Source organism: Mirounga leonina, unplaced genomic scaffold, assembly GCF_011800145.1.
Source record: "Mirounga leonina isolate KUSES-001 unplaced genomic scaffold, KU_Mleo_1.0 Mir_126, whole genome shotgun sequence".
NCBI lineage: Eukaryota > Metazoa > Chordata > Mammalia > Carnivora > Phocidae > Mirounga > Mirounga leonina.
Genome location: NW_023270314.1, coordinates 14191544 through 14263632, shown reverse-complemented (window position 1 = coordinate 14263632; position 72089 = coordinate 14191544). Strand labels below are relative to the sequence as shown.

The 72089-nt window shown below is 41.0% G+C and overlaps 2 protein-coding genes across 4 annotated transcripts in view; one reads left to right on the top strand and one right to left on the bottom strand.

Moving 5' to 3' along the window:
* Window positions 1-23377: 23377 nt before the first annotated feature.
* Window positions 23378-61370, top strand: HELB (DNA helicase B). Of its 3 annotated transcripts, XM_035002202.1 has the most exons (14): window positions 23378-23615; window positions 25050-25460; window positions 27271-27440; window positions 29452-30330; window positions 33292-33469; window positions 34608-34749; window positions 36736-36890; window positions 40263-40344; window positions 41313-41372; window positions 42556-42784; window positions 43564-43707; window positions 56538-57032; window positions 60244-60369; window positions 60912-61370. In XM_035002202.1, exons 1-13 carry the CDS (start codon window positions 23429-23431, stop codon window positions 60346-60348), a joined length of 3237 nt encoding a protein of 1078 aa, XP_034858093.1. In that variant the 5' UTR covers window positions 23378-23428; the 3' UTR covers window positions 60349-60369; window positions 60912-61370. The 3 variants fall into 3 exon arrangements, with proteins under 3 accessions (XP_034858093.1, XP_034858092.1, XP_034858091.1); XM_035002201.1 differs by lacking the exon at window positions 60912-61370 and having other exon boundaries at window positions 60244-60632; XM_035002200.1 differs by lacking the exons at window positions 60244-60369; window positions 60912-61370 and having other exon boundaries at window positions 56538-57930.
* A 5168-nt stretch (window positions 61371-66538) lies between these two features.
* The window catches only part of GRIP1 (glutamate receptor interacting protein 1), a 193035-nt gene continuing 187484 nt past the window's right edge, over window positions 66539-72089 (bottom strand). Inside the window, exons 24-25 of the mRNA XM_035002883.1 lie at window positions 68743-68889; window positions 66539-66846 (exon numbers count right to left, since the gene is read on the bottom strand). Of these exons, the coding sequence (XP_034858774.1) occupies window positions 66619-66846; window positions 68743-68889 (375 nt within the window). The 3' untranslated portion in view covers window positions 66539-66618. The remainder of the gene's footprint in view (window positions 66847-68742; window positions 68890-72089) is intronic.

The window sequence follows — 72089 nt, the reverse complement described above, 5'->3', positions numbered from 1 at the left end:
GTTAGGATTATAATGATGTCACTTTTCTTTTCTGCTTATCTATATTTTAATTTTTTTCTGCAATGAACATGTATACTTTAACTTTTAAAATAATTGTCATTATTTGAATAGTTTTAAAATTATTTTTGTAATCTTATTTGATGGGATTTAAATAATAAAAAATCATATGCAACAATATGTCAGTATTTTCATGATGTAGCTTTCTGTGTAAGAAACTGCTTTTATTTATTTCACGTGTTATTAACTTCCTGAAGTGATATTTCATTACAGAAGCTCTTTAAATTTATTAATCACTTGTATTTCTATCCATATAAATGCAGACAATGCTTTTTGTTGTCCTCTGGGAGAGACTAATATAAGAGTGAGGATAATGACTCAAGCGAATATACAAGGGACTAAGCTTAATGTGCTAGAGCACTACAGTGATGTGATAACAATTATGATTTTGTTTCCAGTGTGGGAGAGTAGGCTTATAATAAAGCTACAGCATGTACCTCTCCATAATCCATCCTCTGCAAATATTGCATTGATTGGAATGGACACCACAAGAGAGCAAAAGTAGATCTGCATGAAATGTTTTTGCTCTGGTCAGTCAGTAATAACCAATTTGTATATAAAGTACAGTAGTGGTTGGATGAAGGAATGTGAATATTTAATTGTAATTCAATTCAATTTTAATTGAATTTCTAAATTCTGGGAATTTAAAACCAGCATAATGAAAAGTAAGGAAATGTAAAGTCCTCTGGTATGTATTCTCTTCATATTCCCATCTTTGTACACTTCTCTTCCCTCCGAAATTTATTTGCTCACTCCTGACCTCCCTCCCAGACGTTTCTCCTCTGTTCAGTGGAACGTTCATTTGCTTGCAAAGAAACTTTTCTTCATCCTCAACCCGCTCAAAGGCATTTTCACCCTCTCTATTATCTTAACAAAACCTGGCTCTCATCAAGTGCCCTGCTTTGCTTCCTTTGTAATTCTGTCCAGCGAAGGGCGCTCGTTTTGCCATGAACCCGATACCCCTAGGACCGGGTGGGGGAGGTCCGAACCTTCCAGCTCCACGGTGCTATTCCTGTGCCACACACCTCCCAGCCCAGGGCTGGCTTCACGGGCATGTGTCTGGTGCCGTCACCCAGTACCCACGCACAGAAGTACCCCTGCTTGGGCCTCAGTGCTCTGTAGCTACTTTCTTGAAAAACTCTGAACAATTGTTATGGGGCTGAATGGTGTCTCCCAAAATTCACATGATGAAGACATCACACTTAGTACCTCAGAAGGTGACTGTGTTTGAACATAGGGTCTTTAAAGAGGTAATGAAGGTTAATGAGGTCCCTGGAGAGAGCCTTAATCCAATACGACCGACCGGCGTCCTTCTACAAAGAAGAGGCTAGGACACAGCACAGAGGAAAGATCTGGTAAAGACAGAGAAGTAAGCTGGCTGTCTACAAGCTGAGGAGAGAGGCCGCAGATGAAACCAAGCCCCCACATCTTCGTTTTGTACTCAGCCCTACAAATTATAGCGCCAGCCCTGCCCAGCCCCATACATAGAAGGCACCACTTTTAGAGCTCAGACAATCTGGCTATTTCACCCTCTCTTTTCAGAACCCTTGTTACTGTGCTTACAATTTACTCCCTTCGTTCCTATCTTCATCCCTGCTCTTGGCAGTCAGTGTGTCAGTCCCAGCTACTTCTAGCTCTGTCTCCCCGACCTTTGAATCCAGTCTAGGAGAACAACTCACCCTGATGGCCGCCCTCGCCTTTCATTACCCATCTGCTCCACCTCTCAGCCTCAGCATTGCCGATTCAGTGCGCACGCTGTGGGGGCGAATCAACGCGTAAAAGGAGAAGAGTAATGTTAACTTTATAGGCTTTGCTGTAAGGTTCAATAAAATAATATATGGGATGTGCCCAGTAGGGTGCCTGGCACATAGGCCTTCTCACTAGAAGGCTAAGTGCATTTCCCCTTTGGACCTGACCTCCAATTCTTCTGTTCCTACTCTTTCCTCCCACCAAACTGGCCTCCAACAGTAAGATCTCCACTTTCAATTTTCCCCTTTCATGTCAGTCTATCATGACACCCTTTTCCATCTCCAGGCTTCACTCCCAACAACCCCCCTCATTTGTTTCTTTTCTTCTTTTTTTAAAGATTTTATTTATTTATTTGAGAGAAAGAAAGCACAAGTGGGGTAAGGGGCAGAGGGAGAAGCAGGCTCTCCGCTGAGCAGGGAGCCCGATGCGGGACTTGATCCCAGGACCCTGAGATCGTGACCAGAGCTGAAGGCACTAATATAAGAGTGAGGTCTCTGCACCTCTCATTTATAACCAGGGCCTCCCCCCTCCATTTTTTTCTAATGCTGGTAGTATTCTCGTTTTCTGCCATGTCTGATCTGCAAAATATCTACCCTGTACAAATTTATGTAGCTCCTCTCTAGTTGCCTGTGGTCTGCTATCCGTGCTCTGGGCCGCGAGCACTCCTGTGCTGGCCTCTGTCTACACCCCACAGCGGCCGCTCCAGCCAGCCCCCTCCGGCTGGTCTCTTCGGGCCTCCTGTCCTTTGCTATCCTCCGACTCTGAGCCACTCTCCCTGATTTCTACTTCAGAGAAAAAAAGCAGGTGTTGGACTTGACTCTTCCTTCTGTCTTCTGCTTGCAGATAGACCCACATATGGTGGGGTCCCCCCTCCATCCCTCTCTTCCTGCATCTGTCTTCTTGCCCGTTTTCCTCTATGCTCTGGGTCCCCTTTTTCTCCCAAACCCGGTCAGTCATTCTTTCTACTTTACCTTCAACCTCTTGTCTTCTATGTCTGGGTCTCCTCCATACAGAAACGGAATTCTGTCTTCTTCCATATTCAGGGTGGAAATGCTTCTATTCTCCTCAGCCAGGCCCTCTGATAAAGCCGACCGCACTGGCTCGCTTCCTTCCTCCACTTCTGGCATGTTCCTCAGCTCCCCTAATAGATGGCTGTCCTCCATTCCACTAACATTTCTCGCTCTGAGACCATCAGTGGGCTCCTAACTCCAACTGTGATCAACGTTTAGGCTTGGGCACACTTGTTTTCTCCGCAGTGTCTGACAGTGTTGAATTCTACTTCCTTCTGGAATTCTCATTCCGCTAGGTGCTCTCTCTTTCTGCTTTCTCTACCTTCTCCTTTTGCTCCGTCTCTGCCGTTCCCTCAGATATTGCTTCCACATTCCCCTCTTTTCCCTCTCAAGCCTCCCTGGATGAATTCATTTGCTCTCATGGCTGTGTCCACCCTCTCATTTCTGATGACTCCCGCAGTGCTGGGGGCCAGGCCCACCGGACCAGAGAGGCACAGTGGCCGTAGCATCCATCAGTCACACCGCTGACCAGCTGAACGGACTTGGGGCAAATCGTTGACCTACACAAGTTTCAGCTCCCTCCATTGTACAGTGAGACTAATAATGTATAGCTTAGAGGCTTATTGTGGGGATTGAAATAATGCAGATAAAGCACAGCTCCTGGCACATATAAATGACTCAATACATCCTAGTGCTCCTGGTGTTGCTCATGGCAATGATATTTAAAGGTGGCTGCGACTCAAGCCCTGATGGGTCTTTGTAAGGTCTCACCCACACGTGCTACCTGCCATCAGCTAGTGGTAGTAACTGCAGAATCTGTGTCTGGCCGCTGAGCTTCCGTCCACACTCACAGCATTTCTAAGTGTTGCATGGTCTCTGCACCTCTCATTTATAACCCACTTCCCGCTTCTATCTTTACTTCCTGACTTGAATAATCTTCTATTCTAGCTGACCTGGTCTTCCCGAGGTCTGCAAACCTAAAGAAGCCCATTTTTAAACAGTCTCCCATGCCTCTGTAAGACCCAGTTAATACTAACGTTCTCCATGTGTCTTCGTGCAGGATTTGTCACAACTCTGTTAATATCCAGCAAAGACAGTGTGAGGGACACTATGCAATAGGATAAAGACCAGGTCCTTGCCTACTTTTCTACCTTCTCCACTCTCCCATAAGGGCGCATGCACCAAATGAAACCACTGACAATTTCCAGAAGGTACCATGCTGCTCCAGCTCCTCTGTTCCAAATAGCTTGTCCCTGTTGCTACCCTCCTCTGTGCAACCACCCCTAACCATCTCTCCCCCAGCCCCTTGCCGAATTCGCTACTTCCATAACTCCTGCAGCTCTGATCAGCTTTTTCTACAAAGGATTGCCTCTCAACCATACTGAACTTCACTTTTGTCATGTCTTTGTCTCCAGAGTCTAGCACAAGGCCTGGCACATAGACCTTTAGCACCTCTACCTGGACCAATAGATAAATACGAAGCACTAGAGAAATGCTTCATCAGAATTCCACTAGGGGTCACTTTCTTTACATTTTCGGAAGAGACCGTGCAGGCACTTAGTAATCAATTCTTTATGACAAATTTAGCTTTGTGTTTAATTTTTAAAGTCATTTATTGTTTATTTAATGGAAACTGAAATTCTGCCGTGTCGTACAAGCCTCGGAGCACTATACGATCTGCAGCTTTATCTGGTTTTGTGGATAATGTCAAAATTCATGTTTGGGCAAAGAACAAAATTGAACGTGGCATTTAATTTTGCATATTCAGAATTCAGATCACTGAATTTATATGAAAGTTTCTTCCATATTTTTAGGTTAATATCTTTCGATGGGGATATTAATATTTCATTATTTCATTTCAAATACGTTTGCAGTCTATCCCAAAGACCTAATCTTCTAAAGCTTTATTTCTTTATTCACCTCAGTTGCAAAATTAATGGTGTATTCCTACCAATCATCTTGATCTGCCTGGCTTGCAGTGGGCACTATAATTTTTATCATTATCATTATTGTCTCTAGGAGAAGTGGCTACACAGAATGAGAAACTTGTCTTCTAGGGAGGGTCAGGGAAGGCTGCCTTGAGAAGACTGCACTTGTACAAGGATCTGAAGCAAGAGAGAGCCCAACATATGGATGAACTGCATGAAATTCAGTGTGGCTGAAGCTTAGGATGAAAGAGGGCAGTGGTGGGAGGGAAGATAAACTCAGGGGTTACCTGAATGATCTCAGTAGGTAGCTGGTACAAGCCAGCTCAGAAAGAATTTTGTAATCATGTTTCACGCTACAAGCAATGAGAAGCCATTGATGGGGTTCATTCTAGGATGACTCTGGTTGTGTTGTGGAGAATGGACCAGAGAAGCATAAGAAGGGAGTCAGCAAGACCTTTTAGGAGGCTGTTCAGGAAGACATAATGGTGGCCTGGACTGGTGTGGTCCAGAGAAGTGGACAAAGGAAGCATATTTTTAGGAGGTAAAATTCATACAACTTCATGAGAAATTGCAGGGGTAGGAAGGGCGGAGAAACCAAAGAGTTGAGAATGCCTCTAGGGTTCTAGCCTGGGCAATCAGGTGGAGGAGAGTAATATTCAAGGAGCTAGTAGAGGAAGGCAGGTGTGATACACCAGTCATGACATCTCTCCATGATCCTGGCAGCTGATACTTTTCACCCATTTCTCTGCTCATTCAGTGTATCATTGCTCTTTCAGTTGGAATACATGGAAGAACCATAGACTGTTGGAGCAGTACAGGATCTCACAGATTAGCAACGACGTCATTTTTTTAAAAATATTTTATTTATCTACTTACTTGAGAGAGAGAGAGTGAGCAGGCGGGGGGGGGGGTGTGGGGAGAAGCAGAGGGAGAGGGACAAGCAGACTCCATGCTGAGCATGGAGCCCAATGCAGGGCTTGATCCCACAACCCTGAGATCATGACCTGAGCCGACACCAAGAGTTGGATGCTCAACCAACTGTGTCACCCAGAAGCCCCAGCAATAGCCTCATTTTATACAAGCTTTAAGAGTCACAAAATTCTTCGGCCTTTTGTGGTCCTCCTATACATATAAAACATCTCAGGTACCTAGGCTGTGTAACTCTAGGAAATATAGTGAACACCCAACTATTTCTAGGTATTTCTAGGAGGATGTTTACATGGCCTCTTGTCATCTAGAGCCCCCAATGCTCCGTCCTTTCCTTAATTTCCTCTGACTGCCACTTCCTTGGCTCCCCTTTATGTTCCGGCTCTCTCTCAATCCCTTCATTCTAATTTGGCTATATCGCCCCAGACATTTATTTCTAGGACCTATGAATCCAGCACTGTTGTCTGTAACTTGCTTTATAAAAGTAGGGTTACTAAGCAAATTAAGGAACTTTAGACTCAGATGTCAGACTGTCCCTTATTCCTACTGGTCCTGTGGGCCAGCCTCCTTGGCCTGGCCAGCTGCCATACTGGTAGGCATGCTCTCATTTACAATAGGTGTCTTCACCTGGCTCCTCTCCTCCCTATCTTTTGGGAGCCCAATCCTTGTCTCCAGCCCCTTTCCCAAATCAGTAATCATCCAAAGAAGTCCTCTAGGGACAACACCCTTTTCCACTTTATCTATAGCTGTTTTATCAGTTTCATTTACTTATGTTTACTTTTTCTCATCCTTGCTAGACTCTGAGTCCTGGCTTTGCATGGCCCAGGGTTTCCCCAAAGCTGTTATCTCTAGATGAACTCTGCCGCACTTTTCAAATAGCAATTATTTCCTTCTTTCTGTCTGTACTCTTATTTTAATGAGAAAACAGAAGCCCCCCAACTCGAAGTGCATAGCTTGTCAGTAATAGATTTTAGAGCAGAACATCTTTTTCTGAGACATCTGACCTTGAATCCGGTATGCTTTCTGTACAAATCTCTCTTGTCTTTTAGCCTGGGCTTCCTTGAGGGTGTGTAATTGCTAACTAGTTCAGCACAGTGCCTGGAACAAAATATGACCATGCTCCGTGAATGTTTGCTGAATGGACATGCTTCATCCCCATTCCCTCAGAATTCTTTAAACCCCACCTATCCAGTCTTTCTGGTGCCAGTGACCAACTGTGACCATTAGAGGGCAGCAGAGGTACAAAAGCACCCCGGAGGGGGATGCTGGAAGTCCCTCAGAAACCTCCAAAACAGAAACGTCACAGAATACAAAGTGCAGGGCTGTCAGGGTTAGGCAAAACAAAAACAAAAACAAAAACAAAAACAAGAAATAGGAAACTCTGGGAATACTTACATTAGAAAATTTTCGTTGCTTATCTGGAAGTCGAATGATCTGGGTGTCCTGTATTTTACCTGGCAACTCTACCAAGTGCCATTGCACATGAACCTCACATTAAAGAAGGGGCTTTGGTCCTTCTCAGGAACCTGTTGGAAGGAATTTAATGGGGAAGGCGTATGGTGAGCTTACAGAAAACAACCGTGGGTGCTCATCACACAGGGGATTAACTAACGTGTTAGCTCAGCCGATGTTCGAGTCTGCCCTGCAGGAGAAAACTGTCACGGAACCTGCAGTGATCAGGGTCACAGATCCCTCCTCTCTCCCTTCCTGCAGGAGACATGATTGCCTGTGCAACCAATGCAACAGATGGTAAGGCTGAAAGAAGACGGGCGACATCTCTGCATGTGGGCACGGATTGGGCAACCATTGTGTAACTCCACAGTGACAGCTGTACCTTGCCTTCACCCTCCTCCTTGATCTTAGCATCTTTCAACTCGCATGACAACCAAGTCTCTTATTCCAGAATCTGCCATTTTCCACATATTTTTCTTATGACATTTCCTTTCCCCAAGGTTCATTTACTTTTTAGAGACCTCCTGAAATTATGCTTCTTAAATGTACCTTTCTCTAATTAAGCAGAGACATCCATTCTTAATCCAACTGATAAACATAAACATTGAGTACGTTGAGACACATTTGTTCAATACACATTGATGGAGGGCCTAATAGGTAGGAGAAAGACTTCATTCACCCTTAAGGAACTTGTGATGTAAATAAAACATTGGAAACCAGAAAGGAACCCATCTCCCCTGTAAGAAGTGATCGATCCAGGTTGGAGAGAACGACTGGTTCCTTTATAAATCACTGCTCTCATATTCCTATGAATTTACTTTTGGAAGTGACTTCAGAGTAAGAAAATTCATGAGTAAGTTATAATTGATCTATGGAATTAGGGAAGTTATCAGGAGAGGCTTCTTTTTTTTTTTTTTTAAGATTTTTATTTGTTCAGAGAGAGAGAGCAAGACAGAGAGAGAACAAGGGCAGGGGGCAGAGGGAGAGGGAGAGGGAGAAGCAGACTCCCTGCTGAACAGGGGCTCGATCCCAGGACCCCAAGATCATGACCTCAGCTGAAGGCAGACACTTAACTGACTGAGCCACCTAGGTGCCCCAGTAGAGTCTTCTTTAAATTCTTCTCAAGGAGCAGTTGCTTGCTTCCTCTTTTCATGTAGGAAGAACTGACCAAATCTAGCCTCAGTTATCATTCTGTATATATCATTTTATTTTTTAAAGATTTTATTTATTTATTTGACAGAGAGAGAGACAGCGAGACAGGCAACACAAGCAGGGGAATGGGAGAGGGAGAAGCAGGCTTCCCGCCAAGCAGGGAGCCCGATGCAGGGCTCCATCCCAGGACCCAAGGATCATGACCTGAGCCGAAGGCAGACACTTAACGACTGAGCCACCCAGGCACCCCATCATTCTGTATACAGAAGCAACTGAAATACACACACACACAGCTGCATGGCTTCAGGATGAACAGATAGTACTGATAACTGGCTGGAGGAGGAGGCTTCCCAGAATCCTAGAATGTTAGTACTTCAAAGGCTAGGTATCCATCACCTGGCCCAACTTTCTTACTTACAGATGTGGTAGCTGAGGCCCAGATATTTTTTTAAAGCTTGGTGTAAGGTCCAACACCAAGCTTGGACATGAGCCCAAGACTCCCATCTGTGTCTAAGATTAGGTTGTGAAGGACTAGATATGATGCACGGTGATGTCTAGCTGCTAATTCTTTTTCTCCTGGAAAACTTTCTTAGGTCCTTGGCTTGTATGATGACTTTCACCCTGGCGGGTAAGGAATGTTCTTTAGAGTTCACACTCCCACCACCCCCTGCACAGTTTCATCAACTATCATTGTTTTAGGCACTATAAAAACTACCTCTTCAACTCCCAAATCTTTCTCTTTTGTTCCAACCATTTCCTAGGATGCATATGTTCAACTGTTACCTAGATATCTTTTTCCGGATGTTCCATAGACATCTCAAAGTGTCCAAAATGGAGCCCTTATCTTTTCCATTAGCCTCCCACACACTGGGTTCTCTTCTTGTGTTCCACGTCTTAGATAGTGACGTCATTATCCATCCAAGTCTCCTTGTCCCTACCCCCCCCCACATGCAAACCGGTCACCAAGCCCTCTCAAGTCTGTCCCCTTAACACCTCTTTACTCATTGCTTCCTCTGCATTCACACAACCCTTCCTTAGTTGAGGTCAGGAGTTAGAGAATCACATGCATACAGGAAGTAAACAAGTGAGAGGGGATACATGCCATTAACAGGGGACAGTGAGGACTGTGACCAGTTAGAGATAATGGGCTTCATGTAAAAGGGAACCAAAGAATGTGGTTTAAGTGCATTCTATGAGGTAATGCAAGCCCAGTATTGCCAGATATTCTAAATTGAGAAGCCTAATTTTCATATGAAATATTCTGATTTTTTTTTAAAGATTTTATTTATTTATTTGAAAGAGAGAGAATGAGAGAGAGAGAGAGAGCACATGAGAGGGGGGAGGGTCAGAGGGAGAAGCAGACTCCCCACCAAGCAGGGAGCGAAATATTCTGATTTTTAAATGGGGCAAGATATTTAACTTCTAAAAGACGCAAATATTGGATAGAAAACAAGCATACCTTCCCTGTCTCCCCACTGCCACCACCATCACTGTGCTTTACCCATCCTATAGCTCTTCGTCTAGCACAGTGCCTGAAACACTAGGTGATCAGCCAATGCTTAAGTGAATGAAAATGGACTGTGAGGTTGTAGGAAGCAAGCTATTATTGAGTTGTTTAGTTTAAACTTAAAAAGTAATTGTAATTACTGGATCATTATGTACACATTTTAGTGAATGAAACAATACAAAAGTATTTCAAGAAAAAGTCAATTATTTTCCTGCTCTATTCCCGTACCCTACAGGTAACTGATACTAACAGTTTAGTGCTTATCCAGTTTAGTATTTTTCCCATGGCCTTCAGACAATTATGTGAATTTTTGTTTTGTTTTTTAAAAATGTAAAGATACTTTACATATTACTCTGCAATGTGCAGCTTTCAGTTAATTATCCAGCATCGCCATCCTTTGGCTTAATAACTATCCATCTAACTTCATTCTTTTTAATAGCTGCAGAATGCTCTTCAATATAATTTACCAAAATTAATTCAACCACTTCTCTATTGATTAACAATCAGATTGTGGCTAGCTTCTTTTTGGTCTAAGAAAAATGTACAATAAATAACCCTATGAACTTACACAGGGTGCTTCCATACTTTCTATTTCTATGAGAGAGATTTGCCAAAATGGCATCATTATATTAAAGGATGTGTTAATATATTTTATTTTTTTTAAAGATTTATTTATTTATATGACAGAGAGAGACACAGCGAGATAGGGAACACAAGCAGAGGGAGTGGGAGAGGGAGAAGCCGGCTTCCTGCCAAGCAAGGAGCCCGATGCAGGGCTTGATCCCAGGACCCTGGGATCATGACCTGAGCCGAAGGCAGATGCTTAACGACTGAGCCACCCAGGCACCCCTGTGTTAATATATTTTAAAAGACACTATGCAATTACTTTCAAAAGGTTGTAGCAATTCATATTCCCATCAAGGCCTTTGGCAGAGTAAACAGGGAAAGTCCCACTGGGAAAACAATATATGAGCAAGACTCAAAGATGGTGAGGGAGCTAGCCACACAGATCCCTGGGCAAGACAATTCCAGACAGAGGGAACAGGTCGTGCAAGGGCCCTGAGACTGATGTGTTCAAGGAACAAGAAAGAGGCCAATGTAGCCAAAGCAGAATGAACAAAGGGAGAACAGGAGGAGATAGAGTCAGTGAGATTGATGGCAGGGCAGAGCACACAGAAAATTACAGGCTTTTGCCTTTACCATGAGTGTGATATGGAGTCCTCGCTGGGTTTTTAGCAAAGGAGTAATATACTAAGACCTGTTTTAAAGGATCACGATGGTTCTTACATTAAGAAATGCTCTTTAGGGACAGCACTGGAAGCGGGAGACCAATTAGGAGGCTATTGCAACAAGCTAGCACAGAAAGGAAGGCAGAGATGAGACTAGTGGGAAAGCAGTGGGGATGGTGAGATGTGTTAGATTCTGGGCATATTTGAAGGGAGGGCCAGTGGAATTTGCTGATGGATTGGTGACGGGGTATAGGAAACAGAGAGGAGTCAGGGATGAATCCAGAGAGTGTGGCTAGAGCAACCAAGAGGATGAAGTTGCCATCCATTGTGATGGGGAAGACTCTAGGTGGAGCAGATTTGAGGGGGAAAAGGTCAGGAATTCATACTTGGCCATATTAAGTGTTAAATGTGTATTGGTGATCTAAAGAGAGGTGTTGAGCAGGTAGTTGGAAATACAAGTTTGTAGTTCAAAAGAGAGGAACAGACAGTAATACAAATTTAAGAATCGCAGCATATTAGACATTGTGTAAAGGCAGGAGACCACGAATGAAGAGAGTGTAGAGAGAAGACCGAAGACAGAGTATTCAGGGAGAACCGGGGAGACCAGAAAAGGAGACTACTCAGAAGGAGCAGCCACCAGAGGGGGAGACAATCAAGAGATGGCGGTGTCCCAGAAACCAGGGCCCAGAATGTACCAAGGCAGAAGGAGAGATCGAGTGTGTCAAATACAGCTGACAGGTCACGTGAGAGGGACAGCTGAGAACTAGCTGGCTGATAAGGGCCCCTCGACAATGCTCACAGCCTAGTCCCCAGAACCTGTGACTATGGTAACTTCCATGGCAAAAGGGACTTGGTAGATGTGATCATGTTAACGATCTGGAAATGGGGAGATTATTCTCGATTGTCCGGGTGGGATCAATGTAATCACAAGCGTCCTTAAAAGCGGGAGGCAAGAGGTTTGGGGTCAGAGGCAGAGAAGGAGATGGGACAGTGGAAGCAGAGGTTGGAGGGATGTGGCAAGGACCGCATTGTCCCCTAGAGCCTCCAGAAGGAAGGCAGTCCCACTGACCTGTTTTGAATTTCTGACCCCCAGAACTGTGTGATGATAAATTTGTGTTGTGTTAAGCCACGAAGTTTGGGGTACTTTGTTACAGCAGCAATAGAAAACAAATACACCAACCACTGGATTTACCCATGTGAATGTCACGTGGTGACCTTGGACCAGAGGAGTTTCAGGGGAATTATGAGGAAAGTCTGACTGAAGTGGGCCAACAAAGTCCAGGAGGACATGTAGGACCTTTGGGCAAAATCAGTTAAAAAAAAAAAAAAAAAAAAAGCCTGCTTCAGGCTGGCCAGTTGGAAATAGTTATGCCTCAAGGCAGATCAATTTCAAATGTTGTTCCTCAAAAATGACAAAGTCCTGTGTCAAGCATTTTGCTTGGCAAACAAAGAATGAACTAGATTTCAGCCTCTACCCATGTCTCCTCTACCAAATGCCTTTGTGCAGAGCACAAGTTAGCACTGGAGGAGAGGAATCAAGGATTCCTTTCAAGTGGTTTTGCTGCAGAAGAGCTACGAAGTGGGTTGGTGGCTGGTAGGGGAAGTGAGGACAAAGACAGGATTTTTAAGGTGGTATAGTTGTGTGATGATGGAAATAATTCATCAGAGAGAGAAATGAATGATACAGGAGAGAGGGGAGGATGGCTGGACTGATGTTCTTGAGTCAATGAGGGGGGCTAGGATCTAGACTATAATCTAAATGAGGACCACAGCTGAGGGCTTCATATTTGATAAATATCAATAGGAAGGAATACGGCACAAAAGAAGACAGTGAATATGAATAATATGTTCACACTAGGAGGACAATGAACACAAAAGGAGAGAAAGTGGAGGATGTGAGGCCAACCAGGACAGAGTTGTAATGAGTTAGGTGAGGAGGGACAGAGGAAGGTGTCGATGGAGCTTTGAGACTCATAACTCAGAGCTCCTAAGGAGGGCCCCAAGCGTCTGGGGGGCTCACTCTTTGAAGTGACTTCCTTTAGTCTTCTTAGACCCTTTCTGGTACCTGGGACCGGCTGCCATTGGATTGGCATCCATCTGATTGGGGCGCATCAAGACAGAACAGGGGCCCCGTGTGGGCTCAATCAGTACCAGTTTCTCTTTTGGGGGGATGATCTCCCACCTCCTGTCCAGTAAATGGACTTGACCAGATCTCCCCAGTTGCTCCATGATTCATGCTTATGCGGTCATCCTGGGGTTCTGCGGCTAGGTCCTCGTTCTGGGAGGGTGACCTGGCAAGCCAAACACACTTACTGGGAAATGCAGGGTGTTTTGTTTTGTTTTTGTTTTTAGGATTGTGTGAACACGAGGTTGGACTGACAGAATGACCCCGGCATGCTGATTTAGGGTAGCTTCAATTGTTTATATAGACAGGGGCCCTGCAAAAAGTATTTGCACTTGGCTCCACACACTTTGGGAAAGGCACTGATTGTGACACAGTCATAATGAAGGGGCAATCAAAGAGACATTTTAGGGCGCCTGGGTGGCTCAGTTGGTTAAGCGACTGCCTTCGGCTCAGGTCATGATCCTGGAGTCCCTGGATCGAGTCCCGCATCGGGCTCCCTGCTTGGCAGGGAGTCTGCTTCGTCCTCTGACCCTATCCCCTCTCATGCTCTCTCTCTCTATCTCATTCTCTCTGGCTCAAATAAATAAAATAAATAAATCTTTAAAAAAAAAAAAAGATCTTTAAAAAAAAAAAGAGAGAGACATTTTAAAGGAAAAGGAAGAGGGGCACCTGGGTGGCTCAGTCAATTAAGCATCTGCCTTTGGCTCGGGTCATGATCTTGGGGTCCTGGGATCGAGTCCCGCATTGGGCTCCCTGCTCAGTGAGGAGTCTGCTTCTCCCTCTCCCTCTGCCCCTACCGCTGCTTGGTTTCTCTCTCTCAAATAAATAAAATCTTTAAAAAGAATAAAGGAAGAGGAAGAATAGACACAACTTAGGGATTAATTAGATGTTCTAATATCTGAGTGTCATCTTTTTAGGTGAATCCCCCCCACTACAGACATAGCTCAAACCCTGTGCTTACCTCCATCATTTGGCAATGATACAATTTAACAAAGAGGTAATAGGTGAAGCTTTTTTAAGAGCAATGTGGGAGCTGTAAGGAAGTGGTTTTTCTCAAAATATGAAGTAGTGGTCAAATATTATGGGGAAGGTGTCAGCCAACAATAATCCTCCCCAAACAAAGCTAGCCGGGAGAGAAGTAAAGAACACTCATTTCTCCCATGTGGACTATTGATCTTAAACCACTGAGTATGGAGTTCTTACAGGTTGATCCAGCAGCTATGTGAAAAATAAGAAGCCTCCGCACAATTTGAGTTATTTATCACTTATTGATGACACCACCTGGGTTCAAATCCTGGCTGGGCCACTTCCAACCTTAAGCCAGTTATAGAACCTCCTCACAGCGGGTTCCTCACAAGGCAATTGGACATTTTATTGGTACCTACTTCACAGTTGGGAAGAGTCAATGAGTTCATTCACTAAAAGCACTTCATGGTTGACACATCATAAGCACTCAAAATTAGCTATTATTCTTGTTCATAAATAAAAGGAGAAGATAAAAATACATAAATGTTCTATTTTTCTCAGTGTGAAAACATTTTCTGTGCCCACTCCAAATTCTGTTTTCTTCTATTAAAAATGGAATTTCACAGATTTTTTAAAAATGTTTTTTTATTTATTTACTTGAGAGAGAGAGAGAGAGAGACAGAGATAGCTAGAGAGAGAAACGAGCTGGGAGGAGAGGGAGAAGCAGGCTCCCCGCTGAGCAGGGAGTCCGATGCAGGGCTCGATCCCAGGACCCTGGGATCATGACCTGAGCCGAAGGCAGACGCTTAACCAACTGAGCCACCCAGGTGCCCCTGGAATCTCACAGATTTTATATCCCTGAATGAAATAAGCCATTGGGTAAAATGAGCTGTTGTTAGAACGTTATGGCTTTTTTTTTTTTTTTCAGGAGAATTTTCAAATTCTTTTTTCTACTACCCTGCATATGATTGCTTTATCCTCAGTGTACTTCTCTTCCTGCATGCTACTCATTCCTTAGCTTTTTGCTCCTTATCATTCCAATCTAGTTCTTTGTATCTTAATTTTTTCTAATGCTTCATAAGCTGGGTGATTTTTTTTCCCTGTCTTTGGCCAGAAGTATGCGTCATATGCAGGATCTTCTCACAAATGCAGGGGATTTTCCAGCCATTTAAAATGAGCCCAGGAAAACACACCTGCTAATCTGAAGGCAGTCTGACTTCTGCAACCAGGCTGACCCTGTGGAATGCTCAATTAGATTTCCATTCCATGAAGTCAGTCTTCTTCATCTTTTGCTGATTAGGGATTGCATAAGCGCTACATTTTTCACTTGCTCCTCGGCGTGCCTTTCTTCCGTTCAATAATTCATCCCAGAGCCAATATAACACACTATCTCATCAATGTCAGTTTAATAATATCTCTGCCTCTATTTCCATCAATCACCGTTATCTGAAATAACAAACCTCTAGTCCAGTCATCCTCTCTCCCCTTGATCTCTTTTATTTTAGCCCCTCGTATTCATCACCACTTGATATTTATATTTATTTGCTCTTTGTCTATCTCCTTCCACTAGAATATGCAAGGACTTGTTCTGTTCACTGTTATTCTCTTGTGCCCAGAACAGTAATTGTCCTCAAATATGTACTGACTGAATAAATGAGGTGTAACCATTTGCTTTTCTCACTAATACTTTCCAAACTTTTGCTGCTTTTTTTCACTTATTATACAGAATGAGATCAGTAATTTCCATAACATGCCTAACAAATAAAGACCAAGATGGCCAATGAGGGATCAATCTGCAGCATCATACCTCTGTGGTAGCAGAGTTGATCTGCTTTTGCTTTAGTGCTTACCTTGCCTATTTGTTAGGAAAGGAGGCTCTAGAAAATATATTTAAGAAAGCAATAATTTTTTTAATCAACATATTCTCCTATAACTTAAAAACTTATATACTGAAACAGAAACATAAGGGCATGGATTTAGCCCCACAAATATTTTAGCTTGAGTAAAAACTTACATAATAATGCAGACTAAATTGAACTGTAATTGAGGTAACTGAGGCCGTTACTTTGTAACATTGAGAGAGAAGGGCTTAACATCAGTGGCAATTAATTACATCAATATTTCCACTGAGGTACCCATGTGGCAAAGAAGAGGGCACGAAGGCTTCATGGGATCTTACGGTATTACCAATCTGTCTCCTCAGAGGGAAAATTACTTGTATCTTTTACCTTAAAATGTATGTCAATTTTTCATTCTATATATCATTTTTTAAAAGATTTATTTACTTGAGAGAGAGCGAGAGAGCTTGCGAGCCAGGGAAGGGGCAGAGGGAGAGGGAGAAACTCAAGCAGACCCCTTGCTGAGTGCAGAACCAGATGCAGGGCTCGATCCCAGGACCCTGAGATCAGTGACCTGAGCTGAAATCAAGTGTTGGCCACTTAACTGACTGAGCCACCCAGGCACCCCTCTATACATCATTTAAAATATATATGTATAGGGTGCCTGGGTGGCTGAATTGGTTAAGCGACTGCCTTAGGCTCAGGTCATGATACTGGAGTCCCAGGATCGAGTCCCGCATCGGACTCCCTGCTCAGCGGGGAGTCTGCTTCTCCCTCTGACCCTGCCCCCTCTCATGCTCTCTCTCTCTCTCATTCTCTCTCTCAAATAAATACATAAAATCTTAAAAAAAAATAAATACATATATATAAAGACATATCTTACATATTAAATAATATAGCATGAGTTAACTAGACACTCCCCAAAGCCTTTTATCTTCAGTCTTTTTGTCCCTTTTTGGTATATCACTACTTAACTTTTTTTTTTTTTTCACTACTTAACTTCTAAGAGTCTGGATTCCTGGTTGGAGAATTATGGAACTAGATATCAGCTCTTTGTGGGTAGGGCTTTATACTTCCTTAAATTCATTTTCCTACTGTACAATGTTGTCTCAGTGTTTCAGCATTTAAAACTCCACTGAATCATGCCTCCAGTGCAGTTTTCTAGCCCCTTGGCCCGTTAACTCCCAATCTACATACTTTAACTAATTTGCAGGAACTTTTTTGGCAAGGGCTATAACTGTTTCCTTATGTCTCTCACTGTGCCCACCAGCACAACCATCTAGTATACAATCAGTCTTAAATCAGGAAGGATAGGCTAGGTTCTGCTGACAAGACAAACAACTCCATAATCTCAGCGGATTAACACAACCAAGATTTATTCTTACTTACTCAAAGTTTACTGTAGGCCTACAGAACTCTCCAGGGCAGTTGTCCATTATATGATGGCTCACTGTTGCACCTCACACTCCCACAATCATCAAGGTAAGGAATAATTAAGGATAGAGAGCTGAGCACCCACAGTCAAATACTTCCACCTTGAAGGGACATGTTGCTCTTATTTCATTGGCCAAAGCAGGTCAGATGGCCATGACTAACTTCAGGAATGTACAGTCCTATTGTGTGCCTAGAATGAGAGGGGAACCAGATATCAGGTGACGAGAGTACTACGTGCCATACACATGCCTCTCTGTTGACTGAATGAAATTGAACACATTTTTACTATAATTTCTGCTCTGTATATAATTACCAATCTTTTCGGTTATCCTATTATTTAACTCATTTCTTGTTATGATTCTACCATTCCCCTTCAGACATTAATTTAACAAACAAAAGAGACAAAATGCTAATTCAAAACACTCATCAGGATAAATTCATCTGAAGTGCTTTCGTATAACTGCGAAACCATCCTTATCATGACTTCACATTAATTGCATGCTTTCCTTCATGACATTAATTAAACAGGTCACTAACCCTTCCTTATTCCCTCCCTGCTCTCCTGATAAAATGTTTAGGTTTTACTAACGATAACTTCACAGTTACCTGCCTTGATACCATCCAGGCATTCCAAAACAAATACATTTCCAAAATAACCAGAAGACACATTATATTTAACATGGGGAAAAAAACAACAACAAAAAAACTTCCACATGAGAAGCAGTATGAATGAGATACTGAAAATTCTTTACTTCGTGATTTAGATTGATTTATTTAACAAGGTTTTCCTAGGATAGATTTCAAGGGTACATTGAAATGAGAGCTTGATTAGTTTGAGATGAATAGCCTTGGTTTCAGGAGAAAATGGTTAAGCCTTTTAAAAACTTCTGTGGCTTCTCATTACCCTTACTGTGACCTCTCAAAGTACTGTGTGTTCTGGCTCCAGCCCAGCTCTAGAGCTTCATCTTGTACCTATTTCTTATGCTCTTGACTTCAGCTACTGGCCTCATGTCAATCCTGGAATCCCTCTTGTTCTTCCCCACTGTTTCCCCCATGACACTGACTTTCTGGAAAATCCAGGTCAGTTGTCTCAGAGAATGTCACACATGCCAGATCAAGTTACACATACTATGGCCTATTTTTGTACAGCACTAGGGCTAAGAATAGTTTCTATATTTTTAAAGGGTTGTAAAAAAAGAGAAAGAGGAGAAAGAAGGAAAGGGAGGAGGAGGAGGTGGTAGGAGAATTATGTGATAAAGGCCATATGGCCTGCAAAACCTAAAATATTTACTATCTGACCCTTTACAAAACAGTTTTCTGACTTTCTAGATCTTTCTGTTTCCTCATGGTATTATTTAGTTTGTACCTCAGTCTCTTGGATTGCAGGCAAGTTGGAAATTAGATCTGGAAATGTGCTGTCCAATATGGTAGTCAGGCAGGCACGTATAGCTACTGGGCACTTGAAATGTGGCTAGTCTAAGATGTGCTATAAGGGTAAAATATACACCAGATTTCAAAGATTTAGCATGAAAACAAGAGTGTAAAATATTTCATTAGTGATTTTTATGTTGATTACCATGTGGAAGTAAAAATGTTTTGGATATATTAGATTAAATAAAATGCATCATTAAAATTAATGGTACCTGTTTCTTTTTTTAATGTGGCTACTAGAAATTTTTAAATTACATATGTAGTTCACATTTTATCTTTATTGGATAATGCTGGTGTAGAGCCTTAATTAAAATCAGGTTAGGGGCACCTGGGTGGCTCAGTCATTAAGCGTCTGGCTTCGGCTCAGGTCATGATCCCTTGGTCCTGGGATCGAGCCTCGCATCGGGCTCCCTGCTCGGCCAGGAGTCTGCTTCTCCTTCTCCCACTCCCCCTGCTTGTGTTCCCTCTCTAGCTCTCTCTCTCTCTCTCTCTGTCAAATAAATAAATAAAATCTTGAAAAAAAGTCAGGTTAAATGTTTTTGGCAAGAATCCTTCATAGCTGATTTTATGTACATCATACCTCGAGAAACAGAACATCAGTTTGTCTCATTAATGACACTAAATTTGACACCTAATTAAGGGGTGACTGACAAAGATCTTCATTGTAAAAGTACATTTTTTCCTTTGCCATTTGTAATCTAGGATAGCCACGATACTATTGAGCCATGGTTTCCCACTGACTTTTCACTTAATGGTTTTAGTGTCCTTTGATGGTCCTCCCTTGAATCAGTTATGTCAGGGATTGCAAAACGGTGTTTTATATTTTAAGAATTTCTTTTTAAATTTCTTACCTGGCATTCTTTTCTTCCTTTTCTTTTTCTTTTTTTCTTTCTTTCTTCCTTAAAAAGGTTTTTTTTTTGTTTTTAGTGAGTATCACAATGGACACATCCCTTAAAAAAAAAAAAGATTTATTTATTTCAGAGAGAGACAGAGTGTGTGGGGGAGGGGAGGGGGAGAGGGAGAGGGGAAGGAGACTCCCTCTGAGCATGGGGAGCCAGTGCTGTGCTAGATCTCTGGACCTGGAGATCATGACCTGAACCAAAACCAAGAGTCAGATGCTTAACCTCTTAACTGAATGAGCCACCCGGTGCCTCCACATCACTTTTTATGCACTCAGTGTGTTACAATCAAGTGCAGTAATTATTCTTTTTGATACTCAAATTTCCCTAAATTTGGCTAGAGGAAGTCCCTTCAAGCTGGCTCCTGAATCCTTTCATCATAACCCCATTGGTTTTTGAGGGCTTCCTTGCCATCTGGTACAAGAAGTCCCAGGTCTGCCTTGTATTTTCCTTGTTTTAGAGGTAGAAACTGCCGTTCCTTAAGAAGCCTCCATTTCTTTGAATGAGAAATGGTATTCCAAAACCAAGATCATGGTGGTAGATATGATCAGAGTTACTGGAGTGACATTATTTTCAGGCCCTCTTGGTAGACAGAACTAGAAAACATATTTTAAGAAATCAAAAGATCATATTGATGTTTCTAATTCAAGTTTAATATTGTAGGAGTTTCTCTTGTTTGATTTCTTTTCATGTACATTAAAAACCTTCATTTGATGAAACATAAAGACATTTTCTTATTTGCTTTATCCTACAACATGTAATTTCAAAATTATAATAACATTATTAAAACTAACATTAACCATAGTGTGTGGTGAAGTTTAAGATTACTTTATAGAGGGGCGCCTGGGTGGCTCAGTTGTTAAGGGTCCTGGGATTGAGCCCCAAGTCAGGTACCCTGCTCAGCGGGAAGCCTGCTTCTCCCTCTCCCACTCCCCTTGCTTGTGTTCCCTCTCTCACTGTGTCTCTCTCTGTCAAATAAATAAATAAAATCTTTTTTTTAAAGGATTACTTTAGCTCTTTTGTCCTCAGCATATACCCTACTAAAGGTATATAGTCAGAGTAACTTAAAATACTTATTTGAAGTATTCAAAAGTAACTTGATGTAATTATTTTCCCTGACAGATTATGTTATACATTTGAGAGACTCTTTGATTTGTCTGTTTGTGTTCAATTTTAGGTTTCCTTTTGGTTTATTTTTGAATATATGAAACATTTGCATGGTTCAGAAGTCAAAACCATTATAAAAAGTTAAACTCAGAGATCTTGTTCCCATCCTCATCTCCTCTATCTTGTTTCCATTGTACCTGAGGTAACTATTTTAATTAATTTCTGGGTTTATCTCTCCTGTGTTTCTTTTCCTTCCTTCCTTCCTCCTTTCCTTCCATCCTTCCTTTTCCCCAAAACAAGCATACCCACAACACATAAATAAAACTATATGCACTGTTTTTGCTTTTTCTTATTTAATATATCTTGAAAACCACTCCCTATCAGTTCATAGAGATTTTCCTCTTTCTTTCGTTTTTAAAATTACTGAAGAATATTCTCTTGTGTGGATATGCCATAGTCTATTCAATAAGTATCTTAAACACATTTCTGCTGTTTCCAATCATTTGCCACTACAAAATTCACTACACAGTGAATAACCTCATGTCTGTGTTGTTTTGCGTTTGTGGAAATGTACCTTCAGGGTAGATCCAGGACTCTCATTTTTAGAAACATCCCAAATGATTTTGATGCACAGCCAGATTTGAGTACTGTTGCTTGCTGGGTAAAAACGGTAAAAATCGTATTCAGGAACATAGAATTGTTAACATTTTTTTTTTTTAAGTGAAGAAACAATAGGTAAAGAAGCAAAGTTCTCACCATCCTGAATCCTCACTTACTCTACTTAGAAAAATGCAGTTGAGTTATATAAACAGCAGCTTAACTTCTGGAGTCTTGTGCCCAAATCACCGAGTTGGTATCAAGAACATCCTATATAGACACACATAAGTGACCTGGATTTGGGCAGCAGACACCTTCAGTTTTGACACGCTGAGTCTGAAGTAGCCATGGGCCATCCAGGAGTGGTATCTAATAGGCGGTTGTGGGCACTGGTTTGCAGATCAGGTTAGGAGTCATTAGCATGTAGATGAGAGAGTAGGTGAAAGATGACTGAGGGGAGGATTACAGAGTGAGAAGGTGCTCAGGATGGAACCCTGGGGAATCCTAGTACTTAAGAGGATAGCAGAGGAACCCAAAGAAACTATCCATGGCTAGAGAGGTAGGAGGAAAACCTGAGAACACAAGTCATGAAAGCCGGGGAACAAAGTGTTACAGGAAGAAAATAGTTACCAATGTTAAATATCGTTAAGAGGTGAGGCAAGACACAAGCAAGAAGGTAGCCACTGGATTTAGCAACAAAGAGACCAGTAGTATGACAGGGCAGATTCAGCGTTGTGGTGGAAACAGTAGCCATTGGGAGTGTTAAGGAAGGAATTCAAGCTCACATAGAGGATCCTTGGCAACACCCGTGTTTTGTGAGCTGCAACATAGTTTTTCTAAAAGCAACACAAGGAGATACTTGTACCCAAACGGAAAAATCAATTTTAGTATTTTCTCCTATAGATTCTTCTTAAACCTTTGGCACTGGCTGTTGTTTATGTATATTAGAATCTATTATAAAATGCTTTGCGATTTAGCAAACAGCGTCTGCTTAGTTATTTTGGGTTTATTATTAATAGAGTGATTTCATAATAAACAGTATAAAAGTAGTAAGGTAGTGATATACTTTATGGTGTTCCCCAAAGAGTAACAAGGCTTTCAAATAGTATCCCCAGCATGTGTGGGAACCATGGCTCCAGAATAACTTTTTAAAGTCACTCTGATTCTCTTCTATTTCCCTTTCCCAGTCCCCCTCTATACTCTTGGCTATAAATAGATGCTTTTTTGCCCCACTGTGAGCAGGTGGTTGTCCAGCTTAAAGAAGCTTGGGAGACCAGTTTGTTCTCACAGAGGAAAAGATGAAAAAGACTTTGAATGTCATGTTATCCAGCAGTTCCCAAACCTGGCTGAACATCAAAATAGACAACCTGGGACGTGCATTAAAGAGACAGAATCCTGGGTCTCTGTCCTAGATCTCGATACAGTGCGTATGGAATGGTGCCTAGAGAACTGTACCTTGAATAAGAGCCTTTGATGATATAAATTCAACTCCTTAAGGAAACGGAGGACAAAAGCAGTCAGGAGTAAACGGGTCTCCCGACTGGAGATTCGCTATTCTGTGCTTTGGGTGGTGGCCGGTTGTCCTGAAGGGCATCTGGGTTTTCGTTTTAGGGTGTTGGAGAGGGCTTGCTTTTCCGGGCTCTCTAGGCTCACTAGACATGGCCTTCCCTCAAGTTTCTCTCTCCGGAAGTGCTAGAGGTTCTGCGGGTGCTACACCTGACGCTGCCCAGCGGGCGGGTTAAGACCAGGCACCGCTCGGACCCTCACATCTGGTTGCCGTGCGCGCACGCTCTTCTCCAACCCCCAATCGCCCCGCCCTCATCCCGCCCCTGCGGAGTCTCATCCCCGCCTCCCACGGGAGCCTTGGGGCGGAGCTTCGCCGCTGCCCCGCCCCTCCGCACGCGCAGGCCGCTGTGGGGGCGTTCCCGGAAGTTCTTAATTTTCGGAGCTGATTGGCTGGTCGTGGCCGTGTACCTTGCCCGGGTTTTCCGGAATTTGGGGAGAGTTGCAGGGGAACAAGATGGCATTTTTGAGTCAGCACTTGCGCGAGCTGCAGGGACCTTTGCTCCCACCCAAGGACTTGGTGGAGGAGGACGATGACTGTCTGAAGGAGGACGTGGAGGAGGATGAAGACCTGGAGTTTGTCGATGCCGAGGAGCTCTGCAGTGGGGGCGTAAAGGCGGGCACCCTCCCGGGGCGCCTTCGCGGTGAGGAAGCCCTCTGCCCGGAGGGGATGGGATTGGAGGATGAAGTGTTTCCCGTTCAGGCCTTGTCCTAAGTAAGGCGCCCATTGCTGCTAACAGACATTTTTTGGGATGGCCTCGCTGTTTCATCCTACCTAGGATAAGATTATATAAATATAATACAGTAGCAGTGACTTGAGTAATACCATGTGTTAAGCTTGTGCTCAACGTGTGTTATCTCATTTGATGTTCACAAGTCTTTGACGTAGTTTTATTTTTATAGTCGAGGGAACAGTTGGATGTCGAGCCTGTATTCACACCCAGAATTAGACTTTTCAACTATTTTCCTATCCTGCTTGGAGTCAAATATTTATTTTTCAGCTACTTAGAAAATACACGCACACACAAGAAACACCTCAAGGCGTTGTGGATTCATTAACTTTGTGTGAATAACGTTGTGATGTGCGTTTATCTTGTGTAGTTTCCTGCGCTATACATAATACCTGTTATGTGGACATTGTGACTGACATTTAAGAAAATTTTAGTGGTAAGACCAGTAGAATGTTCTGTGCTGATGGCATTGTTCTATGTTTGCGCTGTCCAGTACAATAGCCACCTATAGCTGGTGGGAATTGGGAACGTGAAATGCAGCTAGAGCAACTGAGGAGCTGAATTTTAAATTTTGTTTAATTTTAACTAATTTAAGTTTAAGTAGTCACATGTGAGTGGGCAGCGCAAGTTTAGACAGAAAGTTTTCAAGTATTTGTAAGGGTTTAGTCATTTATCCTAAAAGTGTTAGTGACTGGATACCTTGGTCCAAGCATGGTGGTGTTTGTTGCCAGGGGGGATACCTGGGAGAGATAAGATAATGAGGTTTCTGTCTTAATGGAGCTTGTTCTTTGGTGAATTAAACACACATTCTTTAAATAATTACAGAAGTAACTGTAATATTACTTAGTTCATAGAAGGAATAATAAGTAGTGCTATGAGAGGTTATAATCTTGAGATTCAGGGAAGACTTCCCTGAGGAAGCGACAATTAAATTTAGAGGTCTGTAGCAAATGGGGGCAAACAGTAAGGAAGAGAACATTTGAGGCAGATGGAACAGCTTGTGCAAAGGCCCTGTGGTGGGAGGGACCATGGCATTTTTTAGAAATTGCATGAAGGTCATTTTTGGCTTAGGTCAGAGTAGCAGAGAGATGACTGTTTTTAGAAGAGAAACAACAGACTTGCCATGTACCATACTTACCTCTTGGAATACAAGGACAAGTGAAACATTGTCTTAATCTAGAGAGCTTACAGCACAGTAGAGGGAGACTGATAAACAGGTAAGTGGAATGTAGATACCCTAATAAACATCTATACAGGGTGCTGTGGGGGGAATAAAGAGAGTGGAAGATTTGGTGAAACATTGAAAAAGAGGTTTTAAAATGTCTTAAATTAACTTTTTTTTTAAAGTTGTAATTTCTGATGAAAACACTCAAGAGCAATGTGACGTGTTTGGACGTTTTCCAGTAACGGGTCCTTGGTGGCGAGTGAAGGTGCAAGTGAAACCTATGGGATCAAGGAGCTATCAAGTTCAAGGATTTCCATCTTACTTTTTACAGTCTGATATGTCACCACCAAATCAAAAACACATCTGTTCCCTGTTTCTTAAAGACTGTAATTTCCCCAGTGATTATATAAATAAATTTTTAGCATGGGTAAATGCTGTATCAAGCTTTAAAAACCTCAACTTTGAAAATCTTAGGGAAACATTAAGAACTTTCCAAAAGGAAACTGGAAGGAATGGTCAAAAAAAGTCTACACAGAATGAACAGGAAGAGTCTCTACCAGAAAACGAGATGTGGCTCCCTGTGGAAAACACAAGTAGGTGTGATTTTATCATCCAGTTTTATTGTAATTGAAATACTTAATGACTAGTGTGTTTAAGATATCACCACTATAGTATCTTGGCATACTATTCTTTTTTAAAATCTGTTTTTGAAAATGTGTTTCTATTGCTTTTGGGTTTGTCATTATAATTTCCAGGTTCCTCATCATTACGGTGGAGAGGTTGGGTGAGATGATCTTTAAGCCCCTTTTAGTTCCTCCCCAGCTCTAAAACTGTGTTTCTCTCTACCGTTTTTTTTTTTAAGATTTTATTTATTTATTTGACAGAGAGAGACACAGCGAGAGAGGGAACACAAGCAGGGGGAGTGGGGGAGGTAGAAACTCTCCCCCACTCCCCCTGCTTTTGTGTGGGGGAGGTAGAAACTTCTCGCTGAGCAGGGAGCCCAAGCAGGGAGCCCGATGTGGGGCTCGATCCCAGGACCCTGGGACCATGACCTGAGCCGAAGGCAGATGCTTAATGACTGAGCCACCCAGCCGCCCCTCTCTCTAACTTTTGTGTGCATGGGATTACCTTGAGTCATTAAGAAAAAGTTCGGTGTTTTTTTTTTTTTAAGATTTTATTTATTTATTTGACAGAGAGAGACAGAGTGAGAGAGGGAACACAAGCAGGGGGAGTGGGAGAGGGAGAAGCAGGCTTCCCGCCGAGCAGGGAGCCTGATGCGGGGCTCGATCCCAGGACCCTGGGATCATGACCTGAGCCGAAGGCAGACGCTTAACGACCCTCTGCCCGGAGGGGATGGGATTGGAGGATGAAGTGTTTCCCGTTCAGGCCTTGTCCTAAGTAAGGCGCCCATTGCTGCTAACAGACATTTTTTGGGATGGCCTCGCTGTTTCATCCTACCTAGGATAAGATTATATAAATATAATACAGTAGCAGTGACTTGAGTAATACCATGTGTTAAGCTTGTGCTCAACGTGTATTATCTCATTTGATGTTCACAAGTCTTTGACGTAGACTTGTGAGTCTACGCAGGCACCCCGAAAAAGTTCAGTTTTTAACTATTCAGTTCCAATTATTATTCTGTTTAAGAAGGGAGAAGAGAGGGGCGCCTGTGTGGTTCAGTTGGTTAAGTGGCTGCCTTCGGCTTAGGTCATGATCCCAGGGTCCTGGGATTGAGTCCCTGCTCAGCGGGGAGCCTGCTTCTCCCTCTCCCTCTGCCTGCCACTCCCCGTGCTTGTGCTCTCCCTCTCTCGCTCTCTCTGTCAAATAAATAAGAAATCTTAGGAAAAAAAAAAAGGCAGAGGAGAAAGTTAAGAATATGAGTATTCCATTTTGGAAAGATTTCAGTCCAAAATGGTATAAAATAATTTTTTAGTATGGTTTGTTATCTGGACATTCACATGAATGGAATATTTCATTTCTTAATTATATCAAATAAATTTGGCAGGATATCACTGAATGACTTCAATGACAAAAGAATCATGATTACAGTCAGAAAAATGATTATAAAGGTTAATATGTTAATGATTTATTTTTTATGCTTAGTTTTAAATTTATCTTTATATCACAGAGTCACAAATTTTCCTCTGATTATATTGTCTACAAAAGGAAACAGAAGGCTAAGAAGCGGTTGTCTAAGCATTTGAAGAACATAATGAAAACCACTTCAGTACAAAATCCTTTGTTATAACACGATCAATTTTCTTGCTGGTTAAAGTAAATTTATTTGTCTCTCTTTGATTTGGATATTTGGAACTGGTTGTGCTCCAGGAGAATGTCCATCACATCAGTTGTTCTGTGAGCTCATTTGTATGTTTTGATTTGTTCTTTCCTATTATCCTGTAGTTCCATTTAAAAGTATAATGACAGCTTTGCAGTTTCCAAAAGTAATGGAATTCCTTCCAGTTCTTCTGCCTCGACACTTTAAACGGCTCTTAAGCTCAGGTTCTAAGGAGGTGTTGGAAGACCTAGAAGAGATGTTAGGTACACATCCATGGAAACTTGGATTTAGTAAAGTAAGTAAGACATTTACTCACCATTTAGAAATCCTGTGTGAGGGAGGATTTCTCAAACTTTACAATTTTTGCATCTCTTTCAAAGGAAAAAAATTCGTATGGACCTCAATGTTGATTTTTCTTTTAGTGTTAGAACCAACTATAAACTTCTTATACCTGTAGCTCTTATGCAGTAAATTGATGACATTGAAATTGTCAATAATTTAATTACATAATTTAATTTAATAGGAAACATCTCTTTGGTAACTAAATGGCCATTTGCAATGTGAATATAGATCTCACTGAAGACACAGGTTCTTATGAATTTGGCAAATCCATTTTAATCCCTCACTTTCCTATTTGAACTTCTGAAAACTTTCATTATTCATGTGGTACATCATGATACTATTGGAATTTTTATTTGGCACAATAATATCACTTCCATATGAATCCACCTCTGTTCTTATCATTAGAGACCAAGAATGGGCGTGGCACTATGAGGCTTCAGTGGTGTTGGAAACCAAACTCGGCACTTAAATGTTGGCAGTACTTGGTTATGGGTGGGTTTTCCAAATGAAAATACAATTTAAAAATTCTGAGATAATTCTTGGATCGCCAAGAATGCTTACTGAACCCCTTCCCCCCAATTTGAGAAATACTGGAATAATGAATTTGCTTCCTACATAAAATGATGATGATTTCAGTATGTTTTGCAAAATGAAATTCATTGAACATTAGATTATTATATATATTCAGTAGAGAAGAGAGGCAGAGCAATGCACATTCTGGGACTCAAGTGGAAAGAGGAGACTTGAAGTCCCACTGTTCGGTGTGGAAGCCACCATCAAGAATATAGATTGTTACTGAGGTATTAGATGGCTGGGGCTGCCAACCCTCTTAAGTCTGTGCTTCAGGCCATAGTCTGGGTAGCTTAAACAATAGAAATTTATTTTATCATGGTTCAGGAGGCTCTAAGTCCAAAATCAAGGTGTTGGTTGGTTGGTTTCTTCTGAGTCCTCCTTAGCTTGTACATGGTCATGAGGAGACCCTTCTCCCTGGGTCTTCACATTGTCTTCCTTTTGTGCCTGTCTGTTGTAATCTCCCTTCTTAAAAGGACACCAGTCATACTGGGTTAGAGCCAATGACCTCATTTGAACTTAATTACCTGTTTAAAGACCGTATCTCCAAATATGGCCACATTTTGACATACTTGCAGGTTAGGATTTCAACATGAATTTTGGGGGGACACATTTTAGCCCATAAAATGTATGGATGGCTCTAGGAGGGATGTCTCCGTGAAAAAAAAAAAAAATAGAGCTGGTGGAGAACCTTCTGAGTGGATCATGGTGAAGGAAGTTCTGTGTCCCTCCAGTAGAGTTTGGGCAGAATTGTTGAGAGGCACGTAGAAACCTAAACAAGCCAAGAAAGTGAGGCAGTCACCAACTTCACTATACACACAAGAGTTTGACACAAAAGTTAATATAATTGTAGTATATCCTGTCCTCAGCTGTGAATCCTATTTACAATGATTTACTGAAAATTGATTAATCAAATATATACTATAACTTTTTTTCAAAGATCAGAAGAGGAGAAGCAGGTGTGGAGGTGATGGTATAAAAGAGAGAGAGCTTCTATAGAGAAAGACTTCCCCTAGGAGGGAGTTAATATTAAATATCAAAAATTAGAAAAAAAAAAAGGGTAGTATAAACAGTACTTAGAACAGTGTTGACTTTATAAGGCATGGAAAGGGTGAGTCAGGGGATTCCTGTCTTTTGCGATAAGCTTCATAGTGTTATTTGATTTTGAAAACTGTATGTGTATTGTTTTGAGAAAATAAATTTATATAGATCTTTATTCACAGTACAGCAAAAACTTCGTGATGTATTAGGTACCCAGTTTTTTCTCCAAATTTAGTTGATCTACATGTCCTCTGGGACTTAAGCAATTATTAACAAATAACATATTTTTACGTAATTCTGATAATAGTCATCAACATTTATAATTTTTATAAAGCAACTTTATTTTCTTAAAGATAACCTACACAGAACTGAAGCTTTTGCAATGTGAGGCGAGTTGGACATCATTTTGTCAGTGCAAGTCTCTTCTCCAGCTGATGAGTGATTTGGAGAAGAATGCATTAATAATATATTCGAAACTGAGGCACATATGTCGAGACCAAGGGCACACGTGCATTGAAGAGGCTGACTTAACTTCTAAGTTGTCAGACCATATGTCCTTCCAAGACGCTTGGCGGTCTCTGAAGTTTTTGAAGGACATTGGTGTGGTGACATACGAGAAGGGCTGTGTCTTTCTTTATGACCTTTACCAGGCTGAGCGAGGCATTGCCTCTTCAATATGTGACCTGATGACAAGGCCTCCATGGCATTTACATGTCGATGTCAAGAGGGTGCTTACGTTAATTCACACTACAAAACCTGAGAAATCAGGAAGCGACGAGACACTGAATGAAAGTCAACCGGATGAAACGGGTTTAGAAAATCCTGTGGATGTTCTGGACTCACAGGACAGTGGTGACCATGTTTGCAGTAACGGTAAAAGTGAAGTGAATGTAGAAACAAGTGAAGGTCAGCTGGATCAGGATCAGGTGGCTGCTTTGGAAATGGTTTGCTCCAACGCCGTGACGGTCATCAGTGGAAAAGGTGGTTGTGGGAAGACCACCATTGTTAGCCATCTTTTTAAGCATATGGAGCAGTTGGAAGAAAGAGAGGTAAAAAAAGCTTGTGAGGATTTTGAACAAGACCAGGATGTCTCAGAAGAATGGATCACCTTTACCGAGCAAAGCCTCCTGAAGGCAGACAAGGCGATAGAGGTGTTACTGACAGCACCAACGGGGAAAGCGGCTGGCTTATTGCGAGAGAAGACTGGTTTTAACGCGTATACGCTGTGTCAGGTAAAACTTTGTCCATTTTTTTTCTACAGAGAAAACATTTGCCTGAAAGACGGGCTTTATTTAATGGGTTTATTTTTTATTTCTTCCTGATGACAGTAGGTATTTATTGAATGTCCTAGGGATCCCTGCTTTGTAGTCACTGAACACTGAGATCAGTGCCATGCAGAGCAGCCGGTCTGTAAACTGTGACCAGTTTGCAGGGAGGAAGGAGCTGGTGCTGGAAAGTCAGTCAGTAGACTGCTTCTTTCATTGAGGAAGTCTTACTATGGAAAAGAAGTCAGCCAAACTGAAGTGTATGCTTCATGACGTAGTTCAGTTAGATTCTGGTACAAGCTTTATTCTGGGTGGCATGGGACTGGTTACAAGCATGTTACCGTCCACAGACCTTATTTGAGAAGTGTTTGTGTGGGAAGGAAAAGGTTTTATTCTATTTTATGGACGGAAAACTCCAGAAAAGTGAAGACTTTGATCATCCAGTTCAGTTCTTTATCTCCTTTACCCACAACAATGCCTGGCCAACAGTCATGTAATACAATTTTCAAATGAATCGATATGCTTGAAAAACATAGTTTTGGCTGTAGTTAGAAGTCATGACATCTTGAACTTGTAAAGAACTGGAGAGGTTTTTCTAGGTCTGACCTGCCATTTTACAGATCAAGGAACTCAGTTGTTGGAAGATTTCTGAAGGCAATAATCATTGACTTGGACTATAAAGGATAGAAAGGCTCAGGTGAGGAGACGGACATTTTATTTCGGGGGAAAGCCTTTCCACAGGCATTGAGGAGAATGATCACAGGGTGTAGAGATGGTTTTGAGGTGACGGCGTTGATCAGAATGAATTCTGTGTATTATAAAATAATGGAAATTGAATTTGGTTTAGACTGGGAACTTGAACTTTCAAGTTTGCAAAATATCCCATTAAATCCTTGATAAACCAGTGAAGTGAGTAAGCCATATCATCTCCATTTTACAGAAGAACCAGTTGAAATTTGGGGAATTCAACGACTTGCCCAAGATTGTAACCAGGTGTGGAGCTAGCACCTGGATTCAGATTTGTGACCTCCCCTCTTGTTGCTCTTTCTGTGGTGCCGTAATTGCCTCCTTTATTATAGTTCTTGCATATCTAACAAAGAAGCTTGGACTTGGCTTATTGGGGAGCCATTTAGGATCCTAAGCAAGAGAGAGAGAATCACAGAGCCGTGGGCCACCTCAGAAATGACATCATGCATCACCTGTATTTTTCACACGAGTGAACATAGCCCTAGAGAAGATCAGTGTAGCTCACTCATGGCAGAGTCTTCTGATCAGTTTATGATTTTTCCCATTATGCCTTCACATCTGATTAGGCCGAAGGGTTGGCTTAGAAGAGGAGAGCCGAAGAGGCGTTATTACTAAGTTTCATCTTATGTTCCAACTCTGATCAATGGGTAGTATCTTAATATCTGCTTAGGATGCTGGGAGAATATTTCTGAAGCCACATTTAGGGTCAGAAGAGAGTGTAGGGCCAAAGGAAAGGCACTGATGTGGCACTTACGCCATTTATTTATCATCCTTGGGCTAGGGTTACCAGGTTACCAGATGGAGCAGATAAAAATAAAATTTTGTGTGTGTGTGTGTGTGTGTGTGTACCAAATATTGCATCAAACATACTTGCACTGGGGCACTTGGATGGCTTAGTCGTGAAGCGTCTGCCTTTGGCTCAGGTCATGATCTCAGGGTCCTGGGATCGAGCCACATCGGGCTCCCTACTCGGCAGGAAGCCTGCTTCTCCCTCTCCCACTCCCCCTGCTTGTGTTCCTGCTCTCGCTACTTCTCTCTGTCAAACAAATAAATAAAATCTTTAAAAAAACAAAACAAAACATACTTACACTAAAATGTTATTTATTGTTTATCTGAAATTCATATATCTTATCTGGCAATCCCATTTTGGGTTAGTGTATAGGGGAAGGTGGTTGTAAGGCTGTGGGAATAATCTAGGCTCATAGGTGGGGCCTGTATTGAGTTGGTAGCACTAAAAATATAGTGGAAGTGTCAACCAGGCATTTCTAAGATAACTAAGTGAATATATAAAATCAAAGGAAGCAGTTAGCAGTGATTCAGATGTTCTTTTGAGACAAGGCCATTGAGAGAATGTGGGTTTTGCTGAAGGGAATTGGTGCATTTGGGTGGAAAACATGAAGGCTTTTACTTAATAGACATGTTGAATCTAGCTTCAGTAGAAAAATTTTAAAAAGATATGATACCATTTAAGAAATCTGTGTATGTATATAGTGTATACATACATACTTACAACATAGAAACATTTTGGGAATGATGTATACCAAAATATTTAATCTCTGGTTTTACTTTCCAAATTTTTCTCCTCATCTGTATTTTTATTTATTTATTTATTTATTTAGATTTAATTAATTTATTTATTTGGCAGTGCAATAGTGCTGTGTGTGAAGCTTTTACAGTAAACACACATAGTACTTATCAAGAAACATTTTTTAAAAACTATTTGATCTTTTTTTGTTTTTAGATTTATTTGATCTATCTTTTCTGTGTATCCATCCCTTTAGGGTTTTAAGAAGTTTGAACTTTTGTGTTCTCTAGTTCTTCAGGCTGTTTCCCTATGTGGCTTTACCTACACCCTCCCTCCCTCTCCCATTTAAGAGTTTTGTTTTAAAATAACATGGGTGGGGCGCCTGGGTGGCTCAGTTGGTTAAGCGACTGCCTTCGGCTCAGGTCCTGATCCTGGAGTCCCGGGATCGAGTCCCGCATCAGGCTCTCTGCTCGGCAGGGAGTCTGCTTCTCACTCTGACGCTCCTCCCTCTCATGCTCTCTGTCCCTCATTCTCTCTCTCAAATAAATAAATAAAATCTTTAAAAAAATAAAATAAAATAAAATAACATGGGTTGTTAAGATTTTGTTTTGTAAAATTTATAACCTGAATTTAGAGATGCCATACTTTGCTTACAGGTCAATTACAGCTTTTATTTATGGGAGAAAAAAAGCCTGGCCAAGAACCATCCATGGAAATTTTCTTCAGTTAGAGTTCTGGTTGTGGATGAAGGGAGTTTGGTATCTGTCAGAATCTTCAAATCGGTTTTAAAGTTATTGTGTGAGCACTCCAAACTTTCTAAGCTTATTATCCTTGGTAAGTGAAATATTGTTGGAATCCTAATTGTTTAGTTCAAAGCATTGCAGTTGGTAGGTTGCTTATACCATTTCACTGGTTTGGTATCCATATCCTACAGGTGGGAAGCCGTTTCTCAGAGCCCACACCCCAGCCCCCCTGAGTTCAGTCTGACCTCTCCCTCTAACAGCTTGGGTGGTTCTCCGTTTGGGCCGGGATATTAGCAGACCAGGCCGCGAAATGAAATGAGTTGTAATTGGTTACTGCTAGTTACCTAAATGATGACTGTTAAAATCGTAAAAACGTCACACACTTAGAAAGTATAATGCAGATCATTTGGAAATATAAAAAGTCTGAATTATAGACCACTTGGGAGTGAATTTATGATTTTCAGCTAATAACTCAAGCTAGATATCAGTAGCCTCTTAAATCCTTTCCCATTCTGGTAAGATTTAGTTAGATTCTGTTGGGTACTACTGGTCTGTAGACTATGATTTCATAGAGAATCATATTGTGAGAATCAAATTGTATACAGATAATTCTCTTAGGTCTTTGAGGACGTGCTGTAAACATTTGATTCTGTTAATGGCTTAAGCATTCCCCCAGTTTCCACTGAGAAGAGTTGTTTTTTTCACTCCAGGGTTGGTTTGTTTCAAGAGATTTCTAACAGAGCCAAACATTATCATTATATTACAGGAATTTATCTATTATCAAATATGTTGGGTTTGTTTATTTTGTATTTTATATGTTTATTTTATTTATTTGAGGCCATAGATTCTTCCAGGTCTACTAAGACGTTGAGCAAGACTGAGTAGGTGGCTGAATACCATATACCTAAGATTCTAAGGCCTGTTTTTCTCTAAAATATATGCCCCTACACAGTTTGCCTGGGGTTATAGGTATGAAGGAAGTTCAATTCAGATTGTACCTTACTGTGTTATCACTGTTTTTTATATCTCATACTGTTTACTCTGAATGCTTTGTTGTTGTTAAATAACATTTTTAAAGAGTTAATGTTCTTAAGTAATTTGGGGGGGGGCTTTTTTCTTAGAATAAATCTTTATAATCATAGCATATATCAGTAGGGAGAAATAAAAACAACTTCTAAATTTCAGGAACCCTCTTACCGAAAACCTGCTATATCTTATTCTCCTTTTAGGTGATATTAGACAGTTGCCCAGCATCGAACCTGGTAACTTGCTGATAGATCTTTTTGAGACTCTTAAGTCAAGAAATTGTGCTATTGAACTAAAGAAAAACCATAGAGCAGAATCTGAGCTAATTGTCAACAATGCCACAAGGTATAGTATAATGAAAATTTTGCATTTTCTCTCTGTTGTATTAGAAATAAAAAGTAAAAAACATATCTATTAGTTTTTGAATTAGGACAGTTAAGTGCAGTACATTTCCTGTGCCCTTCTAGCAAACTTATTCTAGCCTTCAGGTATATATGGACCTTTTGCCCCACAGTTAGAAAAACAAAAATAATGTTTTTCATTACTGGTCCAGCATGAATTATTGTTGAAATTTAAGTGAATGTGTTTTCCTGATTTAAAAAGTATATATGTGAATTAAAGTTGCATCAAGCTTAAAGCCTAGAATAAGCCTAAGGGAAACAGAGAGTTGGAAATGAGTTCATTAGAGTTCAAGGGAGAATGAGGAAGAATTATCCCCTAATTTTTGTAAGGGGAGCCCCAAGGCCCCCCCCCCCAAAAAAAGGGAATGTGGTATTTTATTCCTTGATGAATCCTGGTGGCACCCATGGCATATTACTCCCCTTAGTGTAGAAAAGCATCCTTCTTTCCCCTTAGTTTTTGCATATGCCTTTAGAGTGATCCTCTAGTTACAGAGGATCACTCTAAGAGACTGTTTTATTCATCGGGCCAAAATTTATCTTTGTTTTTTGACATTTTTTTATGAAATGTTGTTTTTGTTGCTCAAACATTTTCTTGGTTGGATTCAGCAGAAATTAGAACATTCAGAATGTCCTTTCTCTATGCCCCTGTCTGCCCTGGATAGGATTGTAGGAGTATAGGAAGGATTGACAGGGCTGGGTAGGATGTTGTAGGTTCATATCAAGACATTAAGCAAAAGAATGCAGTTGGATGTGGAATATTCTTTTTGTCTAACCCTCCTGCTCCTACCTAAAGGCCACCTCGTTTGGGGGAGGTTGGTAGATGATTGGTCACTTTAAAGTCTGAAAATCTCAGAAGAATCTAAAGCACATTAGATTTCTCAGAAGTCAGTTTTATCTGAAACTTAGGAATTCCTTTTATTAACCCTTTTGATGTTATTTGAGCTGTGCTGCTTTCATCATTCCTTCTTGTCATCACCAAATATTTAATGTCACAAGGATCCTAGTGATAGCAGGGAAGGACTAGAAGTGTGTTTCATGTTAGGGGTCAGAAGCAAAACAGGAAATCCATGGTGATTCTCAGCATCCCCAGAATTGGATCTGGGATATTTCAGCAAGGACAGCCTTCTTCCCTTTCCTCCCTTTCAACCCTGTGGGGAAGGATTGATGATGACAGTAGGGTACCACTAGCTTTAATAGCCAGGTTGCCGTTAGGTCTTTTCAGGGAGTTGGTCTTCTTCCAGATAACCAAGGAGAGACTCTGTTATGATAAGGCACCTGCCCCATGCTCTGTTTTCTAATAGGATTTGCTAGTCTTGGGAAATAAAAGAACAAAAGAAGGTTGAGGGCATAGACGCAAAGAGAAGATGAGGATATTTGGTTCAACTGAGAAAATGAGGACACATGTATGATATACACAAAAGAAAGGAGAAAAAGAGTGTGATGTAAGCCTATGAAAAAGGCCCCAAAGAGTCCAGATTCATTGAAATAGAAAGGGCTTATGGAGCCAGAAGGGCCCAGATTTGCCTCCTAGCTCCTCTGCTTTCTACCTCTGTGGCCATGGGCAACCCACTGCAGTTGCATAAGCCTCATGCTACTCACCTGTGAAATGAGGATAATACCTACCCTGAATAGTTCTTTCCTGGTCTGGAGGAGAGTAGGTCGAGTTCTCAGAACGGTAAATTCCCTGGCAGTTTTTTCTAATGCTTTTAATTTGCTAGGGGTAGGGGTAGGGGACTGATTGGTAAGTGTAACTTTATGGTCTTGCTAATTCTATTTTATAACTCATTCACTATTTATAATGCCTATATGGGTAGCCTTTTCATCTTATTTATTATCTATTAGTTATTGTAATGACATTATCTCTGATGATATATGAAGACACATTTTTGGATACTAATGTTCTTGCTGTGTTATTTTATCTTCACTTAAGAATCTCAAGACGCCAATTTCCAATATTTGATGCAGAGCTGAATATCTCTGATAATCCAACACTCCCTGCCTCAATACAAGATAAAACATTTATTTTTATCAGACTCCCAGAAGAGGATGCCAGCTCTCAGTTATCGAAAAATGATCCTCACTCTTGTAAGTATAAACTTCTGTATTATGTAGGGTTATAATTTCAGTTTTATAATATACTTACTAAATGACTAGTTGTAATTTTATTTGATGGTAAAGATAAATATTGCTAGTAGAAAATTTAGGCACCGAAATAAATAAACTATTTATTCATCATCAGAAGCAGAGTACCTTAGAATTTGGTAAAGAAGTAAGCTCTCCCAGCCCAACATATGTAACCAGATCTGCCTTAACAGATCATACGTATAACGTCATGCTCTGGAAGGAATTTGGAAGGACTAATGATGCAATATAAACACACACATGCACACATACATATCCAAGAAGTAAGCTCTTGACACATACACACTAAGGGCTTAGTAAGTATTTACTGAGTGAATAGACGGATGTAGATGATTAGTTTAAAATGAAGCAAAGCCTCAGGAATCCAAGTTCATTCAGGAGAAAGCGTATCCTAATTAATGAAGATTTTCTTGTATAGCAATTGGAAATTACATTTGCTATTTTGGGTACATTTGTGAACCAAAAATATTGGTCAAACTGTTGCCAAGTTGAGTTCCTACTAGTTCTTTCTGTTTCTTATAAAATGGACAGGCATTGCTTCTAATTAGGGGTGTTAGGGTGACAACGTAATAGGGTCAAAAAGAGCACAGTCTTTTCCCTTATGTGTATGACCCATGTCACATCACTTAACCATTTGTAAAATGCGATTCATAGGACACTGCCCGTGGAGCTGTTGTGAGGGTTGAGGGCACTCATCGGTTTCGAGGTGCTATAGAACTGTTAGTTTTTTGTGAATAATAGATATTAAATGATCTATTACAAATTGATTAAACCCTTTGATCTTTATGTGTATTCTAAACATACTTAGCAAACTTTTTCTTTTTTCTTTTTTTTTTTTTTAAGATTTTATTTATTTGAGAGAGAGAGAGAGTGAGAGAGAGAGCGCAAGAGGGGGTAGGGTTAGAGGGAGAAGCAGACTCCCCGCCGAGCAGGGAGCCCGATGTGGGACTTGATCCCAGGACTCAGGGATCATGACCTGAGCCGAAGGCAGTCGCTTAACCGACTGAGCCACCCAGGCGCCCAACAAACTTTCTAAAATAGTGTAATGGTTTACTCAAAATTGAATTAGTGAAGATTTAAATGATTATTACTGAGAATATATTGTAGTCATCATTCTTAAGGGTATATCCTAACTACTTAGCAACCTTCACTCCAATGTGAAATTAAGTGATGTACTACCTTATGTGTAAGCCTCTCCTGCTTTGTGGGTCATAGTCGCGGTTCCCTTGGCAAGTTGGGGTCCATTCACATGTTACAATAATTTTTTTCTCTTTTGAAACAGGATCATATAATACATAGTATTCTATAAATGCCCTTTTGATTTTTTTGATTGTAGAAATAATTTCTATCCCTCAAGAAAAGGTCAAATAATCAGGAATGTCTGACATAAAAATGAATATTTCCCTGTTATCTTCCTCTCTGTTTCCCCCAAGGCAACCCCCAAAAGGTTGCGTACTACTACTCTTACGCATCCATTACTCTTACTATGTAGTAAGTTTGGTGTTGATCCTTTTAAACCTTATTATATTCATACACAAACATATATTATTTATTTCTGTCTTATGTAAATGGGATTATGAGCTGCACATTGCTTTGTGATTTTTTATTAAATATATTGTGAATAATTAATAGGTGATATTTATTCTCACAACAGCTTAGTCAAGAGTAGGTACTAGTACAGATGAAAAGATGAAACTTAGCCAGTTAAGGAATGTGCCCTCCTTGCCACTCCATTTAGATCTACCTAAAATGTCGTTAGTTTTATTTCTGGTGCCCATTCTTTATGATATCGGGAGTATACTTTAAGAAAAAGAGTGGTCTGTTTCAGAATGGCAGCAGAGCTCAGCTGATGCTGTTTTTCCATCTTAACTACAACCTTCAGCTAGCAAATTAGTCCCTTCTTCAAGAGAACTAAATAAATATTCCTTAGAGAGAGGCATATAGTACTTTTCCATTAATAATTAAGTTACTGAGTAAATTATTCCCGTTATTACAAAGTACAAAGTACAAAGACCGAAGACAGGCTTCATAGCTGGGCTACAACTTCAGAGATGCTGAAGTGTGAGAAAAATGTGTATCTTAGAATCAATGAAATACAGTGTACATACTGATCTGTAAGATGTCCAGAGAATGAAGAAAGCAAGACCAGAACAGCACGATCTCATATGTGTAAAGGAAAACAAATTCCTGTTCTGACAGGCCAGGGGTTGGCTGGGGTGAGCTGAGTGGCCATTTTTCAGTGAGAATTTTCCCTTCATCTGAATGATGAAGGGCTCAGTAAGCAACTAATTTAGTCTTCCTAGAGCAGGGCATCACGAGGCCTGGGCTTTTTCATTCCCCTGTGATTCATCTGCTACAAGGGGAAGGCACAAAAGCCTAAAATGCTCTTACCCAAATTTTTATATCTTCTCTCTCTCTCTCATGAGAAATGTTCACTCTTTTGTACTATTGGTAAGACAGATTAGAGGAAGTCTACTTCTCAGCGCTTTGAGGGAGGTTATAAGTGGGATGTTCTCATTACCAGTGACCTCAGGTCTAAAAGGGAGGCCAGCCACCCTCCGCCATTTGGAAAATGACTTTACTTCCAAGAGCCTCAGCTTCACATTTATATCTAGAATATAATCGATGTTTGTGGTCAAGCTATTTCATAGCTGGTTAGGTGTGGCCACCCTTGGGATGGGTGCCCCCTATGCCAGGGTTAACCTTTTAGTTGCTGGATCATGGGGAGCTCTGGTGGTCCTAGGGGTAGCAAACACATGGTTGGGGTGGGGGTGGGGCATTGCGGTGTTTGGGGAGTAGCTCTTTTCCATCCTTCATGGAAGTGTCTCAATATTTTATATTAAATATCAACCTTGGATCTAATACCTGCCTCCTATGAATGTTGTGAAGATTAGATTCAGTGAAATAACATATGCAAAGCATAGAGATCCTCAAATTATAATTCAACTACCACCAGCACTTCAAACAGAAGAGAGTCTTACCTTACAGGGATTCTGTTACATAGTTGGTCCTCTTGCTCATATTTTAAATTCAGCATTCACTAACCATCAGTGGTGAGTGGTTGTATTACAGATTAGGAGCTGTCCTGGCTAGTGGTTGACGTCCCTGTTGAGGATAGGGCATCTGGAACCCTCATCGTCGTTCTCTCTTCTGGTGCTCTGGCTGCAGTAGCAAATGAGGTTGATGTTCCCATGGCCAACTTGTATTCCATTTCCCGGAGCTCCCTTAGCAGGAATTCTGAGTTACTTGCTCCATCAAAACAATTTTGTAATTTGGTGCTTTTCTGTGTTAACTTTTTTTCTCTTGAATTACCAGATTTATATTCTGCAGTTAGAACCTTACTCAAAGAAAATGACCTACAAGATGCGCAAACATCCCAATTTATTGCCTTTAGAAGGTAACGCATTTAAAGCATTTTAATGTTCTTAGTCTAGCTTTTAAATCTTGTAACTTACATAGATTCTGTTTAAATGGGAGACTCTCTCATCATTCATCACTGCTAATTCTCTCTCTAATTTTGAGGTATTTCTTTGTTAGACATGGCAGAGGGCAGTTGTTTTTTTTTTTTTTTTTAAAGATTTAATTTATTTGACAGAGAGAAACACAGCGAGAGAGGAAACACAAGCAGAGGGAGGGGGAGAGGGAGAAGCAGGCTTCCCGCCGAGCAGAGAGCCCGATGCAGGGCTCGATCCCAGGACCCTGGGATCATGACCTGAGCCGAAGGCAGACGCCTAACGACTGAGCCACCCAGGCGCCCTGAGGGCAGTTTTTAAACAGGGCTCTTTCAGGGCACCTGGATGACTCAGTCGGTTAAGCATCTGACTCGATTTTGGTTCAGGTCATGATCTTGGGGTTGTGTGGTGCAGTCCGCATCAGGCTCTGTGCTGAGCGCTGAACATGGAGCCTGCTTGGGATTCTCTCTCTCCCTCTCTCTCTCTCTCTGCCCCTCTCCCCACTTGCACTGTCTTTCTCTCAAAATAAATAAATAAAATGTTAAAAAAAAATAAATAGGGCTCTTTCTACCAAATACTAGATTTGGAAACTCCCATGAAATCTGAGTGGAACAAAGGTTTACATTAAGATAAAAATTACGGAGGCACTTGGATGGCTCAGTCAGTGGAGCGTGGGACTCTTGATCTCAGGGTTGTGAATTCAAGCCCCACATTGGGTATAGAGATTACTTAAAAAATTCTACTTTTCTTTTTATAAAAAGAAAAGATAAAAATTACAAAACGCTTTTTTCCTGGAGAGACTCCTGGAAACTTTTTATAGCGTGTAGTACATTGTCATCGTTGGTAACAGGAATAAACACAAAATAGAGACCTTTAAGGTGACCCTTGCTTCTTGCTTATTCATGTGTTTCAGGCAAGACTGTGACGTCATCAACGCCTGCTGTTGCAAGCACTACACGGGCCACCTAATCAAGTGAGCACTAAAGATCGGAAAGCTCCAGGACAGTCCTTCCTTTATTCACCGTCCTTTTATTTGTTTTTGACATTTATCACTGTAGCCACACATTTAAAATCTTTTTTATTCTCATTTGTGAAGTCAAATGATCTCTTCAATTAAATATAATATGTATGTTTAAGAACTGACTGTTGTGGCAATCAGTGTAATAAGCAAATAAGGAATACAGTTTTCCTTGTGGTTTTCAAGTTGGCAACCTCCAGGTTCTCCAAGTTGAGTGTGGGGAATTCAGAATGTTTTCCAAATAGAGTATGTACATAGGTGTGTCCAAGAACCTTAGCAACAGGATGCCCGCAGAGAGCACCTTAGTGGACATCTATAAGAGAAATATAAGTGTGGAAAAGTGGCTCTGTTTACACACAGGAAGAATTAACTCACTTCTCTTGCATTTATCAACACCTAGTATTTATTAAGTGCAGAGAAATTAGAGATGTGGAAGTTCCAGGAGGAGCTCCCTGTCTGTTGAGGGAAGACACACACGAAAACCACCTTAGATAGCCTCACAAAGGGTTAGAAAGCACCAGCGGGAGGTCTTCCAGTCTGTGTCCCAGTGACTCTGATCTTGGCAAGCAGTTTCGCTTTTCCATATATGTAAAAAGAGGATACCGACGCTGCATTTCCCTCATGGAGTTGTAGTGAGGATGAAATGAAATAATATCTCTAAAGGACTTAGCTCAGTAACAGGTATTTCACCAGCGTTTAATTTGCTGCTCCTATTCTGATATAAGGTCATAATTATTAGACTAGAAATATGTGTACATGGGGTAAGACATGAAATAGGGTAGTGATAGGAGAGATTGGAGAGGAGAGGATGAATTTAAAAGGTAGACTCAAGATTTTGGGCAACTTTTAGAATATAGAGGACAAGAGAGATGTCAGCATTTATGCCAAGATTTCTAATTTGAAAATATTTGGCTGGGATATATCTTTGGGTTTGAGGTGCCACAGAGGGGATAGGTAATCAGACCATGACTGTGGGAGCCCGATTTCTTGTTGACATTTGGAGAAAAAAAATGAAGTAAAGATAGAGTGTGGAAATCATTTTGAAAATTGGATCAGATCTGAGTGGGGGTTAATGCTTAAACAAAATGAAATTGAAGTTTTCCAAACCTTGATGACGTATTCTCATTTTCTGACCCAGAGACCATCGGAATAGACTTCAGTTTGGAGTTGGTGATAAAATTTGTTGTACCAGGAATGCATATCTCTCGGAGTTACTCCCTGAAAGTACCTCTCCCAGTCAGGAAAGTAATGAACGAGAGGCCAGTGGTGAAGACTTTAGTGGTACTCCTCATGGTTTTGCTAAAAATAAGCATGACTTTGAAAGTGATATTCGACTCTGCAATGGAGAAATATTTTTTATAACAAAGGTAAGTGACAACATAAAAATAGTACCTTCCTTTTTACCTATTAGAGATAGGTGTTTTTTTTTTTTAATTGCCCTAGGTTTCAGAATCTAATCATATCAGAGTTGACATTCTTCCATAATTTTTTGCTAAGTATTTTTGCATTCATGTTTATGAGGGATACTGGTTTGTAGTTATCTAGTAATGTCTGGTTTTGGTGTCAGAGTAATAATGCTGGCTTCATAAAATGAGTTGGGACATGTTTCTTTCTCTTATATTTTTTGGAAGACTTTGTGAAGAAACATATTTTTAATACGTTCGAAGAGCTTGGGTAACAAAAATAAGGAAAAAGTGACACACTTACTGTATTTTGCAAAGCATCATCTCCTTGGTTGCTGCTTAACTATAGAAACAAGAGAAGCTTCCTTGAATTTGTTCTCATTGTATAAATGCCCTCTTAAACTTGGAGGTTATTCTTTACAAGCTGTGAGGAAAAATAAACTTTTTGCAAAGAATATATGCAGATTTACATAGTCAGTGCAAGAAGTGAAATGTATAGACTCCAGAATAAGTCAGACAACACTGTCTGTTTTCCAGAGAGTCAAATTAAGGTCAAGTTTCAAGTTTACTAAAATTTGGGTGTATATGTATTCAGTTTGTGCTCAAGTGTAGGTTTTAGCCTTTTGAAAGTTCTTAGTAATTGTGAACATACATGCTATTTTATGTTCAACACAAAAATAGAATATCTCTACAAAGTGTGCATATTTGAAAACATACAAAACAATTCCTTGTTTTGGTTATAGGATGTCACTGATGTAACTTTTGGAAAGAGAAGATCTTTGACCATTAATAATGCAGCTGGCTTGGAAATAACGGTGGACTTTGAAAAACTAATGAAATATTGTCACATTAAACATGCATGGGCAAGAACTATCCACACTTTTCAGGTAACGGTGGACATTTATAAAGCTATTTGGACAGGTTTCGGAGCCATAGAGTACCTTCAATGATTTTCTTCTTGATTTTGTTGCCTTTATTTATTTAATGAGAGACAAGGTTACCAAGGCATACATAAATGGTGGTGTGATGTTTATTTATCTTTGCAGCTTACTTTTTTACTGTTACATAATCAGCTTTATTGGGGTATAATTTCCATAGGCATTTATATTTATAAAGCTGGATGGGTTTTGACAAATGTGTCCTTTGCCTTTGCTCTTGTGAGGCAGCTCCTTTCTACTTGGGAATAATTTTAGTTTTATGCAAGAGTTGGAAAGGTAGCACAGACTATTCCCATGTGCCCTTCAACCAACTTTCCCTAATGTTAACATCCTACACAACTATGGTGTTTTTGTCAAAACTAAGAAATTACCATTAGAAGAATACTATTAACTAAGCTACACACTTTATTTGGATTTTGCCAGTTTTCCACTAATACCCCTTTTCTGTCCCAGGATCTAATCCTGGACACAACATTGCATTTAGTGCAATTTGCATTTAAACTCTTTTTTGGGGGGGGGCGGGCGAGAAGGGGGCAGAGGGAGACAGAGAATCTTAAGCAGGCTCCACACTGGGTTTGGAGCTTGATGTGGGGCTTGATCTCACAATCCTGAGATCATGACCTGAGCTGAAATCAAGAGTCGGATGTTTAACCGACTGAGCCACCCAGGTGCTCCATTCTAATACTCTTGAATTCCCATAAGCTATTTGTGGTTCTGTTATTTAACTCACTGTTTTGAGCGCCCCTCTTTGATGTTGGTGTGTTGCTTTAATCATGAAGCTGCATTATCAGCCTACATTTGCATGTGGAAAAATTTAGGTTAGCCTGTGTCCTCTACTGGTAGGCAAACATTAATTAGCATAGGGATTTTTTTTTTTTAAGTAGATGGTGTTTTATTTATTAACCTACTCCATCTCAGTTCCAAAAGGAATTTGAAATGACTTATAAAAAATGCCCACAATTCAGCCTGGTTTTGTTTTTTTTTTTTGAAGATAAAGAAATGATGTCAAGTGGAAAATAAAGGTAAGGGTGATAAAAGGATTCTCGCTAAGAGTGGGATGGAATGCTGATATGTGCACTGACCTATTTGCTTGCTAGTGTAGACTGCAGATTTGGCTTTAAATTTTCTTTTTTTTTTTTTCTTTTTAAGGATTTTATTTATTTATTTGAGAGAGCGAGAATGAGAGAGAGTACATGAGAAGGGGGAGGGTCAGAGGGAGAAGCAGGCTCCCTGCCGAGCAGGGAGTCCGATGCGGGACTCGATCCCGGGACTCCAGGATCATGACCTGAGCCGAAGGCAGTCGCTTAACCAACTGAGCCACCCAGGCGCCCTTGGCTTTAAATTTTCAAAACGAGAGAGAAGCAGTCAGTGGACTGTGTCTATTGGATAAAAAAAAACAAAAAACAAAATAAAACAGCCAGTTGTTAAGAAGTACAAATATTCCTGGCTTCGAGGTCCTGGCAAAATTTCTCCCGTGGATCTTTATGATGGGATCTCTGTAATTCTGGAAACTCATATCAGTCAATTTGGGGGAATTTTCTTGAATTTCATTAAGATTTCTTGTCCTCAGTTTTCTCTGTTTTGTCTTTCTAGAATGTCTACTATGTTCAACCTCCAGAACTGATTATCCAAATTTCTTATCTCTCTCCTGCTTTCCATCTCATTATCATTTTGCTGTATTTTCTGAGAGATTTCCTCAAATTTATAATCCAGTCTTTTTTTACATTTCTGGACAAATGAAGTATGAAGGGATCTTTTTATTACTCGATTAAGGTTGTAGTAACTATCTCTAAGTGTTCCTTTTATTAAATCTGGCTCTTGTTTTGTGGTTGAAATAGCATCTCTTACCTCTGAGAACATTCGTGATTGTTATCTTGTATGAGTGTAGTTTGTTTCTTCCAAGTTCAGTTCAGTTCAACAAATATTTATTGAGTTAGACTGTTCTTGGTGCTTGGTTTAGATCAGTCCATGAAACAAAGATACCTGCCACTGGGAAGATTACATTTGGTGGGGAGGAGGAAGGAGACAGACAGACATAGTCATGAAACAATAAGTAAACTACAATTGACCCTTGGACACTGTGGGGATTTGGGGCAGCGACCCCTCGTTGTAGTCAGAAATCCATTACAATTTTTGATTTCCCAAAGACTTAACTACTCATAGCCTACTGTTGACCAGAAGCCTTACCGATAATGTAAACAGTTGATTAACACATATCTTGTATGTTCTATGTATTATATACTGTATTCTTTTTTTTAAAAAATTTTTTATTGTTATGTTAATCACCATACATTACATCATTAGTTTTTGATGTAGTGTTCCATAATTCATTGTTTGTGCATAACACCCAGTGCTCCGTGCAGAATGTGCCCTCTTTAATACCCATCACCAGGCTAACCCATCCTCCCACCCCCCTCCCCTCTAGAACCCTCAGTTTGTTTTTCAGAATCCATTGTCTCTCATGGTTCGTCTCCCCCTCCGATTTCCCCCCCTTCATTCTTCCCCTCCTGCTATCTTCTCTTTTTTTTTCTTAACATATATTGCATTATTTCAGAGGTACAGATCTGTGATTCAACAGTGTTGCACAATTCACAGCGCTCACCATAGCACATACCCTCCCCAATGTCTATCACCCAGCCACCCCATCTCTCCCACCCCACCCCCCACTCCAGCAACCCTCAGTTTGTTTCCTGAGATTAAGAATTCCTCATATTGGGCGCCTGGGAGGCTCAGTTGGTTAAGCGACTGCCTTCGGCTCAGGTCATGATCCCAGGGTCCTGGGATCGAGTCCCACATCGGGCTCCCGGCTCAGCGGGGAGCCTGCTTCTCCCTCTGACCCTCTCCTCTCTCATGCTGTTTCTCTCTCGCTCGCTCTCTAATAAATAAATAAATAAAATCTTAAAAAAAAAAAAAAGAATTCCTCATATCAGTGAGGTCATATGATACATGTCTTTCTCTGATTGACTTATTTCGCTCAGCATAACACCCTCCAGTTCCATCTATGTCGTTGCAAATGGCAAGATCTCATTCCTTTTGATGGCTGCATAATATTCCATTGTATATATATACCACATCTTTATCCATTCATCTGTCGATGGACATCTTGGCTCTTTCCACAGTTTGGCTATTGTGGACATTGCTGCTATAAACATCAGGGTGCACCTACCCCTTTGGATCCCTACATTTGTATCTTTGGGGTAAATACCCAGTAGTGCAATTGCTGGGTCATAGGGTAGCTCTATTTTCAACTTTTTGAGGAACCTCCATACTGTTTTCCAGAGTGGCTGCACCAGCTTGCATTCCCACCAACAGTGTAGGAGGGTTCCCCTTTCTCCGCATCCCCGCCAACATCCGTTGTTTCCTGACTTGTTAATTTTAGCCATTCTGACTGGTGTGAGGTGGTATCTCATTGAGGTTTTGATTTGGATTTCCCTGATGCCGAGCAATGTTGAGTACTTTTTCATGTGTCTGTTGGCCATTTGGATGTCTTCTTTGCAGAAATGTCTGTTCATGTCTTCTGCCCATTTCTTGATTGGATTCTTTGTTCTTTGGGTGTTGAGTCTGATGAGTTCTTTATAGATTTTGGATACTAGCCCTTTATCTGATGTCATTTGCAAATATCTTCTCCCATTCTGTCAGTTGTCTTTTGGTTTTGTTGACTGTTTCTTTTGCTGTGCAAAAGCTTTTTATCTTGATGAGGTCCCAATAGTTCATTTTTGCCCTTGCTTCCCTTGCCTTGCCGATGTTTCTAGGAAGAAGTTGCTGCAGCTGAGGTCAAAGAGGTTGCTGCCTGTGTTCTCCTTTAGGATTTTGATGGACTCCTGTCTCACATTTAGGTCTTTCAACCATTTGGAGTCTATTTTTGTGTGTGGTGTAAGGAAATGGTCCAGTTTCATTCTTCTGCACGTGGCTGTCCAATTTTCCCAACACCATTTGTTGAAGAGACTGTCTTTTTCCATTGGACATTCTTTCCTGCTTTGTCGAAGATTAGTTGACCATAGAGTTGAGGGTCCATTTCTGAGCTCTCTATTCTGTTCCATTGATCTATGTGTCTGTTTTTGTGCCAGTACCATACTGTCTTGATGATGACAGCTTTGTAATAGAGCTTGAAGTCTGGAATTGTGATGCCGCCAGCTTTGCTTTTCTTTTTCAATATTCCTCTGGCTATTTGGGGTCTTTTCTGGTTCCATACAAATTTTAGGATTATTTGTTCCATTTCTTTGAAAAAAGTTGATGGTATTTTGATGGGGATTGCATTGAATGTGTAGATTGCTCTAGGTAGCATTGACATCTTCACAATATTTGTTCTTCCAATCCATGAGCATGGAACGTTTTTCCATTTCTTTATATCTTCCTCAATTTCTTTCATGAGTATTTTATAGTTTTCTGAGTACAGATCCTTTGCCTCTTTGGTTAGATTTATTCCTAGGTATCTTATGGTTTTGGGTGCAATTGTAAATGGGATCGACTCCTTAATTTCTCTTTCTTCTGTCTTGTTGTTGGTGTATAGGAATGCCACTGATTTCTGTGCATTGATTTTATATCCTGCCACTTTACTGAATTCGTGTATGAGTTCTAGCAGTTTTGGGGTGGAGTCTTTTGGGTTTTCCATATAAAGTATCATATCATCTGCAAAGAGTGAGAGTTTGACTTCTTCTTTGCCAATTTGGATGCCTTTGATTTCTTTTTGTTGTCTGATTGCTGTGGCTAGGACTTCTAATACTATGTTGAATAGCAGTGGTGATAGTGGACATCCCTGCTGCATTCCTGACCTTAGGGGGAAAGCTCTCAGTTTTTCCCCATTGAGAATGATATTTGCTGTAGGTTTTTCATAGATGGCTTTTATGATATTGAGGTATGTACCCTCTATCCCTATACTCTGAAGAGTTTTGATCAAGAAAGGATGCTGTACTTTGTCAAATGCTTTTTCTGCATCTATTGAGAGGATCATATGATTCTTGTTCTTTCTTTAGTTAATGTATTGTATCACGTTGATTGATTTGTGGATGTTGAACCAACCTTGCAGCCCAGGGATAAATCCCACTTGGTCGTGGTGAATAATCCTTTTAATGTACTGTTGGATCCTATTGGCTAGTATTTTGGTGAGAATTTTTGCATTCATGTTCATCAAGGATATTGGTCTGTAATTCTCCTTTTTGATGGGGTCTTTGTCTGGTTTTGGGATCAAGGTAATGGTGGCCTCATAAAACGAGTTTGGAAGTTTTCCTTCCATTTCTATTTTTTGGAACAGTTTCAGAAGAATAGGTATTAATTCTTCTTGAAATGTTTGGTAGAATTCGCCTGGGAAGCCATCTGGCCCTGGGCTTTTGTTTTTTGGGAGATTTTTGATGACTGCTTCAATTTCCTTAGTGGTTATAGGTCTGTTCAGGTTTTCTATTTCTTCCTGGTTCAGTTTTGGTAGTTGATACATCTTAGGAGTGCATCCATTTCTTCCAGGTTATCTAATTTGCTGGCATAGAGTTGCTCATAATATGTTCTTAAATTGTTTGTATTTCTTTGGTGTTGGTTGTGATCTCTCCTCTTTCATTCATCATTTGGTTGATTTGGGTCATTTCTCTTTTCTTTTTGATAAGTCTGGCCAGGGGTTTATCAATCTTGTTAATTCTTTCAAAGAACCAGCTCCTAGTTTCGTTGATCTGTTCTACTATTCTTTTGGTTTCTATTTCATTGATTTCTGCTCTGATCTTTATGATTTCTCTTCTCCTGCTGGGTTTAGGCTTTATTTGCTGTTCTTTCTCCAGCTCCTTTAGGTGGAGGGTTAGGTTGTGTACTTGAGACCTTTCTTGTTTCTTGAGAAAGGCTTGTATTGCTATATACTTGCCTCTTAGGACTGCTTTTGCTGCATTCCAAAGATTTTGAACAGTTATGTTTTCATTTTCATTGGTTTCCATGAATTTTTTAAATTCTTCTTTAATTTCCTGGTTGACCCATTCATTCTTTAGTAGAATGCTCTTTAGCCTCCATGTATTTGAGTTCTTTCCGATTTTCGTCTTGTGATTAAATTCTAGTTTCAAAGCATTGTGGTCTGAAAATAGGCAGGGAATGATCCCAATCTTTTGGTACTGGTTGAGACCTGATTTGTGACCTAGGATGTGATTCTAGAGAATGTTCCATGGGCACTAGAGAAGAATGTGTATTCCGTTGCTTTGGGATGGAATGTTCTGAATATGTCTGTGAAGTCCATTTGGTCCAGTGTGTCATTTAAGGTCTTTATTTCCTTGTTGATCTTTTGCTTAGATGATCTGTCCATTTCAGTGAGGGGGGTGTTAAAGTCCCCCACTATTATTGTATTGTTGTCGATGTGTTTCTTTGCTTTTGTTATTAATTGCCTTATATAATTAGCTGCTCCCATGTTAGGGGCATAGATATTTACAATTGTTAGATCTTCTTGTTGGATAGACCCTTTAAGTAAGATATAGTGTCCTTCCTCATCTCTTATTACAGTCTTTGGTTTAAAATCTAATTAGTCTGATATAAGGATTGCCACCCCAGCTTCTTTTTGTGTCCATTAGCATGGTAAATGGTTTTCCACCCCCTCACTTTCAATCTGGGGGTGTCTTTGGGTCTAAAATGAGTCTCTTGCAGAGAGCATATCGATGGGTCTTATTTTTTAATCCAGTCTGATAGCCTGTGTCTTTTGATTGGGGCATTTAGCCCATTTACATTCAGGGTAACTATTGAAAGATATGAATTTAGTGCCATTGTATTGCCTGTGACTGTTACTGTATATTGTCTGTGTTCCTTTCTGGTCTATGTTGCTTTTAGGCTCTCTCTTTGCTTAGAGGACCCCTTTCAAGATTTCTTGTACGGCTGGTTTCGTGTTTGCAAATTCCTTTAGTTTTTGTTTGTCCTGGAAGCTTTTTATTCTCCTTCTATTTTCAATGACAGCCTAGCTGGATATAGTATTCTTGGCTGCATATTTTTCTCATTTAGTGCTCTGAATATATCCTGCCAGTCCTTTCTGGCCTGCCAGGTCTCTGTGGATAGGTCTGTTGCCAATCTAATGTTTCTACCATTGTAGGTTACAGATCTCTTCTCCCGAGCTGCTTTCAGGATTTTCTCTTTGTCTCTGAGACTCGTAAGTTTTACTATTAGATGTCGGGGTGTTGATCTATTTTTATTGATTTTGAGAGGGGTTCTCTGTGCTTCCTGGATTTTGATGCCTGTTTCCTTCCCCAAATTAGGGAAGTTCTCTGCTATAATTTGCTCCAATATACCTTCTGCCCCCTCTCTCTTTCTTCTTCTTCTGGGATCCCAGTTATTCTAATGTTGTTTCGTCTTATGCTATCGCTTATCTCTCGAATTCTGCCCTCGTGATCCAGTAGTTGTTTATCTCTCTTTTTCTCAGCTTCTTTATTTTCCATCATTTGGTCTTCTGTATCACTGATTCTCTCTTCTGCCTCATTTATTCTAGCAGTTAGCGCCCCCATTTTTGATTGCACCTCATTAATAGCCTTTTTGATTTCGACTTGGTTAGATTTTAGTTCTTTTATTTCTCCAGAAAGCCTTTCTCTAATAACTTCCATGCTTTTTTGAAGCCCAGCTAGTATCTTTAAAGTGATGATTCTGAACTCTAGATCCGACATTGTACTAATGTCCGTATTGAGTAGGTCCCTAGCAGTCGTTACTACCTCTTGTTCTTTTTGTTGAGGTGATTTTTTCCATCTTGTCATTTTGTCCAGAGGAGAATAGATTAACGAGAGAACAAAATGCTAACAGGGTAACAACGTCCCCAGAAAATATACTCTAAACAAATCAGAAAAGACCTGAAGCCAGGGGAAAAGAAAGGGAAAGAAAGAAAAAAGAAAACAAAAACAAAAACAAAAACAGAACAAAACAAAAAAAAAAACAGAATATGATCAAATATGATCAGGCTGGTGCATAGATCAGTGCCACACACTAGATTTGGGTGTATTTTGGTCTGTTAGAAGAAAGTGCCTCCCAAAATTTTAAAGAAGAAAAACTTATATATGTACAAAAATAAGGGTTGATATGATGAAGGGATGGAATATGACTGTAAAGATGAAAATTATTAAAAATTTTATAAAAGGAATTGATAAGAAGTTGTTTGAAAAAAGAAAGAAGAGAATTAAAAAAAAAAAAAGAGAATGTGATCAGGCAGGAGAGTAGAACAAAACCATACACTAGAGATTTAGGGTATATTTTGATCTGTTAGAAGAAACTATCTCAAAATTTTAAAGAGAGAACAACTTATATATATATATATATATATATATATGCCAAAAATAAGGGTAACTACTATGAAGTGATAGAATATGACTCTAAAAATGAAAAATAAAAATGTTTTTTAAAAAAGGGATTGATAAGATGTTGGTTGAAAAAGAGAAAAATAAAAAATAAAAAAAAAAAGTTAAAAAAAAATTAACTTTGAAAGACTAAAGAATCATGGTAAAAAAGCCATGGATTCTATGTGCAGTATTCTCCTAGCGCTGGAGTTCTGCTGTTCTCATTGATTGGTAAACTTGGTCTTGGCTGGCTGTTCTTGCTGACCTTCTGAGGTAGGGGCCTGTTGCCGTGGTTCCCAAATGTCTTTGCTGGAGGCGGAATTGCCCCGCCCTTGCCGGTCCGGGCTAAGTAATCTGCTCGGGTTTGCTCTCGGGAGCTTTTGTTCCCTGCAAGCTTTCGGTACAGCTTTGGAGGCCGAGAGTGAAAATGGCAGCCTCCCAATATCCTCCCTGGAGGAGCCGAGAACTCGGGGTCCCGCTCCTCAGTGCGCCCCCAGAGAAAAGCCGCCAGTCACTCCCGTCTCCCCGGTCTCCGGCCGCACTCTGTGTTCACCAGGCCTGTGACTGCGCGTTTCTATCTCTGGCACCCGACACTGTGTGGAGTCTCCAAACCCAGCAGATCCCTGCAGTGTGCTCCCATGCCGCTCCTCCCGGGGGAGAAAGGGGAGTCTCCCCGGATCTGCCACTTGCTGGGTCCCTGCTGGAGGAGCAGTGGCCTGACTGTGCCGCGGATCACAGTTTATGGCAACCCCGAGCTGAGAGCCCGAGGCTTGGCTCCGTCTCTGCAGCCAGCTTCCCCGCTCTGATACCTGGGAGCTCTGCCGCTCAGGCACCCCTGGTCTTTCTGTGACCCTGAGGGTCCTGAGACCACACTGTCCCACGAGGGTTCCACCGTCTGCTTAGCCACTGGAGCGACGTCCCTCAGTGGAGCCGACTTCTAAAAGTTCTGATTTTGTGCTCTGCGGCTCTATCACTTGCCAGAAGCAGCCAACAGAGGCCCCCTCCCCTGCCGTCTATCCTCCCGAATATCACCTCGGATTCACTTCTCTGCACGTCCTACCTTCCAGAAAGTGGTCGCTTTTCTGTTCAGAGAGTTGTTGCTATTCTTTTCTTCGATCTCCTGTTGAGTTCGTAGGTGTTCAGAATGGTTTGATCCCTACCTAGCTGAATTCCTGGGACCAGACGAAATCCGGGTCTCCTACTCCTCTGCCATCTTGCTCCTATATACTGTATTCTTAACAATAAAGTAAGGTAGGGGCACCTGGCTGGCTCAGTCAGTAGAGTGTGTGACTCTTGGTCTCGGGGTTGTAAGTTCGAGCCCCATAATCTTAAAACAAAGTAATCTACAGAAAAGAAAATGTTGTTAAGAGAATCATAAAGATGAGAAAATACATTTGCAGTACTGTACTGTATTTATCAGAAAAAAAAAATTCATGTGTAAGTGGACCCATGCAGTTTAAACCCATGTTGTTCCAGGGTCAGCTGTACATGATGTGGTAGAAGATGACAAATGCTATGGAAACGGGGTGGGGCTAGATGTGAGATGCAGCTGTCATTTTAAATAGTAGTCAGTACAGGCCTCATTGAGAAGGTGGCATTTGAGCAAAGACTTGAAGGAGGTAAGGAAGTAAACCATGTGGGTCTAGGAGAAGAGCATTCTAGGTTGAGGGAATAGCCAAGGCCAAGGTTCTTTGGTGGAAGCCTGCCTGTCGTATTTGAAGAACAGGAACAGCAAGGAGGCCAGCGTGGGAGAGTGACAAGAGATGTCAGAGAAGTAATGTGGGATAAGGGAGGGTAGGATTGGGGGTCAGTAACATAGGACCTTCTAGGATGATGGTATCCAATATGATATCTACATCTGGCCCACTACCAATTTTGTAAATAAAGTTTTACTGGAACACAGCAGCACTGGTTCATTCACATATGGGCTATGACTGCTTTTGCATTGCAAAGGAAGAACTGAGTAGTTGTGATGGAGAACGTCTGGCCTGCAGAACCTAAAATATTTTGACCCTTTGCGGAGAAAGTGGTTTGCCCTCACTTTAAGGTCCATAGAGACTTTCACATTCTAAGTCTATAAAATCAGGAAAGGAATGAATGGTTTTTTTTTTTTTTTTTACAAATGTTGAGTTTCAGGACACATTAAAGAGAGACTTACACATAATTAGATATATAAAAACTTGCCTCCTTTAAGAAGTTTGATAGTTCTAACGATTCAAGGAAGGTACGGAAAGGGGACAAAGAATTTCCAGCAGGTGATTGAGGTGAAGTTTGGTGTCCCCATCCTGCTTTCTGAGCACACCTTTGGCATGACCATTTGATTTTTAGCATCATTCATTCGGTGAGACACTGCATAAAGAAGCGTGAACAAGAAAGAGCTTACAGTTCAGTGAGGAATACAGCTAAGAAGGCGGACAGTTCCATTCCAGTGAACATTCTGTGACAGAAGAAGTACAGGGGGGTGGAGAGTACATGGAGGGGGCTGCTAGTCCAGAAGTGGGTCCGCCCTGGCAGGACCCCAGAGAGGTTCCTCGTGTCTGATGGAGCGTGGCTCGGGGGAAGGAAAGAGGAGAGGAGGAGGGAAGGCAGCAGGGTCAAGGCTGGCCTTTGAAGGACCAGATGAGCCATACAAGGAGTCAGGACTTTGTTTTGAGAGCTTGGGAGCTGTATATCAGCTCTAAGCAGAGTCTGATGTGATTGGATTTGCTTTTTACAAGTATCACTGTAAATGCTGTGAGGACAGTGGGTCGCAGCACGAGTGAGTATGAGGGAGACTGACTATGAAGCTGTTAAGTTTTTCTCTGTTCATTAATGATTAGGTACTCAGTTAACTAAGTTTGGGTTAGGCATTTACCTGCTTAGGAATACACAATATGAAGTCCAAGTCCAATATGCTGTATATCTATAAAATGTACTTTTTATTTGAATGATCAAGTGTCATTTAAGTAAATTTCTGAGACTCAGCAGCACCTGAAGGAAGTGTTTGTCACGCTTTCATAATCTGAAGAGTTGGTTCCAATTCTCTGTGTCTAGAGAGATAGAAGTGCTTGCTGAGAAAGAGGCTTTTAACTGTGGATCTGTATTTTCTACATGCCCATCTTGTCATTCGTCTTCCTACAACTCTTCTTTTGTCTGGGGGATGTGGGGACATTAGGAGAGATAATGGTTCAAACTACTTCTTAGTTTATGTTGGCACTGAAAATATAGGGACTAAGAATAGCCCTGAAACTTGAAGTGGTTTTCTTACAGTTACATGGCGACATTGGGCATTTTTCTTGCCTATATAATTCTTGGCTTGCTAAACTTAAAAAGCAAAGGTTCATTGTTCTTTTGCTTTGTTTATCATGTTGAAAGTAATAAATGGTTCAACAATGGGAGAATACAGAAAAGTAGAAGAAAAAAAATCATCCATAGAGCCCTCCATTTCGGAGACAGACTTGTTAAATTTTTTTTTTTTTAAGATTTTATTTACTTATTTGACAGAGAGAGAGAGCACAAGCAGGTAGAGTGGCAGGCAGAGGGAGAGGGAGAAGCAGACCCTCTGCTGAGCAAGGAGCCCAATGCGGGACTCGATCCCAGGACTCTGGGATCATGACCTGAGCTGAAGGCAGATGTTCAACCAACTGACCCACCCAGGTGCCCGTAGTTAAATTTTTGATAGAATTTTTCCTCCTTTTTTGTGACTTGTTTTGTTAGATATTTATGTTCATTTTGTATGTACTTTTTTGGATCAGAGTAATTTTATTTTGTGTTACATAGTTGTGATCATTCTTTATATGAAAGTATCCAGTTTTTAAAAATGTTAGATTTCAAAGCATCTTTGATGTTTGCAGAATAATATATCAAATGTCTATATACAGATACTTGATATAAATGTAAACAAAGAAGCAAATTTATCTATTCTCTTATTATTGGATATATTTTTTTTTATTTTAAAGATTTTTTTTATTATTTATTTATTTGACAGAGAGAGAGAGACAGTGAGAGAGGGAACACAAGCAGGGGGAGTGGGAGAGGGAGAAGCAGGCTCCCTGCTGAGCAGGGAGCCCGATGCGGGACTCGATCCCAGGACCCTGGGATCATGACCTGAGCCGAAGGCAGACGCTTAACGACTGAGCCACTCAGGCGCCCCCTCTTATTATTGGATATTTAAGGTGTCTATTTTTTGCTATATAAGTACCAGTGGGGTAACACATGTATACATAGAGCCCATCCGATTGTTGAAAATTCTTTTATTAGGGAAGATTTGGCACTTCATGCCGTCTTTCAAGTTTATTGTTGGGTTTCTACACACCAGTTGTGCATCTGTAAGACCTGAACTTGACCGCATAATTAGGAAATAGGAGTTCTTGGGTAATGAATAAACTGCAACTGTAAGGTGGATTTGGGAACATTCTGGCCAGGTAGCACTTTGAGGACTTCTCTCTTTTCTGTCTTGGTAGACTGTGGCTGTGTGAGGCCATGAACCCGTGATGCCGTATTAACTCTTCTTACCGCATTATTCCCTCCCAGGGGTCTGAGGAGAAGACGGTGGTGTACATGGTTGGGAAGGCGGGCCGTCAGCACTGGCAGCACGTCTATACCGCCGTGACCAGGGGCCGCTGCAGAGTGTATGTCATCGCGGAAGAGTCTCACCTCCGGAGCGCAATTATGAGAAACGGTGTTCTTAGAAGAACTCGCTTAAAACATTTTTTGCAAAACAAGCTCTCCACGAGCTGTGCGTCTCCAGCAGACTTCGCCTCCCTGTCCAGGAGCTCTGGAGAGAGCAGAGGACTGAGCGCACAGGCCTCAGCATCCTCAGTCCCTCCAGTCACAACCACCAATGTGACAGCCGGTGTCCCTGGAAGCAGGGCCTCTGCGGCTGATGACAGGACATTCGCCTTTCCTGAAGGACGGAAATTACCTTCATCCGATGAAGTGGATCCAGAGGAAGATCCATCAGAACTTCGTGGGTCCAAAAGAGCCTGTGGCCTGAGTGGTGTGGAAAGTCCAAGCAAAATCCGGATGGTAGGAGTGATGTTGTCGTGCGCTCCAGCTTTAAGTATTGCTCACTTCAGTGTGCTTATGCAGGGCTGTGGGTTTTTTAGTAGTGTGACCCTGTGCTGGAGCACGTAAAACCAAGTGTTTTCTCACCTCTGTCAGCTCAGTGCCTGGTTGATCCTAGCACTGTCTGTCACTTGGCTTGAGGCCAGCACTCCAGGCCAGGGCAATCTATTGATGCGCGCGAGGGGCGTGCGGGGAGAAACTGGCCGTCCTGCACCTTCTTTCTGCAAATCTTCCTTATCCCTCTCCCCTCCCTTTGGTGGCCCACAGCCTTACTTTAATCCCCATTCTCCACTGGAGCGGCTGGTGAATTATCCATGATTTCCAAATGAAGTTCCAGTAGAAGCTTAAGGATTGCTTTATGTGCTGGCAAGTAGACTTGTTCCAGTGTCCTGAGGCTTTCAAGGCTGTGACAGAGAGGAGGGGCCACGGTGGGCACCCAGAGGAGAACGTGCTAAGGGAACCTGCCAATGCCAAGTGGAGTTCTAAAGGGAGAAGATATATAGCCTCTGACCCCCCATGGCGTGGAGACAGTGCAGCAGTTCTCTAAGAGGATGCCCGGCGAACGCAGTGTGTGATGTCCCGGCGGATTAGGCAATCACAAGTATGGAGTGTTGTGGCTGGAGCAGAGCACGCAGGTGGAGGTCGAGCTGAGGACCCTGGAAGAGTCGGGAAGACACAGAGGCTCTTCCAAAGAGATTGGACATTCTCCTGAATGTGATGGAGAACACTAGACGCATTTTAAGAGCTCTGTGAATTGAAATTTATGAAGGTCACTTTGGAGTTTAGTAGATTATGTTTCGGAGGCCGTAGGGGATGAGCTCCTTGCAAAAAGATGATTTCAGTAGCTTGAACAGAATGATTGGGTTCTGAAGTCAGGTAGTAGTGGTGGGGTTGGAAAAGAGATGCTTAGGGGTAGGGGGTACATGGGATTTAATGGTCAGTTATATATGGGGGGGTCGGGCCTGAGCATGAGTCTTAGGCTTCTGGCTTGAGCATCCAGGGGGATCCAGGTACCATTAATCAGGATTGGGAAAAGAGGCCGAGAGACAGGTTTTGTAAGGAAAGTGATAGAAGTAGGCATAGTGAAAGAAAAGTTTTGTTTTTTGGTTTTTTGTTTTTTCCCTTCTTGGAAGTAGTAGGATCCCTGCTGATTCTACGCTTCATTCTGTGCTCCAGATCAGCTCTTTGATGTGGAATTTCCATCTCAGCAAAACATCTTTTTCTGAAATTGACTGTGTTACCTCTTACAAAGACCCTGAGATAATAAGGCTTTTGGCCTGGAACAGAAAATTCCAAAGAAAGTCGTTTCTTGCCTTTTATTTCTTTGCATCAGCATGGGATGGGCTACTTATGGTTCTGTGGTGGTACAAAGAGACAGTGACAGCGATATCCATCTTCGCTGCTGAGCTCGCCAAAGCTTCGAAGCTCTGGCCCAAACCAACACCGCAGAAGGTCTGTGGACACCATGAGTCCAGCGCTGGCTGATGTCACTATCCAAAGGCTCCAGTACGAGCAAAGTTCTCTAACTGAAGAGGATAAGCTTTCTCACAAGGCTTGCCAGAAGTATGTGACATCCAAGAAATCCCTGGAAATGAGGAAACTAAGAATTCAAAGCCTCCGGCCTGATAAATTAGAGATTTCTGTGTCTAGACTTTCTAGTGCGTTGAGATGCGTGATTTCTAAAAGCTCAGATTCAATGACCAGGGCTGTCCCCCTACCTTTCCTGCATATCCACATGGGTACATCAGAGCCAAATCAGCATTTAAATACTGCAGGTACTAATGACAGAGACCCACCTAGATGAAAGCTTTTGCTTTTCTATGGATTAATAGCTTTAGGTTTTGAAAAAAAGCTTTAAAAGAAAATGTCCTGATTTTGCTTTTGTTTTGTTTTGTTTTTGCCTCATGTCCCACAACCAAAAAGGGAAAAACAAAAATATTTTTTTAAGTAAAAGCATATGTATAAATATTCTAAAATTTATCATATAAAGCAGTGATTTCCAGAATTTTTTGAAAGAAAATGACATTTTGTCATTTAAAAAATCTGGGAAGGATGTAATCATAAAATCCCAAATAAAGATAGCTCTTGTATTAGGGTTCTCCAGTGAAACAGAACCAATAGGCTGTGTCTGTATCCCTATATATCTGTTTACCTACCTACCTACCTACCTATCATTTATCATCTATCATCTATCTATTTAGATTTATTTAAGGAATTGGCTCATACTTGTGTAGGCTGCCAAGTCCAAAATCTGCAGGGTGGGCCAGCAGACTGGAGACCCAAAGAGTTGATATTGCAGTTTGGGTCCAAAGGCAGGCAGAATTCTCTCTTTCTGGGAGGCGGTCAGTCTTTTTTTCTGTTAAGGCCTTCAGTTGATCAAATGAGGTCCACCTGCATTATGGAGGGTAATCTGCTTTATTGATCATCTACTGATTTAAATGTTTATCTCTTCTAAAAATACGTTCACAGAAACATCTAGAATATTTGACCAAATATCTGGGTACCATGGCTTAGCCTAGTTGACACATAAAGTTAACCATTACGGTGCTCTAAATTGAACAAGTTTAGCATTGTGAAAGATAAATTGAATTGTGCTTATTTTTCTCATTTCCCTGTGGTGGCAAAACTTTCTCATGACCGTACTGGTCCGTTGCCTTGTACTTGGGAATCACTAATAGTACCAAGGATCCTAGCCTTGCAGTGTTGCATCTTACCACACCTAAGGCTGGCATCATGGATGTGCACCCTGAACAGTCAGTCATACGGGGCTTTGTGCTTAAAACCACTCCATACTTGCTTTAATGTCCTGCACTTGGCACCTTGAAATTCTTACCTTTGAACAAAGGGCCCACATTTTAATCTTGAACTGGGCTGCCAAATTATGTAGTGGCCACACTGTTAGAAATTATATATATGTATACTCATTCAGCAAATGGTCACTTCTTCATGCCTGTCCCAGAGCTGGCTGCTGGGGATACCACAGTGACCAAAAGTGGACAGGATCCCACAAGGGGCTGGCAGCTGACTGCTTGGGTCTGCTCAACTCTTCCAAGGCGGGGAAGGGGGCATGTATTATGTCTTCCAAAGAAGCAGTCAGAGGGAGTAGAAGTACATGGGGTAAACTGACTGTGTTTTCACAAAACTAACTTTATTTTTGTTGTTGTCCTTACAGGTGGAAGAATCTTCCCCACAAGTGTCTTCCAGACTTCAGAATTTGAGACTAAATCGTTTAACCCCCAGGCAACTTTTCATATCCACAAATAATCAAGAAACTTAATTCTGTTTCCGATTGCTCAAAGTAATTACCTCTTTCATTTTTCCTACTCAACACAAAATGAACATCATAGCTTCAAACTATCAAGATATAAAACAGGATGTCTGTGACTGGAGTTTTATTTTAAGGTGTTCATGTTAGCATATATTTTAAACTCATTTGATCGGAGAAAACCATAATGATTTCAACATCTGTCATCAGGAGGACTGGTAGCACTGGACATAAATGCAGGCAAAATTTGTTGTTGTTGTTTTTGTTTTTTTAAACTCTGTACTTTATTTTTTTTTATTTTTTATTTTTTATTTTTTAAAGATTTTATTTATTTATTTGACAGAGAGAGACATAGCGAGAGGGAACACAAGCAGGGGGAGTGGGAGAGGGAGAAGCAGGCTCCCCGCAGAGCAGGGAGCCCGATGTGGGATTCGATCCCAGGACCCCGGGACCATGACCTGAGCCGAAGGCAGTCGCTTAACCAACTGAGCCACCCAGGCGCCCCTAAACTCTGTACTTTAGAAAGTGTTTTATTTTTACACTAATGCCTTTATTGACTTCCATGATCACTGTAGGTGCTCTTTGCCAATGGTTTGAAGCCATGGTCCGGAGAAACTGTAGTTACGCCTCCTGTATTATTGACACACATTTCAGGATGTTGGGGCTTCTGCCAGTTGTTCAGCTTGCAACACTGCTGCTCGCTCCGTCACTGCTGGCCGGACCCACTTCACCCGCAACTGTTTTCCTGGAAATTACCTTCAGAGTTGGGAGTATACTTTTTTTTTCTTAATTGGAGATATAATTGACATATAACACTATGTAAGTTGAAGGTGTACTGCGTATTGATTTGATACATTTATATAGTCCCTGTGATTACTAGGTGAGCTTAATTGCATTAGCTAAAACCTCCATCATGTCACATAGTTGTCATTTCCTTTAGGAATACGTTGTTTTGAAGATACTCCACTTGGGAAAATTATTTTCTCTCAGAATGATTTTTATTTTTATTTTTTTAGAGTTTTATTTCTTGTTAAATGGTAAAAGAAAAAGTTGAGAAAAAAATTTACCTGTTATTCCAATATTTGAAAAATAGCCTCACTGAGATATAATTTACATACAATTCACCCATTTCAGGTGTACAACTCAGTGGCTTTTAGTATATTCACAGAGTTGTGCTGGTACCACCACAACGGGTTTTTGAACATTTTTATCACCACCCCCTCCAAGAAACCCTGTACCTCTTGGCTCTGATCCTCTCATCCCCTCCAGCCCCAGGCAACTATGGATTTATTTTGTCCCCATTGATTTGCCTGTTCCAGACATTTCATATATAAATGGAATCATACACTGCGAGGTCCTTTGTGACCGACTTCTTTAACTTAGCAGAATGATTTCAGACTTTCTCTTGTGCTATGTATCAGTGCTTCACCTCTCTCTCTCTCTCTTTTTTTTAAAGATTAAAAAATGTTATGTACGAAGAGCTAGCATTGTTCCTTTTAGTGGGTAGATGTCTTGGAGAATCCATGCAAGGAATCTCACTCAGTCTAACTTGATGAAGCCTACATCCTTAGTGGAGTGATGGGAAGACTGGCAGCATCTCTGGAGGCTGTAGTTTTGGATCAGACCGTGTCGGGTTGAGCTGATGGGGCAGGAATCAGGAGCCCTGGCTGAATTCTTGCAGGTAGCTACAGCAGAGCTGCTGCTGACCTATCTTGCTCTCATTAGTGCAGTGTAGGCAAAAGACCTTCATCTCCTTTCATTACCAAATAATACTATATTATGTGGATATAGCACACTGAATTTCTCTGTTCATCAGCTGAAGGACATTTGGGTTGTTTCCACTTTTTGGCTCTTATAAAATGCTACTATGAACATCTGTATACAAGTAAAAGTTTTTCTGTGGACATATATTTTAATTTTTTTTTTTTAAAGATTTTATTTATTTATTTGACAGAGAGAGAAAGCACAAGTTAGGCAGAGAGAGAGGGAGAAGCAGGCTCTCCACTGAGCAGGGAGCCAGACGTGGGGCCTAATCCCAGGACCCAGGGATCATGACCTGAGCTGAAGGCAGCCGCTTAACCGACTGAGCCACCCAGTCGCCCCTTAATTTCTTTTAATTATATACCTAGGAGTGGAATTGTTTGGTCATATGGTAACTCTATATAACCTTTTGAGGAACTGCCAGATTGTTTTCCAAAGCAGCTGCACCATTTTCTGTTTATACTTGGAATGTGAGGATTCCAGTTTCTCCACGTTTTCTCTAACACTTGTTATTATCTGACTTTTTTTATTATAGCCATTCAGTAGGTGTGAAGTGATATTTCCATATGGTTTTTTGTTGTTTTTTTTTTTTAAGATTTTATATTTTAAAAGTAATCTCTGCACCCAATGTGGGGCTCAAACTCACAGCCCCAAAATCAAGAATCACATTCTACTGACTGAGCCAGCTGGGCAGCCCTCCCTCAATCTGGTTTTGACTTGCATTTCCCTTATGGCTAATGATGTTAATTATCTTTTCATGTGCTTATTGGTCCTTTGTATGACCTCTTTGGAGAAATGTCTATTCAAATCTTTTACGTATTTTTAAATTGGGTTATTTTTATTTTTATTATTGAGATATAAGAGTTCTTTATACATACAGGTCCCTTATTAGAAATGTTACTTGCAAAAAAAATAAATTGCCATTCTGTGGATTTTATTTTCACTTTTTTTTTTTTGATGGTGTCCTTTTACGCACAAATTTTCAGTTCTGATGATGTCCAATGTATCTCATTTTTGTTGTTGTTGCTTATGCTTTCGTGTTACATCTAAGGAACTACTGCCTATCCAAAGTCATGAAGGTTTACTCCTATTCTTCTAAGAATTTAAATAGTTTTAGGTCTTACATTTAGCACTTTGATTCATTTGAGTTAATCTTTGTGTATGGTGAAGTAAGGGTCCAACTGCATTCTTATGAATGTGGATATCCAGTTGTTCCAGCTCCATTTCTTAAAGAAACTATTCTTTCCTCATTCACTTGTCTTGACACCCTTATCAAAAATCAGTTGATCATAGGGTGCCTGGGTGGCTCAGTCGTTAGGCGTCTGCCTTCAGCTCAGGTCATGATCCCGAGGTCCTGGGATCGAGTCCCACGTCGGGCTCCCTGCTCGGCGGGAGGCCTGCTTCTCCCTCTCCCACCCCCCCGCTTGTGTTTCTGCTCTCACTATCTCTCTGTCAAATAAATAAATAAAATCTTAAAAAAAAAAATCAGTTGATCATAAATGGTGAAGGTTTATTTCTGGATTCTGAGTTCCTGATTCTATTCCATTAATGTTTACATCTAATGTTATGCCAGCACCATGCCCTTTGTTAGCTTTTTTTTGAAATCAAGAAAAGTGAGCCCTCCAATTTGTCCTTCTCTTTCAAGATTTTTGGACTATTCTGAGTCCCTTGCACTTTCATATGAATTCTAGGATCAGCTTGTCCATTTCTGCAAAATAGCCAGTTGGGATTTTGAAGGGTAATTGTATTGAATCTATATATCTGGGGAGTATTACCATCTTAATATTAAGGCTTCTGATCCATGAACATGGGATGTCTTTCTATTTATGTCTTCTCTCATTTCTTTCAACGGTGCTTTGTTTTGCATTTTTAATTTTTATTTTTTTAAATTTTTAAAAAATATTTTATTTATTTATTTGAGACAGAGAGAGCACAGGCAGGGAGGAGGATCAGAGGGAGAGGGAGAGGCAGACTCCCCACTGAGCAGAGAGCCTGATGTGTGGTTCAACCCCAGGACCTTGAGATCATAACCTGAGCTGAAGGCAGATGCTTAACCTACTGAGCCACTCAGGTGCCCCTGTTTTGCATTTTTTAAATTTACTCCTGGGTATTTTATTTTTGATCCTAATGTCAATGGAATTTTTTTCTTATTTTTGGTTTGTTCATTGCTACTGGATAGAAATACAATTGATCTTGTATCTTTCAATCTTGCTAAACTCATTTATTAGTTTTAATAGGTTTTTAGTGGATTCCTTGGGATTTTCTATATATGAGGTTATATCATCTGCAAATATAGTTTTACTTCTTTCCAATCTGGATGGCTTTTATTTAATTTTCTTGTCTTAAGGCTCTGGCTAGAAGCTTTAATAAATTGTTAAATAGAAGTGGTGAGAATGGACACCCTTGCCTTGTTCTTGAAAATTTATAAGACCTGCAAGATAGTCTGCAAAAATGATAATGTTGGGACTACAGCATAGTTGTTTTTTTTTTAAAGATAGCACACATTAAAATTTGCACATTTTAAATAGTTTATATAAATGTATTTCATAGAATACATATGATGTTCTCTGAGGGCAGATATTATTATGATCCTTGAGTTGAAATCTATCTTTGTTACCTAAAATAAATGTATAATTAGTCTGGAATATTTCTGTCTACAGACTGTTTTAGGACTTAAACATATCTTTTACATTTGGTCCTTACAGCAGTCCCAGAGTGCAGATATGACCTTCGGTACCACAGGTGGGGAAACTGACTCACAGTAACTAAATTTTATACCACCAGTGAGTACCACAGCTGGAATTCAAAACCAGATCTGATTTTAAAACCCATGTTCTTCCCATTCTTCCATTCTGCTTTTTAAGTTTATGGCAAAACCTTTCCTCTTTAGAAAATTCTATAACAAAAAGCATTGTGTAGGACTCATCTAGAATACTAAAATATAATCAAAGTACCAGAAAAACTGCATATCATAATTTTTGGCTTTTTAAAATCACTGTTTATTCCATTTGGTAGGGGTTTTTTTTTTCCATACAAATATTTGCAACAATTTTGAATTCCCCAAAACCATACATAGACGATAAATACCATGCTATTAAAGTATTAAATTTGTACAAAAATACTTTACAGCTTAATACTTGTTTGTTACAAATAAAAATACATATTTAAGTGACTCATGATCTTTTTTTTCTTTTAACATGATTCTGCTTTATACTCTCTTGCCCTGGCGGGTTGTGAAATATGATTGAAATAATATATTTCTCTGCACAAAAAGAAAGGTGAGCTTTTTCCTTAAACAAAGGACACAGTGTTCAAATGCTTTACCTAAGCAGTTGTTGGAATCCATTGACCAAAATGAAAATGTTTGGAAAATAATCATTTCAATATGGAGATTCTACAATTAATATACAGATCTATTTTTTTAAATATTCACCAAATAACAGTTATTAGCGTAACTATTCAAAAGATCTGAACAAATGAGAACAGTTGCTGACAAACATCTTAGAAGCAACTGTCACAGTTTATTGCTTTGAGGGATGGTAATAATTGGCAATGCATTTTGTGAAAAATGTATTTACAATTTCAGTAAAGTAGCATGGCTCAGAACAAAAGATAGTCCAGTGTCATCTTAAGGTACATGTGCTGTACACCCCTCTATAACCAGTTTTCAAAACATGGCAAGCAAGATGAGTTTGATTTGCCTATCATTAAGATAAACCTCATTTTAATAGACTTCATTCTCTCTTAAATTCTCAGTCTTGAATTTTAAAAATAACTAATTCTCAGTGTTACTAAGCACTCTAATTCATTATCAGAGATTTGCAGCTATTAAAAGTGTGTCCTTAAAAAAAAAAACAGGTCACAAGACATATCCTGTTTGTTAATTTGTTGCATAGGGAATAGCATACATCTTAGTTAAAATCATTCCTATATCGGGGCAAAACATTTACCACCACCTATTATGGTCTCCTACGTGCATCATCGCTGAAACGTTTTAAGAGAATAATGTTACACCTGGACCCCTCCCATGGCAGCAGTCCCAGCCACGTCTCAAACTCCCATTTCCCCTAGGAGAGCCAGCTTTGTGACAAGCCTTGTTGGTCAAGTTCTTAACGCTGACGACTTCATAGTAAGAAACTGATTTCAAAGTGAATTAAGGAAATTGTCATAGAGAATATTTTCAAACAGACATCTCTCTTTTTAAAAAGTGATTGGAAGATGCACTTGTAAAAAATTTCCTCTGATGTTAATTGGGGGGAAGGGGCGGCCTATATATTTTTCTTTTTCTCTACCATTGGGCCCGGCAGCGAATGGCCGGCCATATACCATAGCATCACCAAGAAAGAAACCTCTTCAGCCTGAAAGGGGAAGCGAACATGAGCCATGAGAGAGATTTAAAAGACCCCTGTGCTTGCAGTTAATGCCACGTGATATCTGTGCTTTAAATGCCACAGAAATCTTAAAGGGATTTTTTAGCACCATGTAGATATTGTCTTTTGTCCTGCTTTATAAAAAGCATTGCTATAATGTGTTAGTGGGTTCTCGTATCTCCAAATTACCACCATGACTAGGCTGTTGGAAAAAAGCACTGTTCTGTTCACTCCATTCTCCTCCTGGTAGAGTCTGTTCTATAGACTTCTGTGAAGCCAGTGGGTTTCTACTAATAACCAAGTCCAGCTTATTACCAGATTCTGCTATGAGGGGCACAACAAGGCAGCAGTCAAAGTCTCTCGTTCGGACATGATTAACCTGAAAAATCAAGAAGAGCCATTTTGAATTATTGTTTTAATTCTCAACACCCAGACTAACCCTTCTGGTGTAACAGGTGTCCTGAAGGTACCTAAACGAGCAGCCTTACACTGAGAGGTCTATCTCTTCTCTGACCAGGAGGTGGCCATTGGCTGACTTACTCTTTGCTACTAAATCATAAAGTCCTTGAGAGCAGGGAACAGGGACACATCCCAACATCCCCATGCTGGGCAGACTGCCTCGCTCATGGCAGGTGCCCCAACAACTGAACGTCATTGCTAATTTCCAGATGAGGTAAGTGAGGCACAGAGTGGTGAAGAGATTTGCCTCAGAACCGAGTGGCCCAGCTAGGAAGTGATCCCAGGCAGTCTGGCTGACTCCGAAGCTGTGCTCTTGACCATGGTGTTGAACTACCTCTCAGAAGTGAGCCCATCCACCTCCTCAGCTTATTCATGTGCTCATCTTCGTTCATTTCTCCTTATTCTTCACCAACGAGGGTTTTTAACCCCTCTACAAGCTGCTTCCACTCTTTGCCTTTCATTCTCAATCTTCTCACATCTGGAACCTGACACATTGTACAGTTGACCCCAAATGTCCAATACAGGAATGGTGTCTCCAGGTCTCGTCCACTTTGGTCTTTAGCCCTGGCCGCACTTGACACCCACTCATCATCCTGAAAACTCTCCTTCCTCGGCTCTTTATGACACCACTTTGTTTTGATCCTCTTACCATTTTAATTCGCTTTCAGTTCTTTCCTGCCTTTATCTCTTCCTGTCCTTTAAATTTGTTTTTCTCAGGATTCTAGCCTTGGTTCTCTTTCTCACTATAAGCGCACCATAGGTGACTTTATCCAAACGCATGCCTTTCAGTGTCCTAAATCTCCTAAATCTGGCTCCAACATCTGAGCAATGGATCCAAACTGCCCTTGCCTCACAGACTGCTCTGCCAGGAAGCACTGAAGGAAAAAGGACTCAGGTCTGACACAGACATCTGGTCTCCTTCCCTGGCGTCTCCCTCTTTCCCATTTTACTCCAATCCACCTATAGTATTATTCTATCGTCTCTCTAAATTACAAATGATGTCCTTATTCTGCTTAAGAAATTGATATACCTGAGAGTAAAGTCCAAGAGCTTTCTCATAGCATTCAAGGCCCTCGAGTCTGAATCCAGTCTACTTTTTATAGCCTCAACATCTGTGGAAGCAGGGACAGCACAGTCCCAATTTAGAGATGAGGAAGAGCCACATAAAGGTTAAGTAACCATAATTATTAATTCAGCAAATATTAGAGTCTCTACAAAAATGAAAGCATCCCATAGTGCCAAGACCAACTGTTCTGCCATAGTAAAAATGATCACCAGAATTTGTTTTAAAACTACTTAATTGATCAATGAGAACGTGCCTTGGTGAAGGCGTGTCACTTCATGTACAGCCTCATGCTCTGAACATCAGACTCATTCCAGCTAAACACACTCTCAAGACTGATGTCAACCCTCTCTTTTTCCTACAAAATGCTATTCCTAAAAACTGTATGTAAAATCAGGAATTGGCTGGGCTCACTGAAACTATTCCTGACCACGATCGCATTCCCTTCGCTAAACAAGGTTTGGCTTTTCGCTTTCAGACAATTGTGTGAGATACTGAGATATCAAGTACTGTATAAGGGGAAATGGGAGCATAAGGTGCCAGCACTGTTCTCAAGACGTTTATAATCTGTTGGGGAATATATACAGGGAACCAGACAATTTCAATAACTGGTAAATTCTACCCAAGGAAAAAGTTTCTATCCCATATAGGAGGGGCCCCTAATCTCGTCTTGAGGCAAAGAAAGATGGGTAGGCATTGATCGAGTAAGACATTGAGAAGTGAAATTAATCAAAACGTCACCTGCGGTCTTACCTGTAAGAGTCTATCATAGGGCTTTAAGCCACCGAGATCTCCTGGCCCAGCTGGGCGAATATTTTTAACATACACTCCTTTCTCCAGCAAGCCATCTGCTACACTGAACCCAAAGTCTTCCATATCAGAGCTCTTGTACAAGGTCACCTGGAAAGTGAGAGAATGTGAAGGACGCATTCAGCTTGGCTGCGGACTTTTGTGTGTGAAACTTCTTGTCCAACAATCTTTTCAAATTTATTTACTCAGTAACATAATAGATTTGTAATATATTAGGCAGCTCCCCACGCTCCTGCAGCTTTTTCCCCTTCTCTGAAAACAGCCTTGGAATTTGCAAAGTCCTGCCCAGAACTGAAAAGGAAGGAGAAGGCCAACTGCTAGAGAAGGGAGGCAGCCCGTTGCACCTGCTGGGTATCAGGACGAAGCCAAAGGCCTTTCCTTCCTGCCCACCGTGCCTGATGCTGCGCTGGGTACAGTGCTCAGCATATCATCCTCCTCTGAGCAACTGCCAGCCTGGAGTCCGTCATTTTATTTGCTATGGTATCCCGATCAGAATGTTAGTACTGACAGCAAACGGAGTTAAAAAACCTGAAAGTGTTCTTGTAACCAACACCTTGCTCTGGGGTCCAGCGTGAATAGCAACCAGGCTTTGGTTTAGCAACTCAAGTCCTTCTTCACCCTTCTCGGCTACGGGCCTCACTGGTTCCCTCCGCTCCTACGGCCACCCGCCAGGCAAAGCTTCCCCCGAACCTCATGCCTCCAATCTGACCACCTGCAAGAGTTAGTCTGAGGTTCAGACATTCAGCCAATCATGCATACATTCACCAACTGTGTACCGAGTCCCGACCCTGTCCTGAGCATGGTTCTGGGTGCTGGGGAACAGCAGTAAGCGCGCAAGAAAAGGCTGCCTTCCAGAGGCAAACACATTTATGTGTAACATTTACTGAGCACCCGCTGTCCTGGCCCCGGCCAGGTGGCATACTCAGCACTTGGTCCTCGTTTAATGTTTTAAGCTGGTCACTGACAATCACTAAGTTTTGCCCGATGCCCTCTGTATAAGCTGATGCACTCTTCAAGCACTAATCTGGGCTGATATATTGTTTTACACTAATTGTTTTTAAAAAAGATTTTATTTTCACACAAATACATGAATATGTTCTTGTAAAATAGTAAAGACTTCAGGGCTACAGAGGGCAAAAGGTCAAGATAAAACAGGTCTATTTTTTATACCCAGTTATTTTATTTCAGAGAAAGAGGGAATATTGAAGGAACTACAAAAAAGTGGTGTTTGTGGTTTTTATTTTACTAGGCTGAGAGTTAAAATATCAAGCTGGCCGAGTCTGTACTATTCACCAGGCAGCCCTCATGGTTATTGCCATATGAAAGGTGAGGAAATTCAATTTTATAGAGGTTAAGTCATTCGCCCAAGGTCACAAAGGTAATGAATAGTGGAACCCTGTCTGTCTGATTCCAGACACTAAACACTTAACCATTATATACTACTGCCACTCAAAATGCCTTATTTCATAGGTTGTAAGATATGCTTTATTTTTTCATATTTCAAAATTTCTGAAATCAGGTGTGTTTCATAATCCATGGCACCCTAGATCCTATGAAGTAAGATATATAAATATTCTACCGCTACCTGCCTCTTTCCTACAAGTGCCCTAGAAGGGGCCAGAATTTTGTTGCAACTTTGCTTTTTAAGAGGAAAAAAAATGTGCCTTGCCAGTTAAAGTGAGGTCCTGACCAGAAGCATCACCATTTCTCAGGAACATGTTAAAATGTCGAATCTCAGACCTTGCCCAGACTGATTGATTTGGCACCTGCAGATCCCTGGGGATCCCCGTGCACGGTGCAATTGCTCTGTGTGGTCTTCTGCATACAAGGGGGCTATTACATGCTCTGAAAAGAATCGAGGGAATTAAAGTTTAATGGGATGATACTCTTTGCAGGCTCATTCTGTCATTGTGTGTATGTCAATGTGTGTGCGCGCGGGTGGGTCTGCATGTGCGTGTGTCGCTTAGTAAAATCCAGCCCCCCATCCCACATGCACCCTGATAATGCACGGGGAGAGAAGTAGGTTAAACTGCATGAGAGAGTTCCTTCCAGACCAAAACTCCTCAGGAGGTGAGGAGGAGTCTTTATTGGTGATCTAGGCTCAGATGGCCTTCGAGAGTAGATGGAAGATGCACCCAGCTCCCAAGCTCCTTGAGGTGGGGAAAGAATCTTTGTTTAGTTCACTGATATCCTGAACCCCTAAAACGGTGTCTGCCACATAGTAGGGTTAGTATTTGTCGAATAATGAAATGACTAGGTTTTTTTTTTTATTTGACAGAGCTGATTTTTTTTTTAAATTAGTTTCAGAGGTGGAGTTTAGTGATTCATCAGTTGCATACAACACCCAGTGCTCATTACATCACGTGCCCTCCTTAATGCCCGTCACCCAGTTACCCCATCCCCCTCCCCACCTCCCCTCCAGCAACTCTCAGTTTGTTTCCAGTCAGAACTGGCCAAGATGCGCTGTGAGTGAGAACTAAGAGAGATTTAATTCAAGCTGTGCCCCATCCTGTCGCCCCCCAGGGCTCTGCTGGTAATTTGCAAGGTGCAGCTGCAGGGCAGCTGGAGATGGCTGGGGCCCGGGGCACACGAAGCTCCAATGGCGCCACCGTGTGGCCATCAGAGGTGAGATAACGTGCGACGTCGCCGCCAGGCTGGCTCTGCCTAAGGGCTGAGGAAGCTCCATTCTTGGACAGGGAGGGAGGTGGGAAGGAGGGTCCTCCAGCAGGAAATACTGGACTTCTTGCCAATAGGTGATTAAAGCCTGTGGGTCTTGAGGGAGTAGATTAAAAAGCAACAGGATGTTACTGACTCTATCAAGTCTGTGGAGCAGATCATACAGACAGGGATATGAAAGCTCATGGAGGGTTAGAAACTTGTCCACAGAGAAGTTTCAAAGTGGTTCAAACCCAAGTGGTAGTGACTGTGGAGCTCAGATATTCCCACGGCACACTTTCTCTTTACCTAGCAGGTGGTTGCTTAATGAGCACTCATTACAGATTAGAATTTTGAGGTCCCTCTATAACTATGATTTGGCCTCAGGCCATAGGACAGGAAGAGTCCTGCCCCTTTCCTAAGGTGACACGGGTGGTTATTGGAGAGAGCTAATTAAAAAAATTTTTTTTTAATTTCCACTTTTGTTGAGATATAATTGACATACAGCTCTGTATAAGCTTAAGGTAGACTGCATTATGACTCGACATATATATATATATATACATATATATATATATATATATATATATATATATATATATATTGCAAAATCATTACCACAAGTTTAGTTAGGA

Bases quoted from the DNA above. Each gene is read 5' to 3' on its own strand.
- HELB (XM_035002200.1), top strand. From the start codon at position 23,429: ATGGCATTTTTGAGTCAGCACTTGCGCGAGCTGCAGGGACCTTTGCTC. The intron at 41,373-42,555 runs GTGAGCACTAAA...TTTCTGACCCAG, and splicing joins TACACGGGCCACCTAATCAA to AGACCATCGGAATAGACTTC. The intron at 43,708-56,537 runs GTAACGGTGGAC...ATTCCCTCCCAG, and splicing joins GAACTATCCACACTTTTCAG to GGGTCTGAGGAGAAGACGGT.